Consider the following 72,089-nt stretch of genomic DNA (forward strand, 5'->3'; position numbering starts at 1 on the left):
CCATGACTGGGTAAATCTGGGGCCCACCCACAGCCCTCATTTGGCAGTGAATGGGATTGGGGTGAGACGTTACCTTGGGCCTGGAGGTTTAAACTTCCAGCAGTCTCCCGGCTGATGGTGGGCTGCAGGATGGGGCATCTCATACCTAGATCCCACACACCAGCCACCATGTGTACGTGGTGAGCTGTCCCCATGTCGCCAGTGCACCATTTGGTGCAGGCTCTGCCTGCTGGCAGGCCAGCCCAGGAGCTCTGTGGTTATGGTTCTTTGAATTGCTGATTAGGTAGATCCAGGTTGAACCCACTGTGTTTCTAAGATGTGAGTCAATCCTAAAGATTCCCAATGGCAGTATCTCTTCCTTTGAAGAACCTGTAATAACTTAACATTGCTGAGCAACGAACACCAGTTCATGCAAAAGCTAAGGCTCAGGGCTTGTCCAGCAAAATATCCTATGACCTGACATGATGATGGATCAGCAGACTGGTCACATTAGGCAGGGCCATGATATTAACTAGCACTCGAGAACCATATCCCCGGATATATTCTGATCTGATCTGGGAATGGTTGTAGGCTCTCTTGGCACAAGTGTGGACTAGGACTGGATGCACCAGGCCAGGCCAGACCCCAACACCCTCTGTTGTCCTGAAGGACCAGGGTAGATGTGGGACGAACTAGGCTAGGTCTCAATACCTAATGAGTCATATATGAGCCCTGTGTGGGTATGGACAAGCCATGGCTGGGCTGAAACACCTAACAGCAAGAACCAGATTGGGTTGAAGGCCAGTCAGTAAAAGCCACTGTTTCTGCTAGGACAGGAGGTACACTGAGTAAGGCTGGCTCATGAACCCACTGGTATGCATCAAATCTGGTATTGGGAGAGGATCTGTTGAAGGAGCCTGGTCAACTGCTCTGACAGGACACAGTCCCTGCAGTTAAGCTCAAGATGGATTAAAGGAAACAGCCCAGAATAGGCCATGGAAAGTTTCCCACTGGCATGCATTTGTTATGGGTTGGGGGCAGACCAGGCAGAATCAGCTCACGTCATCCACTGGCAAATCTGAATGCCGGAACAGAGTGTGGGTCGAGCCAGGATTGGACACAACCAAAACCAGTGCACAATATGGAATGCTAAGGGGAGGTTGCCTGTACCAGATGTGACTGCAGCACCCACCCAGTACACGCGTGAGAACCAGGAAGGGAGGGGGCAGAGTGCGCAGGGGGAATAAGGAGTGGAGTGGTCTCCTTGCCAGACAACTACTCCCACTGGAGAGCGTGGGCTGGGATGGGGGCAGACCAGACTAAGCAGGGCTACAACACCTGTGGGCCTCATGTGGACTAGAGCAAGAAAAAGCCAGGCTGGGCTGATTGTTCCTACTGGTGCTAAGAGAAATTAGAGTGGGTAAGGGCTGTTTGGGCTTAGCTACAGCATCAGCTGGCAGAAGCTGGCACTGGGAGCTAATTCTGTCAAGTCAAACCACAGAACCACATGAAGAGTGCATAATCCGGGAGTGGGAGAGGCCTAGGAGGGAAATAGTGGGCTCCCCCCTCTTGGCTTGCCACTCCCACAGGAAGGCATGAAAACTAGGACAGGGGTTTGGGTGGCTAGACAGAGAGGCATTCAACATCATGAGGCCTGGATAATTGAGCTGGTTAGGTGGAACTAAGCTTCAATACCCATTGACATGTACAAGAGCTAGATGAGATGTGGGACAGACTTGACTAGTCTGCTACACATTCTGGCCAACAAGGGTTGGGGTCCTGCCTGGTGGGGGTTATTATGGGTCGCTCTGATGGGTTGCAGCTCCCACAGGTTTATGTGAGGGCTGAGTATGTGCTGGGCAGAACCAGGCTGGATTGCAACACCCATTGGTTCCAGTGGAAGTCGGGGCTGAAAACAGAACCAACCCAGCAATTGCAACCACCAGCTGATTGGGGCCATGGACTGTGCCGGCCCCTGTGCTTGCTAGAACACACAAGAATCTGTTCTGGGAATACCTCAAAGTTTCTTTGGGGATCTCCCCAATTGAAATGCCACACTCAGAACCGTAACCAAGAAAAGACAGAACAAGTCAACCACCTACGTAGTGCAGGAAATACTGGCAAAGGACTCATGATGACATAGATTCTCACGCTCATTTGTTGCGTGCAAGTTGCACCATCATAACTGTGATCTCAAACCACTGGAACAATCTCAGAGCATGCCTATCGGAGTCCTCCATCTGCAGAGAAATCCGACTTCAGAGAGTCTCCGAGCACTTATCTGATCATCCTTGAACCGTTGACCGTTATTCGTTTCGCTCAGCCCTCCCCGCCAAGTCCCCTATCAACTTGTCAATCACTTAAACTCACAAGCACGCCAATCAGGGCAAAGGGCCAATCACAGGGCAGGAAATTGTCAGTGCCCCAAACAATGCCCCACACCCAGGACTTCAGGTGGGTGGGAAACTGGGTGGGGCTTCTCCCTTGATATCCCCCTTTGCCTCAGATACATGAAGGAAACAATGTGGAAATAATAGTCTTACCCCTCCATTATACCCCTTGAACCTTTTCTCCCAAATTAGCTATGTAAAGATTGTCAAAAAAATCTAATTTTAAAAAAGAGAAAGGAAGAAAAAAGATGAAAATATATCTTTAAAAAATCAAATTCTGCTAAAATATTTCAGAAACGCAAGAGGATGAAAGCCTCTTAAAATATATACTGAAAAGTTTGTATTAATATTTATTTAGTCTCACCATTAGTAGCTTGACATATTGGTCCCATTCATATACATGTATTTATGGAGAGTATCCCATGGGCTAACCATCTTTTAGGCACTAAAGCTCATGTAACACACAGAATCAACATGTGATAAGCAGGTATTTTTATTAAGATGTGATTTTTAAACCTGGAGAGATGTTCTACTTATCTTAAGATTTGTTTGACATTGAGTTGGATACCCAGGGTTTGGGAAAAGCACTTTGGAGAATTGTAAAGGAGGAAGGATTTTTCAGGAAGGGGCAGAATGTTGTTGAGAATCTTGAGAAATCTTGGAGTCAGTACTGAGAGAATGTTAGGGATTCTACCCCTCGGTCATTTCCAGTGTTTATAGCTCAGTATCATGCACACAGTACTTTCTGGATTTATTTTAATGTTCAACACAGAATTTTTAAAAGTGGATAAAGCTAATTTTCACACAGATCTTTCATGCAGGTAGAGAATATGCATGAACAGGTGAGCAAATATGTGCCAGAAGTAAATATGGGTGACAAACATGGAGACAGCAAGCAGCCTGAGGATAAGAGGTGTGAGGAAGGCAGGAATGATATTAGGAAAAAGTTCAAAGAAATTCCTTGGGATATCTCAATTGACAACATATAAACAAGCATCTGAAATGAGTTTAGGCATAAACTAGGTTAAAAAAAACAGCAAATTTAGACTTTCAAAGACAGGGATATACTTAGAGCTGTCAAGAAAAAAGTAGAGAAAAAAACAATATAGTAGCAGAAGTGTGAATGGTAAGAAAGTGAAAACATAATTTAGTTTGAACAAAGGCATGCAAAAATTTTTATTACCAAAAACACTATTAAGTTAGGAAAGATATAATCTCCAGAAAGCATGCAAAAGGCCAAAAAATTTTGAATAGTATTCCACATTGCTAGTCATGAATAAAAGCACATCATAACCACGAAGAGATGTCATCTAAGTTACAATTTCTTTTGTCAAGAATGAAAAAGTAAAATTCTTTGTAACGATATATAGAGAAAGAAACCCGGTTTGAATGTAAATATTTCAAAGGTTTATTTATTTATCAGAGAAGCAGAGAGATACACAGACAATAGTAACAGAGAGAGAGAGAGGAATCTTTCATTTGCTGACTAATAGCCAGGCTACAGCCAGGAGTCAGGAAGCCTACCCTATTCTCCAACATGTGTGCAGGGGCCCAAGTAGCTGGGTCATCTAATGATGCCTTTCCAGGCTCAAGGACAGAAAGTGTGGCAACCAGAACGTGAAGCAGCCCTCTGTAAGGTGCAAGTGTTCCCAGGTGAAGCTTAATCCAATGCCTCACACCACGGGCCCTAAAGAATGTCTATTATAATAGCTGTAATGGAACACAGTACAGAGGTTTCACCAAATACTTAAGTCGATTTACATATTTCCCAGCAATCCCACTCTTTCTAATATAAAGATATTTGAACAAGCTCATTGCTCTATGGTATTAGAAGTTAAGTTTCTTTTCATAACAAAAATCAGGAAGGTCTTACAAAGTTTCTCATGATATAGTCCAAGAACTATTTCAATATCTTCCATGTTCTAAGAGGTAGAATCAGTATACATCATAGAAAACTGTACTCTCACGATTGTTTTTGCACTAGTCACAGTAGCTAAGATACAAAATCACCCAGATAACCAACAACAGATTAAAAAAAATGTGGAGTATTATTGAATGCTATTCAACTTTAAAGCAAATATCAATTGCAGAAAATGCAGTTTAACTGGAGAACATTGATGGAAATAAGTCAGACACAGGATAATTAATACCACAACTTCTCCCTCAAACACAGAATATGATAGAAACATCAATCCAAAGAATAACCATTATTACTCACAGGACAGGGGAGATGGGAGGTCAAAAGAGGCACATTAGTAGGTTCCAAAACATGTGCTAGTGTTTACAACATAGCTGGAGAACTACACTTCACAAGAATCTATTAATAGTTTATGAATACATGGGGAGAGGAAAGGAAATATTCTAAATATGATGATAAAGAGATCAACATGTCAACCACACTGATTCATTTCTTTTCATATTGTATGCAGATATTTAAATGTCACATTGAATCCCAGAAAGATGTATAATTGTCATGTGGTAACTGAAAGCTTTTTTAAATGTTAAAGAAAATGGTAGTGTTACCAAACTAATGTGATCATTATATGTTGCTTGTGGTATTGAAGTGTCACAGTATACCCCCACAGCAATGTACAATAAGAAGGAAAAAGAGCAGACCCAAATATTTCAGAGTGGTTTACTGCTGGGAAATGGAAATTTTGTTGCAATTAATATCACCACATTTATAGATAAAATGTAGAGTTTGAGTCATATGATTATGGTAAGAAATCTAAATGTTTTCTGTTTTTATGCTGATATGATTATTGTTTAGATATTCATACATGAGCATGCTTCTTTTTCGAAGTAAGTCCATAATGGCTGACATAATACCACATACACTTGCTGGGTTACTTATATCTGGATAAAATGTTCAATAAAAATGCACACACTTCATTAAATGAACTAAACAGACATTGATCTTATATATTCACATTAATCCATTTCCGCATCCAAGAAAGTACTTTCTGCTTTATCCACGAAGAATAAACCTATCATTTAGTTATTTCATTAAATAAAGCTCTACGATTGAAAAAAATATCATGTTACAGATGAAGAACCCAACTTTGAGGCAGGTGAATATTTAGATTTTCACTCAAGGTGAGTGACAGATCATGGATATGCTTGGTCACGAGCCTGTGAAGATGTTGAAAATGGTACAAGAAGACTGTAGTCATGAAACTAATCCCAGCTCTAAACTTCCCAAATTGCCACACATTTGTCTATCTCAATGTCCAAAGGCCATGAACATTTAGCTTACTCTGTTGAGTAGACAAGCGTATCGGTGTAAATTCTACAAGATCAAAAAGCTGAATTGAGAGGGTGTTTTACCTTCTCCATAACCTTCTTGAATGCGCACTTAACCTCTCGATTTCTCAGACTGTACACTATAGGGTTCAGCATGGGGATGATCATGGTATAGAACACGGATTCCACCTTATCTTGGTCCATGGAATGACTGGAACTGGGCTGTAAGTACATGATGATGACAGTCCCATAAAATATAGACACAGCAGTGAGGTGAGAAGCACAGGTCAACAAAGCCTTCTGGTATCCCTCTCCTGAGTGCTTCTTAAAGATGGTGATGAATATGAACAGATAGGAAATTAGAATAATTAGAAGGGCAAAAAAGATATTAAAACTTGAGAGAAGAAAAAATATCAGTTCGTTGATGTGTTTGTCAGAGCAAGTCAGAGTCATGATTGCTGGGATGTCACAGAAAAAGTGATGGATTACGTTGGACTTACAAAAGGACAGACAAAATGTGTCTGCAACATCAACAACAGCAGTCAGAATGCCAAAGACATAACAACATATGATGAGACGGGTACAGGCATTGGCTGTCATGATGCTGGGGTAGTGGAGGGGTTTACACACTGCTGCATAGCGGTCATAGGCCATTGAGGCCAAGAGGTAGTTTTCCACAGTGATAAATAGTAAAAAAAAGAACATTTGAGCAACACATGCATTGTAGGAGATGACCTTGTAGGAACCGACAAGGAACCCATCTATGACCTTTGGAGTGATTGTTGAGGAGTAACAGAAGTCCACCAGAGACAGATTACTGAGGAAAAAGTACATGGGGTTGTGGAGGCGTGAGTCCAGCAGGATCAGCAGAACCATTCCCAGGTTCCCAATCACAGTGAGGAGGTAGACGAGGGTGAACGTTACCAAGAGTGGAACCTGCATCTCTGGGGCATCCGTTAGTCCCAGCAGGATGAACTCGCTCACCTCCGTGATGTTCTCCATGGACGTGGTGCCTTGTAGCAAAGGAGAAGAAACACGCTGAGGAACAAAGTGCTGAGTCACAGACTGAAATGTACAGGAAATACTGGTTGAAGCAATAATTCAATCTTCAACCTTCTTCATCCCTGAAACAAGGAGTGACAGTGCACCTTAGTTAATAACTGCTAAAAAAGTCATAAACATGTGAGGAGGAAGTATCGTCATGACTGATTTTCCCCAAGTATGTAATGTTGTATGTGTGCAAACCAAGTTTCAGAAAATTTGAAGTATTGTCAATGGTCACATACTTAAATTGAATGCACCTTCCAAATGAGATCTAACAATTTTGCTCCTATATTTCACACATGTGAGACACTATTTATCTATAAGATCATGATGTTAGCTATCATGACCATTTTATGTAGAGAAACCATTGGTTGTAAAAGAGATTAATAGTCATTGTAAGGTGTATAGCAGCCAGTTCTGTGTGTAAACTAAAATTGAAATGTCAATGAAGTAGTCATAGGATCTTGTTAAGAATTAGCGTTTTTTAACATATTGATTACTCAATACCATGGAAATTAATTCCATAATGTTGTAAATTGTTGTTGATGTTTTGTTGGGGCTATCAATTGATCCAGATAATATTCTGCCAGCTCAACCTTCAGACCAGCTATGGTCTCCCCAAGAAACCATTGAATTTATCTGGACAACTTGATGCTGGACTCTATGCTTGGTATATGTATGCAAAGAAAGACTCTTGACTTAATTTGAACTGTCATACTGCAACAAGGTGGAGGAGTCCACCATGGCAGGAGGTATAGAGGGGTTGGGGAAATCCCAGAGCCTGTGAAGCTGTGTCATATAATGCAACGTAATTAATAAAAACTGAGATTTATCAGAGATTAATTAAAAGAGATTAATTTGTGAATTTTTATGGAAGTATTGTTTGCAAAAGTCAATAAATAAGAATTCATCTTAATTTTATTCACTATAACTTTAAACAGTGTTTCAGTTCTACCAAGTCTAAGGCCTAGAGTTGTATGGTTGAATAATTTGCAAATAAATGCATCGTAGATGGCAGAAGGATAAACGCTGCATGGGAGATCGGGACTGCCAGAAATCAGTTAGAAACTAAGGTGTCGCATTGATTGTAAAATCTACAGATTGGGAAGAAGTGAATTTGCATCCATCCTACAATCCCTATTCTTAACTACCTGATATACATTGTCCTAAACTAAGCTCCTTGAATTTTATTATATTCATCCACAAGGTTAAGGTGGTGCTGGAAATTGCTCCAAGGATGATTCTGAGAGTGAAGAGAATTCATGCATAAACACACACAGTGGGTGTTGCCTACAATCCGAATGCCTGCAAGCTGCATTACTTTGAACATGCAGCAAGTTTCTTGCATTGGCTTTGTCTTTTCTCACACCCTATTGCTGCTACTTCTCATTCTGTTCTTCATCTCATATATGAGGGTCTGCATCAGATCTTTTTCTGAGGACTTAAGAAACTTAGAGACCTCTTTTGCTTAGTAACTTAAGATTCACATTTAGGCTCACGCTGGACATATGCCCCTTCGAACTCTGACTCCTTCTTTTTACTCTACTTGGCTGCATCACAGACAGTGAGAGCTGAAAATTCACAGCCTGACAGTGACACAAATGTGCAGATCACTTTCATTAGTGAGCACAGTATTTCAAATCATTGTATTAGTATTGGAGCCTTGGGGAAAAGCATACATTTTTTAATAGCCACTGCTTACTTCCTTCATCCTGGTCTCTAAATAGAGTAAACGCACTCCTCAATTTCACAGGTACCTGCACAGTAATAAACTGATCCCAAGATGAAGGTACAATAAGTCCAAAATGAGCTCAATACATGGAATAGCATCTGTTTATCATCCATTTATGCTAGCTTCCCTCAAATGTGCTCATAGTACTTCAATCAGTCTAAGCTGGATGATGCAAGAGAGTATTACAGCACATATTACTAGCTTGGAATAAGATAAAAATTAAAAAGGTCACAACCAGCAACCCTAGTGAAAGAGAGAGAAAGAAAGGGAGCAAGAGAGAGAGAGAGAAGATAGGTGGCAATTTGAGAGAAAGAGAGAAAGGAAGAAACATTTAAAAAGATATCTTTGAAAAAGAATGGATGAACAATTCTGAAATCTGTCTTCTACTAAAAGAGCATAAATTCAGCACCATCAAAATCACTCTTTTGAGCCAATGAATTCACTCTTTTACATGCCTAAATTACATTATTTGTTTCTTCAATTAAACAACGTACCTGCTTAACATTTTAGTATATAACTTATGTGTGCATCTAAATGTGTCTATTAACATGTAAATACATGAAGATACAAACTTTATTCCTTGTGCCTATGTTGATTAATATTTCCCTTTTCGGCATTTCGAAACTCTGAATCAGTTTCTTTTGTCATGTGAGGCAGCGTATACACAGACTCCAGCAATTACAGCGAAGGTGCTGTGACAGTGGTCATTATTCAGGCCAGGACAGCAGGTATGAAAACATCATAGTGTATGTAGCTCGTTTGCAGCAAAAGAGACTGTTGAAATCGACACACATCAAGATTGCATGCCCATTCTGAAATTAAGAAACTTGAAATGAGGTTTAGATGGAGATATAAAAGTATCTAAGTGAAAATGCCTTCAATATCTCCCGAGAGGAATAGTAGCTTAATCGTACAGTCAGTTTGTTTCACAGCAGATACACACACAATAAGTAGAGGAACAGCCAGGGGGAAATGTACAGTGAATCTCCACGTACATATGTATAAAGTGCACTTTCACTTATAAAGGAAGGATTTGGGAGTCTATGTAACTCTCTAAAAGTCATAATAGATCTAGCACAACAGATTCAAAAATTGAAATTTGTTTCAATACTTCCATTCACCGGGGTTTACATACCGTATATCAGTGTTCTACACACTTGGAGAATGAAAGGGAGAAGCAGGAAGCCTGTTGGTAATTTTATGCTGAATTTTCTGGAGTCTCATCTGCAGTTTTAACCACTTTGGTGAACTTCTCATTAATGACAGACTAACATGCATTGAATAGGGTGAGTTTCCAACCTCAACATTCAGAGCAGGACCTTGGTTCTTGCTGTCAAGGAGGGCAGCATACCATGGCATGAATACTTAATGACTGTTCGTCTTTCTAAATAAAGTGCATTTGTGTTTGAAGTTCATGTGTCAAGAAAACATGCTCAACCTCATCTGAGTTCAAACATTTCTAGAAGATGAAGCTGCCTTACCGCTTCAACATCCATTACATGTTCCAGTGCCGGTGTGTATGGTAGAGTGGAGAGGCTTACCTTGTCCCGTGTAAAGGAGACACAACCCTGAATCATGAGACCAACGTCAGGAAGTTATCCTCTTCACACATCTTCCTTCTTCCTTCTGCTTGTCACATGCTCCAAACACCCTGAGGCATGGGAAAATGGAAAGAAGATGGTAATATAAGTTTAAGCACCCTCTCTCTTACAACATGGACTTTACGAGGTGCTGAAAAGGGTTATTCAGCTGAACTGGGTTTGCTGATTTGTGACAGAAATGACAATAGTAATTCTCCTGAGTGCATTGGTGAATTGTGTACAGCGATTGAAAATGTTACAAGACCTTAGTCAAGGGGTACCTTTTTACTAGAACCCAATATTGTCTTGACTGCAGTGTGTTTCACCTGAACAAGTTTTCAGAGTCACTGCCAACACTCAGTTTGTGGATAGGTTGCTGTGTTAACAGCATGCCAAGAAATGATGGCCAGAGCCCCTGTGGCACCGGGCATCTCTAAAAGAGTGTCATGCTTAATCACTGTGGGATTTCTGAGCCAGATGAAAATTGTGCAGATTTTGAGCTCTCAGGGGAATGGGGTCCTGTGAGGTCCAACACCTCTCATGCCTCATATCCAGGTAAGAAGCAATTAAGCTGCAAGGAGAGGCACAGCGTTGTGTGTTGATTGGCACACACAAGTCTTGGCAGCACTTGTTTCTCTTCTTGTCTCACTTTTTAGTATGGGGCCATCTGCATACACCAAGACAGTATTGCTTCATTGATTCACATTCATTATCATTGCTGATGCTGGAATGTATTCTCAAAAATCTATTTTGCTCTCTACCTAATATATATATATTTTTTTAGCTTTTGCATTCCTTTAGGTGTCATAACTAAGTATTAGTTTACTAGAAATATTGCAAAATTTCTAAAGGCTAGCCCTATGCTCTTTTTATTATTATTCTCATTCTTTTATATATTTTTCTTTATTATTACACTGTATATATACAACTATGTACTTCATAAAAACATTTCAGTAAATGCTGGAGTCCATATGTGACACCTTTGCCATACGTCTAGTGACATCATAGCCAATATCATACCATGAAGATTTTGTGCTGACACTGGTGTTGACAAACCTATGGTACTATGGTTATATGAAAGTGTAGTACATCCAGGACACAGCATTGTGGCCTAGATGCTAAAGAATTTGCCAAAACGCACCAGGGTCATCACATATGGCCCCCGGTTCTAGTTTTAGAAGCCCCGCTTCATACCCAACTCCTCTTGTGGCCTGGGAAAGCAGAAGAAACTGTCCAAAGCCTTGAGACCCTGCACCCATGTGGAAGACCAAGAGGAGGTTCCTGGCTCCTGGCTTTGCATTGGCTTGGCACTACCCGTTTGGTCACTTGGCAGGTGAATCATTGGACTGAACATCTTCCTCTCTGTCTCTCTTCCTCCTGTACATTTGATTTTCCAATAAAAATAAATAAAATAAATAAATCCTCTTGAAAAAGTGTACACATGCGATCATGTACAGTACATCATGCTCAATGATATAAATGACTGTTCCTAGTTTATTAATTAATTTTAATATGGTTTATGATACTTTGAATGTGCTCCTTTGACTGTAAACAGTGTGCCATAGTCGTGCACCCTGTGTTTACCAAATTTCTCAATTCCCTCAAGAGCCACAGTTCGTCTCTGACATATGTTATGTAGGCATGTGCAAGCACACTTCCTTGATGTCATCACAATGATAGCATCACCAAAAACATTGCTCAAAATGTAGGTCTATCACTTCTCAGAACGTGTTCCTATCCTTATATAACACACAACTACACATATGTTTCCGTGCATCTGTCACATCTCATAAAGATATTGTACAGAATGGGAGAAAATATTTGCAGACTACATATGGAAGGACTGAAACAATAATAAAAAGGGCAAGCAATCCAACTGAAAAATAGATGAAAGATCTGACTAGACATGCCTCAAAAGAAAGCACACAAATGATCCATAGCTCGATGCATAAGTGTTCAACATCCCGAATCAGCAGGGGTAGCCAAACAAGAACTACACAGCACTTCACTCTTGCTAGAATATCTAATATTGAACATATTGAAATATTGAAGATTTTAAGCTCCAATGAGGATGTGGAGAAGTGAAACACACAGTGTTGGTGGTTGTCAATTAGGACAGTCCTATAGCTCATATACAATAAGTTTAATATTTATTTCATAACAAGTACTCAACATTTATACTGCTACCATACCTAAATGCCTGCTACAATTATTTCACAATGGTACTTCTGTGAAGTGACGAATACAACAGTGAAAATGGAAAATATAGTAATACTAAAAAGCACAATAAAACTCATTAAAGTCATTGATGATTGAGAGAGTGAAGGGAAAAATTAAAAGGTAAATGTCAAGCTGTGGAAATAATCAAACCATTTAGAAAACTCCCGGGACATTCACTCCAAAAATACGTTAAGGCTTTGCTTCTTCAGTAATGTACCAGGATTGAACACAAAACCTAAGTGATTAGCAGTTAGATAAACACAGTCTTGGGAACACTGCTACAACTCTTTGAATTCTGATTTCATACTCTGCAAAAACCCAGTTCCCAATTGTATTGCAAATGTGTGAATTAACCTCACCAGAAACAGCTCAGGGAGAAAGCTGACCTATTAGTGACAGAAATCTGTACACTGTGTGTTAGCTGAAAGGTTACAAAATAAAGAAAACTGTACAAACCACTAGAGAGATGTCCTGTCTATGGCTGCACTCCCAAATGGCCTAGAGCCAGACCATGCAGGAGCCAGGAGCTGGGAATTCCACCTCTTTCTTTCCAGCAGGTAGCAGAGGCCCAAGGACTCTGCTGTCTTGTAATCCCTTTCCAGGCACACGAAACCAAGATCTGGACTGGAAGTGAGCAGTGAGTGACACAAACAGACACGTCCACATGAGATCCCTAAACCACGAGCAGCAACTGGACTTGATGCATCACAAAACCAACCCCGGGCTTTTCCTTTCTGTGGATGTTGCTGTTGCTGCTGTCGCTGTTGTTTGTTGAATCTTTATTTATTAGAGACTTAAAGCTTTTCGCAATAATGTAAAAAGAAAGTTAACTTAAATAAACTACTAAATTAAAACGTAAATAGTCATTTCTTATCTATCATCAAAAAACTTGATGGTAGACCCTATCCTTCAGAAATAACTACGTAACTGTCAATAAGCTTTTCATTGAAGTCCTGAGGTTCTGAATTAAAAGCATGAAGAATGGACATTTTAGTAGTATATTTTTTAAGATATTTTTTTATTACAAAGTCAGACGTACAGAGAGCAGAAGCGATAGAGAGGAAGATCTTCTGTCCGATGACTCACTCCACAAGTGAGTTTAATGCAACACTCCTGAGCAGATCCGGTGCCAGGAGCCAGGAACTTCTTCAAGGTCTCCAACATGGGTACAGGATCTCAAAGCTTTAGGCTGTCTTGACTGCTTCCCAGAACACAAGCAGGGAACTGGATGGGAAGTGGAGCTGTCAGGATTAGAACCGGCCCCCATATGGAATTCCAGCGTGTTCAAGGCAAGGACGTTAGCCGGTAGGCCACGCCACCGGGCACTTGAGTAGTATATTAAATGTGCCATGTTTAGTACTGAACGAATTCACTGTTTTCAATGCTCATCATTCACAGTTACAATCTTTTTCAGTTAACCATGCAGCATGTGTATGAAGTAATTTTATATGTAAGACAGCTGTAGGATTTGTATTAAAATCACAATCATAATCACAGATGCTGAGGGTTTAGTAAATTATATTTATTTGTTGTGTTACTTACCAGTTAATCAGATATGATTTCTATGTAACATCATGACATCATTTCATTTGTCTACTTAATGGTGAATTTCTATGAAATTATGTCATCCAAAAGTGAGGAGGTTAAGAATGTGGTAGGCCCTGCCATGATAGTCTAGTAGTGAATTCCTCTCTGGGCCGTGCTAGGATCCCATATGTGCTCCGGTTCATGTTCTGGCTGCTCCACCTTCCATACATGTGGCCCAGAAAGCAGTGGAGGATGGCCCGAGGCCCTGAGACCTGTAGCCACGTGGAGGACCTAAAAACTCCTTACTTCTGGTTTCAGATCAGCTCAATTCCAGCCATTGTGACTGCATGGGGAATGAACCAGCTGGTGCAGAGTAATTCTTTCTGTCTCTTTCTCTTTGTATATCTGACTTTGAAAACCAAAAATGTGTGGGCCACGGGACAGGGCATCTCATGCCTAGATCCCACACACCAGCCACCATGTGCACATGGTGAGCTTTCCCCAGGCCTACCTGGGCCCTGGGAGCTGCTTCCTTGGGGATGAGAACACCAAGGCAGTATGTCTCTGTGACATGGTAGGTCCGGGGCCCACCCACAGCCCTCATTGGGCATTGAATGGGATTTGGGATTGGCGTGACATTGGGCCTGGGGTTTTTACTTCCAGCAGTCTCCCGGCTGCTGGTGGGCTGCAGGACAGGGCATCTCATGCCTAGATCCCACACGCCAGCCACCATGTGTACCTGGGGAGCTGTCCCCAGGTGGCCAGTGCACCATTTGGTGCAGGCTCTGCCTGCTGGCAGGCCAGCCCAGGAGCTCTGTGGTTTTGGGTCTTTGAATCGCTGCTTAGGTAGATCCAGGTTGAACCCACTGTGCTTCTAAGGTGTGAGTCAATCCCAAAGATTCCCAATGACAGTAACTCTTCCTTTGAAGAACCTGTAATAACTTAACATTGCGGAGCAAAGAACACCAGTTCATGCAAAAGCTAAGGCTCGGGGCTTGTCCAGCAAAATATCCTATGACCTGACATGATGATGGATCAGCAGACTGGTCACATTAGGCAGGGCCATGATATTAACCAGCACTCGAGAACCATATTCGGGGGTATATTCTGTGGGGGATGCGTGGGCCACCCCCTGTGGAAATTCTAGCCCCACTGGTTAGCTCAACAGTTTGGGTGGTGATGATCTAAGCCAGGTGTGACCAAGGAGCCTGCCATCAATCACAGGTAAAGGAACCCACAACAGTCTGGACTGGTCAAGGCACCATCACCCAAATGTGCATCCTGAATAGGGTGTGGGGTGGACTGGGCTGAAAGATTTACCAGCTCATGCATGGTCAAATGGAAGGCCAGACTGCACCGGACACTGACCTAAATGCCAATGGCATGTATGAGAACTGGGTCTGGGAGTGGATCAAGTGGAGGAACTTGGGAAATGCCCATGGCAAGTCACAGCTCCCACTGGTGAACACGTGGTCCAGACCTGGGGGTCAGACAAGCTGGGCAAAGTAGCTCCAACAGCTGCCTAATGTGCCAGTTGGTAATGGAATGGGGTGGACTGGGCAGGACTGAGCAAACCTTAACTCACAAGCAAAACTAGAAACCAGCATGGAGCACAGGTCATGCCAAGCTAAGCTCTTGCACTTACTGGTCTGCATGACCCAGGAACGCTAAGCTACAGTGTCTAAGGCAGAGGCCGGGATAGGTGAGGCGCTGTGCCAACCTGAGTCAGAGCAACCACTGGCATGCATGTGATCTATTGCTGGGAACAGACCTGGTTGGGGAGCAAGGGACCAGCTTAACTGGGTTGAGGTTCTCACCAATGGGAGCATGGGCTGGAATCGGGGCTGCGTTCTGATCTGGAAACGGTTGTAGTCTCCCTTGGCACAAGTGTGGACTGGATGCACCAGGCCAGGCCAGACCCCAACACCCTCTGATGTCCTGAAGGACCAGGGTAGATGTGGGACGAACTAGGCTAGGTCTCTACCCCTACTGAGCCATGTGTGAGCCCTGTGTGGGTTTGGACGAGCCATGGCTGGGCTGAAACATCCAACAGCAAGAACCATATTGGGTTGAAGGCCAGTCAAGAAAAGCCACTGTTTCTGCTAGGACAGGAGGTACACTGAGTAAGGCTGGCTCATGGACCCACTGGTATGTGCAAATCTGGCATTGGGAAAGGTTCTGATGGAGGAGCCTGGACAACTCCTCTGCAAGACACAGTCCCTGCAGCTAAGCGCAAGGTGCATGATAGGAAACAGCCCAGAATAGGCCATGGAAAGTTTCCCACTGGCATGCATTTGTCATGGGTTGGGGGCAGACCAGGCTGAATAAGTTCACGTCATCCACTGGCAAATCTGAATACCAGAACAGAGTGTGGGTCGAGCCAGGATTGGATACAACAAAAACCAGTACACGATACAGAATGCCAAGGGGAGGTTGCCTGTACCAGATGTGACTGCAGCACCCAACCAGTACACACGTGAGAACCAGGAAGGGAGGAGGAGGGAGTGCACAGGGGGAATAACAGGGTGCGAGTCTCCTTGCCAGACAACTACTCCCACTGGAGAGTGTGGGCTGGGGTGAGGGCAGACCAGACTAAGCAGGGCTACAACACCTGTGGGCCTCATGTGGACTAGAGCAAGGAAAGGCCAGGCTGAGCTGATATTTCTGACTGGTGCTAACAAAAATTAGAGTGGGTAAGGGTTGTTTCGGCTTAGCCATAGCATCAGCTGGCACAAGCTGGCACTGGGAGCTAATTCTGTCAAGTCAAACCACAGAACCACATGAAGAGTGCATAATCTGGGAGTGGGAGAGGCCTGGGAGGGAAATAGTGGGCTCCCCCCTATTGGCTTGCCACTCCCACAGGAAGGCATGAAAACTAGGACAGGGGCTTGGGTGGCTAAACAGAGAGACACTCAACATCCATGAGGGCTGGATAGTTGAGCTGGCTAGATAGAACTAAGCTTCAATACCCATTGACATGTATGAGTGCCAAAAGAGATGTGGGACAGACTGGACTAGTCTGCTACACATTCTGGCCTACCAATGTAGGGGCAGGAGCTGGTGGGGGTTATTGTGTGTCACTCTGATGGGTTGCAGCTCCCACTGGTTTATCAGAGGGCCGAATATGTGCTGGGCAGAACCAGGCTGGACTGCAACACCCATTGGTTCCAGTGGAAGTCGGGGCTGAAAACAGAACCAACCCAGCAATTGCAACCACCAGCTGATTGGGGCCATGGATTGTGCCGGCCCCTGTGCTTGCTAGAACACACAAGAATCTGGTCTGGGAATACCTCAAAGTTTCTTTGGGGATCTCCCCAATTGAAATGCCAGATTCAGAACCATAACCAAGGAAAGACAGAACAAGTCAATCAACCACCTCAGCTCTTTGTCAGCAATGAAATACTGGGCAAATGGAGACTCTATGATGGATCAGTAGATTCTTCAATGACCTCATCGTGCTTGGAGTGGCGAGATTGCAGCCAATCATAACTGGTGAACTATCAAAACCACTTGAACAATTATCTCAGAGCATGCCCCACTCCTGGACTTGGAGTTGGTGGGAAACTGGGTGAGGCTTCTCCCTTGATATGCCCCTTTGCCTCAGATACATGAAGGAAACAATGTGGAAATAATAGTCTTACCCCTCCATTATACCCCTTGAACCTTTTTCCCTAATTAGCTATGTGAAGATTGTCAAAAACATAATAAAAAAAAGAAATGAAAATGCATCTTTTAAAAATCAAATATTGCAAGAATATTTCAGAAAAGCAGGAGGATGACGGCCTCTTAAAATACATACTGAAAAGTTTGTATTAATATTTATTTAGTCTCACCATTAGTACTTTGACATATTGGTCCCATTCATATACATGTATTTATGGAGAGTATCCCATGGGCTAACCATCTTTTAGGCACTAAAACTCATGTAACACACAGAATCAACATCTGATAGGCAGGTATTTTTATTAAGATGTGATTTTTAAACCTGGAGAGATGTTCTACTTATCTTAAGATTTGTTTGACATTGAGTTGGATACCCAGGGTTTGGGAAAAGCACTTTGGAGAACTGTAAGGGAGGAAGGATTTTTCAGGAAGGGGCAGAATGTTGTTGAGAATCCTGAGAAATCTTGGAGTCAGTACTGGGTGAATGTTTGGGATTCTACCCCTCGGTCATTTCCAGTGTTTATAGCTCACTATCGTGCACACAGCACTTTCTGAATTTATTTTAATGTTCAATACAGAGTTGTAAAATGGGGATAAAGCTACTTTTCACACAGATCTTTCGTGCAGGTAGAGAATATGCATGAACAGGTGAGCAAATATGTGCCAGAAGTAAATATGGATGACGGACATGAAGACGGCAAGCAGCCTGAGGATCAGAGGTGTGAGGAAGGCAGGAATGATATTAGGAAAAAGTTCAAAGAAATTCCTTGGGATATCTCAACTGACAACATATAAACAAGCATCTGAAATGAGTTTAGGCATAAACTAGGTTAAAAAAACAGCAAATTTAGAGTTTCAAAGACACAGATATACTTAGAGCTGTTAAGAAAAAGTAGAAAAAAAACAATGTAATAGCAAAAGTGTGAATGGTAAGAAAGTGAAAACATAATATAGTTTGAACAAAGGCATGCAAAAATTTTTATTACCTAAAACACTATTAAGTTAGGAAAGATATAATCTCCATAAAGCATGCAAAAGGCCAAAAAATTATGACTATTTTTCCACATTGTTAGTCATGAATAAAAGCACATCATAACCACGAATACATGTCATCTAAGTTACAATCTTTTTTGTCAAAAATGAAAAAAGTAGGGTCCGGCGCAATGGCGCAAGTAGTTAAGGTCCTCACCTTGCATGCGAGGGATCACATATAAGCGCTGGTTCTATCCCGGCAGCCCCGCTTCCCTTCCAGCTCCTGCCTCTGGCCCGAGAAAGCCTTCCAGGACGGCCCAAAGCTTTGGGACCCTGTACCCACGTTGGAGACCCAGAAGAGGCTCCTGGCTTTGGATCGGCATAGTATCGGGCATTGCGCTCACTTGGGGAGTGAATCATCAGACGGAGGATCTTCCTCTCTGTCTCTCCTCTCTGTATATCTGCCTTTCCAATAAAAAAATAATAAAAATAAATCTTTAAAATAATGAAAAAAGTAAAAATCCTTGTAACAATATATAGAGAAAGAAACCCGGTTTGAATGTAAATATTTCAAAGGTTTATTTATTTATCAGAGAAGCAGAGAGATATACAGACAATAGGAAGAGAGAGAGAGGAATCTTTCATTTGCTGACTAACAGCCAGGCTACAGCCAGGAGTCAGGAAGCCTACCCTATTCTCCAACATGTGTGCAGGGGTCCAAGTAGCTGGGTCATCTAATGATGCCTTTCCAGGCTCAAGGACAGAAAGTGTGGCAACCAGAACGTGAAGCAGCCCTCTGTAAGGTGCAAGTGTTCCCAGGTGAAGCTTAACCCAATGCCTCACAACACGGGCCCTAAAGAATGTCTATTATAATAGCTGTAATGGAACACAGTACAGAGGTTTCACCAAATACTTAAGTCGATTTACATATTTCCCAGCAATCCCACTCTTTCTAATATAAAGATATTTGAACAAGCTCATTGTATATGGCATTAGAAGTTGTTTCTTTTCATAACAAAAATCAGGAAGGTCTTACAATGTTTCTCACGATATAGTCCAAGAACTATTTAAGCATTCTTCCATGTATCTAAGAGTTAGAATCTGTATACGTCATAGATAACTGTACTCTCATGATTGTTTTTGCACTAGTCACAGTAGCTAAGATACAAAATCACCCAAACACCAACAGATTAAAAAAAACGTGGTGTATTATTGAATGCTATTCTTCTTTAAAGCAAATATCAATTGCAGAAAATGCAGTTTAACTGGAGAACACTGATGGAAGTAAGTCAGACACAGGATAATTAATACCACAACTTCTCCCTCAAACACAGAATATGATAAAAGCATCAATCCAAAGAATAACCATTACTATACACAGGACAGGGGAGATGGGAGGTCAAAAGAGGCACATTAGTAGGTTCCAAAACATGTGCTAGTGTTTACAACATAGCTGGGGAACTACACTTCACAAGAATCTATTAATAGTTTATGAATACATGGGGAGAGGAAAGGAAATATTCTAAATATGATGATAAAGAGATCAACATGTCAACCACACTGATTCATTTCTTTTCATATTGTATGCAGATATTTAAATGTCACATTGAATCCCAGAAAGATGTATAATTGTCACATGGTAACTGAAAGCTTTTTTAAATGTTAAAGAAAATGGTGGTGCTCCCAATTCTAATGTGACCATTACACGTTGCTTGTGGTATTGAAGTGTCACAGTATATCCCCACAGCAATGTACCATAAAAAGCAAAAAAGAGCAGACCCAAATATTTCAGAGTGGTTACTGCTGTGAAATGCAAATTGTGTAACAATTACTATCACCACATTTATAGATAAAATGTAAAGAGTTTGAGTCATTATGGTAAGAAATCAAAATATTTTCTGTTTTTATGCTGATATGATTATTGTTTAGATATTCATTCATGAACATGCTTCTTTTTCGAAGTAAGTCCATAATGGCTGACACAATACCACATACACTTGCCGGATTACTTATATCTGGATAAAATGTTCAATAAAAATGCACACACTTCATTAAATGAACTAAACAAATATTGCTTTTACATATTCATATTCATCCATTTCCACATCCAAGAAAGTACTTTCTGCTTTATCCACAAAGAATAAACCTATCACTTTAGTTAGTTCATTAAATAATGCTCTAGGATTGAAAAAAAATATCATGTTACAGATGAAGAACCCAACTTTGAGGCAGGTGAATATTTAGATTTTCACTCATGGTGAGTGACAGATCATGGATATGCTTGGTCACGAGCCTGTGAAGATGTTGAAAATGGTACAAGAAGACTGTAGTCATGAAACTAATCCCAACTCTAAACTCCCCAAATTGCCACACATTTGTCTATCTCAATGTCCAAAGGCCATGAACATTTAGCTTACTCTGTTGAGTAGACAAGCGTATTGGTGTAAATTCCACAAGATCAAAAAGCTGAATTGAGAGGGTGTTTTACCTTCTCCATAACCTTCTTGAATGCGCACTTAACCTCTCGATTTCTCAGACTGTACACTATAGGGTTCAGCATGGGGATGATCATGGTATAGAACACGGATTCCACCTTATCTTGGTCCATGGAATGACTGGAACTGGGCTGTAAGTACATGATGATGACAGTCCCATAAAATATAGACACAGCAGTGAGGTGAGAAGCACAGGTCAACAAAGCCTTCTGGTATCCCTCTCCTGAGTGCTTCTTAAAGATGGTGATGAATATGAACAGATAGGAAATTAGAATAATTAGAAGGGCAAAAAAGATATTAAAACTTGAGAGAAGAAAAAATATCAGTTCGTTGATGTGTTTGTCAGAGCAAGTCAGAGTCATGATTGCTGGGATGTCACAGAAAAAGTGATGGATTACGTTGGACTTACAAAAGGACAGACAAAATGTGTCTGCAACATCAACGACAGCAGTCAGAATGCCAAAGACATAACAACATATGATGAGACGGGTACAGGCATTGGCTGTCATGATGCTGGGGTAGTGGAGGGGTTTACACACTGCTGCATAGCGGTCATAGGCCATTGAGGCCAAGAGGTAGTTTTCCACAGTGGCAAATAGTAAAAAAAAGAACATTTGAGCAACACATGCATTGTAGGAGATGACCTTGTAGGAACCGACAAGGAACCCATCTATGACTTTTGGAGTGATTGTTGAGGAGTAACAGAAGTCCACCAGAGACAGATTACTGAGGAAAAAGTACATGGGGTTGTGGAGGCGTGAGTCCAGCAGGATCAGCAGAACCATTCCCAGGTTCCCAATCACAGTGAGGAGGTAGACGAGGGTGAACGTTACCAAGAGTGGAACCTGCATTTCTGGGGCATCCGTTAGTCCCAGCAGGATGAACTCGCTCACCTCCGTGATGTTCTCCATGGACGTGGTGCCTTGTAGCAAAGGAGAAGAAACACGCTGAGGAACAAAGAGCTGAGTCACAGACTGAAATGTACAGGAAATACTGGTTGAAGCAATAATTCAATCTTCAACCTTCTTCATCCCTGAAACAAGGAGTGACAGTGCACCTTAGTTAATAACTGCCAAAAAAAGTCATAAACATGTGAGGAGGAAGTATCGTCATGACTGATTTTCCCAAGTATGCAATGTTGTATGTGTGCAAACCTACTTTCAGAAACAAACCACTCAAGAAATGGTCACTAGAATTGGGCAAACATTTCACAAAGGAACAAGCCCAAATGGCAAACAAACATATGAAAAAATGCTCCAGTTCCCTGGCAATAAGGGAAATCCAAATTAAGACATCAATGAGATCCCCCTAACACCAGTAAGATTGGCCCACATAAAAAAGAACACCAATGATACTTGTTGGCAAGGATGTGGGGAAAAGGGAACCCTACTCCACTGCTGGTGGGCTGCAGGCTGGTACAGCCTTTATGGAAAGCAGTCTGGAGAACACTCAAACAACTCAAAATCTGCATACCATATGACCCAGCAATAGCACTCCTAGGAATGTATCCATAACACCTTTTTCACGACAAACCAACATGCACCCCTAAGTTCTAGCAGCACAATCAGTAATTGCCAAAACATGGAAGCAACCGAAATGCCCATCTGCAGAAGATTGGAAAAGAAGTCTTTGGTTCATCTACTCCATGGAATACTACTCAGCTATTAAAAAAAACAAAATGCAGTTCTTTGTGGCTAAATGGGCCCAACTGGAAACTGTAATGCTAAGGGTAATGAGCGAATCCCAAAAGGTTAGATACCACATGTTCGCCTTAATTTAACCTGTATTTTTTTTTTGATCCTGTCATTGATACTGTCTCAACACATGTGTTTCAAAAAATTGAACTTGCATTATTTTTAACATATTGTTTACTCAATTCTATGTCAATCAATTCCATAACACTATATACTGTTGCTGATGTTTTGTTGGGGTTTTAACTGACCGGGATTTTACTCTGTTAGCTTTGCCTTCAGACCAGGGAAGGTCTCCGTTAAAGTTATCAGGACAATAAGATGCTGGACTCAATGCTGGGTATGTGCTTGCAATGAAGGAATCTCAACTGAACTTGAACTGTGGTTTTGCACCATGGGGGGAGGGTTGTGGGAGGAGCGGGGAAATCCAAGCACCTATAAAACTGTATCACATAATACAATTTTATTAACAATTAAAAAATAAAGACATTAAAAATAAAAAAAAGAAAATTTGAAAGTATTGTCAATGGTCACACACTTAAATTGAATGCATTTTCCAAATGACATAACAATTTTTGCTCCTAAATTTCACACTTCTGAGACATTGCTTATATATAATATCGTTTAATCCTCTTGTCATTTCTGTTAGACTGATCAGTTATCATGCCCAATTTTATGTATGGAAATCACTGACTGAGCGAGAGATTAACCTATGAAATGTTATGGAAAGAACAAAACACAATTATATATATGCTCTAGACCCAGGTATATTGTTTGCAAATGTCAATAAATAAGAATTCATCTTAATTTTATTCACTATAACTCTAACCAATGCATCAAATCTTCAACGTCTAAGGCCTAGAGTTGTATGGTTGAATAATTTGCAAATAAATGCATCATAGATGGCAGAAGGATAAACGCTGCATGGGAGATCGGGACTGCCAGAAATCAGTTAGAAACTAAGGTGTGGCATTGATTGTAAAATCTACAGATTGGGAAGAAGTGAATTTGCATCCATCCTACAATCCCTATTCTTAACTACCTGATATACATTGTCCTAAACTAAGCTCCTTGAATTTTATTATATTCATCCACAAGGTTAAGGTGGTGCTGGGAAATTGCTCCAAGGATTATTGTGAGAGTGAAGAGAATTCATGCATAAACACGCAGTGGGTGTTGCCTACAATCCAAATGCCTGCAAGCTGCATTACTTTGAACATGCAGCAAGTTTCTTGCATTGGCTTTGTCTTTTCTCACTCCCTATTGCTGCTACTTCTCATTCTGTTCTTCATCTCATATATGAAAGGCTGCATCAGATCTTTTTCTGAGGACTTAAGAAACTTAGAGACCTCTTTTGCTTAGTAACTTAAGATTCACATTTAAGCTCATGCTGGACATATGCTCCTTCGAACTCTGACTCCTTCTTTTTACTGTACTTGGCTGCATCACAGACAGTGAGAGCTGAAAATTCACAGCCTGACAGTAACACAAATGTGCAGATCACTTTCATTAGTGAGTACAGTATTTCAAATCATTGTATTAGTATTGGAGCCTTGGGGAAAAGCATGCATTTTTTAATAGCCACTACTTACTTCCTTCATCCTGGTCCCTAAATAGAGTAAACACACTCCTCAATTTCACAGGTACCTGCACAGTAATAAACTAAGATTAAGGTACAATAAGTCCAAAATGAGTTCAATACGTGGAATAGCATCCGTTTATCATCCATTTATGCTAGCTTCCCTCAAATGTGCTCATAGTACTTCAATTAGTCTAAACTGGATGATGCAAGAGAGTATTACAGCACATATTACTAGCTAGGAATAAGATTAAAATTAAAAAGCTCACAATCTAACAACCCAAGAGAAAGAGAGAGAAAGAAAGGGAGCAAGAGAGAGAGAGAGAAAAGATAGGAGGCAATTTGAGAGAAAGAGAGAAAGGAAGAAACTTTTATAAAGATATCTTTGAAAAAGAATGGATGAACAATTCTGAAATCTATTTTCTACTAAAAGAGCATAAATTCAGCACCACCAAAATCACTCTTTTGAGCCAATGAATTCACTCTTTTACTTGCCTAAATTACATTATTTGTTTCTTCAATTAAAAAATGTATCTGCATAATGCTTTAGTCTATAACATATGTGTGCATGTAAAAGTGTCTATTAACATGTAAATATATAATGATACAAATTATATTCCTTGTGCCTGTGTTGATTAACATTTCCCTTTTCGGCATTTCGAAATTCTGAATCAGTTTCTTTTGTCATGTGAGGCAGCGTATACACAGACTCCAGCAATTACAGCGAAGGTGCTATGACAGTGGTCATTATTCAGGCCAGGACAGCAGGTATGAAAACATCATAGCATATGTAGCTCGTTTGCAGCAAAAGAGACTGTTGAAATCGACACACATCAAGATTGCATGCCCATTCTGAAATTAAGAAACTTGAAATGAGGTTTAGATGGAGACGTAAAAGTATCTAAGTGAAAATGCCTTCAATATCTCCTCAGAGGAATAGTAGCTTAATGTTACAGTCAGTTTGTTTCACAGCAGATACACACACAATAAGTAGAGGAACAGCCAGGGGGAAATGTACAGTGAATCTCCACGTACATATGTATAAAGTGCACTTTCACTTATAAAGGAAGGATTTGGGAGTCTATGTAACTCTCTAAAAGTCATAATAGATCTAGCACAACAGATTCAAAAATTGAAATTTGTTTCAATACTTCCATTCACCGGGGTTTACATACCGTATATCAGTGTTCTACAGGAACAATTCGTGAGTGACACTTGGAGAATGAAAGGGAGAAGCAGGAAGCCTGTTGGTAATTTTATGCTGAATTTTCTGGAGTCTCATCTGCAGTTTTAACCACTGTGGTGAACTTCTCTTTAATGACAGACTAACATGCATTGAATAGGGTGAGTTTCCAACCTCAACATTCAGAGCAGGATCTTGGTTCTTGCTGTCAAGGAGGGCAGCATATCGTGGCATGAATACTCAATGACTGTTCTTCTTTCTAAATAAAGTGCATTTGTGTTTGAAGTTCATGTGTGAAGAAAACATGCTCAACCTGATCTGAGTTCAAACATTTCTAGAAGATGAAGCTGCCTTACCGCTTCAACATCCATTACATGTTTCAGTGCCGGTGTGTATGGTAGAGTGGAGAGGCTTACCTTGTCCCTTGTAAAGGAAACACAACCCTGAATCATGAGACCAACGTCAGAAAGTTATCCTCTTCACACATCTTCCTTCTTCCTTCTGCTGGTCACATGTTCCAAAGACCCTGGGGCATGGGAAAATGGAAAGAAGATGGTAATATAAATTTAGGCACCCTCTCTCTTACACCATGGACTTTACGAGGTGCTGAAAAGGGTTATTCAGCTGAACTGGGTTTGCTGATTTGTGACAGAAATGACAAAAGTAATTCTCCTGAGTGCATTGGTGAATTGTGTACAGCGATTGAGAATGTTACAAGACCTTAGTCAAGGGATACCTTTTTACTAGAACCCAATATTGTCTTGACTGCAGTGTGTTTCACCTGAACAAGTTTTCAGAGTCACTGCCAACACTCAGTTTGTGGATAGGTTGCTGTGTTAACAGCATGCCAAGAAATGATGGCCAGAGCCCCTGTGGCACCGGGCATCTCTAAAAGAGTGTCATGGTTAATTGCTGTGGGATTTCTGAGCCAGATGAAAATTGTGCAGGTTTTGAGCTCTCGGGGGAATGGGGTCCTGTGAGGTCCAACACCTCTCATGCCTCATATCCAGGTAAGAAGCAATTAAGCTGCAAGGAGAGGCACAGCGTTGTGTGTTGATTGGCACACACAAGTCTTGGCAGCACTTGTTTCTCTTCTTGTCTCACTTTTTAGTATGGTGCCATCTGCATACACCAAGACATTATTGCTTCATTGATTCACATTCATTATCATTGCTGATACTGAAATATATTCTGAAAAATGTATTTGCTTTTTCCCTAACATATATTGTTTTTAGTTTTTGCCTTCCTTTAAGTGTCATAACTAAGTATTAGTTTACTAGAAATGTTTGGTAATTTATATAGGCTAGCCCTATTTTCTGCTTATTATTATTCTCATTCTTTATTATTACACTGTATATATACAACTATGCACCTCATAGTAACATTTCAGTAAATGCTGGACTCCATATGTGACAACTGTGCCGTAAGGCAACACTGACCAGAGGAATTCCTCTCTTCTTCTAATGACATCATTGACAATGTCATGCCATGAAAATTTGTAATGACACTGATGTTATAAAATAGATGGCAGGGCCTGGTGGCGTGGCCTAGTTACTAAGCACCTCACTTTGAATGCACCGGTATCCCATATGTTCGCTGGTTCTAATCCCGGCAGCTCCACTTCCTCTCTATCTCTCCTCCTCTTTGTATATCTGACTTTGTAATTAAAATTAAATTAATTAAAAATATAGAAAAAGAAACAGCTGGCAAAGGGTAGCACACCCAATCATGTAGAAATCATTATGCTTAATGATTTAATGACTGTTACTGGTTTATTAATTTGTTTTAATATGATTTATCATTCTTTTGATTGTACCCCTTTGACTCTCATCCTTAAGCACACCTGTGCAACTTGTTTTTACCAAATTTTTCATTTGCCTCGGGAACACACACTAAGTGACTGACATATGTTATCCAGGTATGTGTAAGTACACTTTTTTTGTGAGCACAATGACAGTATCACCAAAAGACATTTCTCAAAGACTATTTCTATAATTATGTAACATATGGCCACACATTTGTATCTGTTCATCTGTTAAGTTTCATAGAGATATTGTACAGAATGGGAGAAAATATTTGCAGACTTCACATGGTAAGACTCAAACAATGGTAAAAAGTGCAAGCAATCCAGTTGAAAAATAGGGGAAAAGACCTGACTAGACACCCCTCAAAAGAAAGCATATAATTGGTCAGTAGCTAGATACATAAGTGCTCACATCCCTAATCAACATGGGTAGACAATCGAGAACTATACAGCACTTCACTCTTGTTAGAATATCTAATGTTGAAAATTTGGCAGATCTTATGTTCCAGTGAGGATCTGAGGAAGTGAAACACATAGTGTTGGTGGTTGTCAATTGTTGCATTACTTGCCAGCTTATCAGATATTTTTTCTATGTAAAAATCATAAGATCGGGGACATATCAAGATGGCTGAATAGGGTAAGGACACGTTTAAACAGAGGTAAAACATTTAATCAGGATGAAGCAGAGAGGACATATTCCAGGAAATAGGAGAGGACAGAACACAGCAGACGGGTACCTGGAGACTGACAGACATAGGAAAGCAGCAGACACAATGGTGTGGTGTTGCAGTGACTGATACTCCAGTGGCATTCAGCAAATGGTGATCTGAACTCCACCAGCAGCCAGAACTCCACCAGCAACCAGGTGGGAAGGGACTTTCACTGAGAGCTTGGGAAGTGAGCCCAGACAAAGAACTGTCCATCCTGCTGGTACATTTGATTTGACCAGGAACAGAGACAGAGCAGCAGATCCCAGACAGACAGTGAGACCAGGGCAAATTTCATAGCCCAGTAAGCCCACTAGAGCTGAATTGGGCACCATTTTGCATAAGGAGGCAAAGGCAAGGGAAAGGACTGAGCATATTCCAACTGGAAGTGAACTAATTTCTGACAGACTGAACTGCAGCAACGTGACATTCTACAGGTACCACCCAAGACAGGTCTGGGGAGCCCTAAGACCTGATGGCCAGCAGATCAAGAACTGTAGTAATGGTATGTCAGGCGCCATTTTGTGCACTGTGGCAATAGCTTTAGGACTGCAGGGGACAACAGTGAGCTGCACATGTGCTGAGCTCACAAGAACTCAGAGTTCAGTGGATTGCACTGCTCCCCCCCCCAAAAAAATAATAATAATACCGACTGTGGCATCGTATCGGTCAAAATAGGTCCATGAACCACCCAGATAGATCTAACGTCCAACAGGTTCCAACAAGATCAGCACCACCAATAACCTAACTACATAAGACACCTGGTGTCTCTCTAATCCTGGGATCTGCTCCAACCAGAAGTGGGAGAAAGCTTGCAGAGACAATTGTGCAGCCTCAGCATGGTATCACAAGATCATGGTGAGCCAGGAGCTGGAGCTGTGGAGACCATGGTGGAAATCTAACATAAGAACCCAGACCTGGAACTCCCTGGAGGGAGTAGCACAATTGGCTGCAAGCAAAGAGCATTGTACCAACTGCAATAAGTAAAATCGCATTGTAGACCTGTGGGTGACACAGCTTAGAAACCTGCCCCAAGAAGAAGACTCTGCTAAGCACAAGTACAATGACCAAGAGCAAAAAAAGAGACAAAGGCAAAATGAATATTATGGAAAACTCCCCTACAAAGGAGCAAAACCTTATAACAACCTCAGAGTTCACTGAGGAAGACATTGAGGAAATGGGGGACACAGAATCCATAAGACTCATTATAAAGCTTCTGATCAACAATGAGAAGCACATATAAGAGTTCAAAGAATTTAAGGAAGCAGTAAAGCAAATCAATGCCAATATATTAGAAATTAAGAACACAGTAGAGCAAATTAAAAGTACAATGGAGAGTTTCCAAAATAGAATGAAGCCAGCAGAACAAAGAATCTCAGAATTGGAAAATATTTTCTGTCATCAGCGGGAAGCAAACAAACAGCTGGAAGTAGAGCTGGATCAGGCCAAAAAATGTATTCAAGAATTGAAAGACACTATTAAGAGGCCAAATATAAGAGTTATGGGAGTCCCGGAAGGTGCAGAAAGAGAAGCTGAGTTTGCAAATGTATTTAATGAAATAATCAAGGAAAATTTCCCTAATCTGGAGAAAGAATTGGGAAACAAGATCCAGGAGGGGCACAGAACTCCCAACAGGCTTGATCAAAAACAATCTTCACCAAGACATATGATCATCAAGCTCTCTTCAATTGAACATAAAGAAAAGATCCTTCAATGTGCATGTGAAAAAATTAAATTGACATATTAAGGAGTACCAATTAAACTCACAGGAGATCTCTCACAGGAAACTCTACAGGCAAGAAGAGAATGGAGTGACATATTCCAGATTCTAAAAGAAAAATTGTCGGCCTAGGATAACATATCCAGCAAAGCTTTCTTTTGTCTTTGAAAATGAAATGAAATTCTTTCACAGTAAAGAAAGGTTAAAAGAAATTTGCCTCTTCCAAACCTGCCCTACAAATGATACTTCAAAATGTTCTCTTCACAGAGACGAGGAATAGCACCTACCAAAACTAAAGGCAAATGGGAAGAACATCCCAGTAAAAGACAACAGAAGACTAAAGCAATGAACGACCCATTCCAAAAATGACAGGACCAAAATACGTTCCATACATATTAACCCTGAATGTAAATGGCTTAAGCTAAATCAAACATCATAGATTAGTAGACTGGATTAAAAAACAAAACAACATCTATTTATTGTCTAGAAGAGACACACTTTACCAACAAAAATCAGCGGAAACTATATCACATCACATGGATTTTATTGTTTTCTGTTAGTTTCATCTCTTCAAAACATTTTCTTCTGATTAAATCATTCAATGACTCATAGATCATGCAGTAGCATCATTTTCTTCAAGAAGGTTCTTGATCTTCATTTCTTCAGCTACACGTTAGTCATTTAGTAGCATGCTATTTAACTTCATGGTGTTGCTAATTTCTTTTTTCTCCCTGATGTTGATTTTGTTTTGTGTCTTTTCATTTAAGGGGATGTATAGCAGCTGTGTAATGGAGACTGTCATATCTCGTAACATGTCATTTAACTTCATGGGATTGTAAATTTCAATTTTTTTTATTGTTGATTTTGTATTATGGCTTTTCATTTGAGGGGGATGTAGAGTAGCTGTGAAATGGAGATTAACATCCAGATGTGAGGATACAATGTAGTATGCATTTCTACTTCCAGACAAAGGTGGACTTACAATACAACTGTTCACTATATTTTGACAATAGGATGCTGGACTCTCTGCCATTGTCCATGCCTGCAATGATGGACATATGGCTGTGTATGAAGAACTGTATTTTAGTAATGATATAGAGGAACTAGGTTGGGGAGAGGGAATTGGGGAGGGGATAAGGGAAATGTCAGGGACCTATGGAATTGTATCATAAAATGATAATAATAATAATAAAATGTTAAAAAAAATCATAAGATCATTTCATCTGACTACTTAGTGGTGAATTCACATGAAATTATTTCATGTAAAAGTGAGAAGTTAAAAATGTGGTAGGGGGGCCCGGCGCGGTGGCGCAAGTGGTTAAAGGTCCTCACCTTGCACGCCCGGGATCCCATATGGGCGCCGGTTCTAATCCCGGCAGCCCCGCTTCCCTTCCAGCTCCCTGCCTGTGGCCTGGGAAAGCAGTTGAGGACGGCCCAAAGCTTTGGGACCCTGCACCCGCGTGGGAGACCCGGAAGAGGCTCCTGGCTTCAGATCGACATAGTATCGGCCATTGCGCTCACTTGGGGAGTGAATCATCGGACGGAAGATCTTCCTCTCTGTCTCTCCTCTCTGTATATCCGCCTTGCCAATAAAAAAATAATAAAAATAAATCTTTAAAAAAAAATGTGGTAGGGCCTGGCATGATAGTCTAGTGGCTAATTCTTCATTTGTGTGCGCTGGCAGAATCCTATATGGGCACCGGTTTGTGTTCTGGCTGCTCCACTTCCCATCCAGCTCTCTACTTGTTTTCTGGGAAAGTAGTGGAGGATGGTGTACAAATCCTTGGCACCCCGTAGCCATGTGGGAGCCCCAGAAGAAGCTACTGGTTCCAGGCATCAAACTGACTCAATTGTAGTTTTGCATCCACTTTGGGAGGGAATGAATGAACTAGCTGAAGGAGAGTCTTTCTTCTCTCTTTCCTTCTGTATTTCTGCCTTTTCAATAAAAATTCTTTAAAAATGAAATAAATCTTTAAAAAACCGAATGTGGTAAAAATATTGCAAAAAGCAGAAAGTTGACAACCTCTTTAAATGCATACTGAGATTTTTGTATTATGATGTATTCACACTCACCATTAGGTGTTTGACATATTGGTCCCATTCATATAACAAGTATTTATTGAGAATATCCTGTGGAGTAAACATCTTTTAGGCAATAATGTTCATGTAACACAAAATCACTGCTGTCTTGGGGTTTACCTCCTTGTTGAGGAAATGAAAGCAAGTAAGCAAATGAATTGACAGGGAGCATGAATACGAACCTAGAGCATTGGGGGAGTCTAAAGGATGTGTGGCAGTGATATTTTAGACAGATCAGGAAAGGATGCTCTGATGGGGTAACACTGAAGCAAAGATCTTGGAAAGGTGAGAGACCATTCCATACAAGAGAGATCAGAGACCAAGTTCCTGAAGCAAAAGCATGGTGAAGAAACAGCAGAAGGTCTGAGGTTGGAACTGAGAGGTTAAGTTGGTGCTTATCGCATCAAAACCTCATAACAGAGTACCAGCTACCCCACATCTGATCCAGCACGTCTGCTGATGAGCCTGGGGAAGCACAAAGCATGGTACAAGCACTTGGTTACCTGACACCTGCACAGGAGGCCAGGAACATTGCAGGCTTCTGGCTTTGGACTGGCCCAAGTCTGGCCTTTGCGGCCATTCGGCTTATAAAACAGCAAGGGAAACTCTCTTCCGCCCCCCCACCCCCTGCCTTTTCTTTCCTTATTGTTCTGCCTTTCAAGTAAGTAAAAAAAAAAAAAAATAAATGAATGACATCATAAGGGAGGCAATTAGGATTAAGTGGAGAAAAAAATCTAAGAAGGAAAAACATGATGATGTAACTAAGTCAAAGTGAAAACAAATATGCTATAGTAACAATTTCAAAGGATTTTCAAACAGAAAATACACAATATTGTTTCCCAATACATTTTTGAATAGTGTGAATTTTTATAGCTTTATATATATGCATCATAATATTTTGTTTTCCTCCATCTTCCTGATATTCATCTGTTTTATCCATTTTTTAAAATGTTTTATTTTATTTTAAAAATCAGATGTACAGAGAGGAGGAGAGATGTGGAGGAAGATTATCTGTGCACTGATTCACTCCCCACATGGCTGCAGTAGGCAGAGCTGCTCAGATCCTAAACCAGAAGCCTGGAGCCTCTTTGGGGTCTCTCACACATGCACAGGTCCTGGGTTGTCACTGAGTGCCCTCCCAGGTATAAGCAGGGAGCTGAATGTGAAGCAGGGCCGCTGGGATTTGAACTGATGTCCATATGGGATCCTGGTACGTGGAATGTGAGGACTCCTGCCACCAGGCTTCCATGCCTGGCCCTGTTTCATCCTTTCTAAAATTAGTACAAGAAACTGTTGGTTGTGTAAAATGAGTCAGACAAAACGAAAACAGCGACATAGTTAGTATGTTCTTTCATGAAAATGTTCTGAAAGGCACAATATTTTATTTTTATAGACAATAGACTTTTCTAGCTATAAAAGTGTCACCTCAGGATTTTAACTTTAGTGTGGAGCTTCAAGTGTCATAGTACATGGGGAAGATGTGGGAGAAATGAATACAGGTATTGCGCTTGCTACATTAAAAATCACAATTCTACAGGCAATTTTATCTCCAAACTATCTTCATAAATGCATTCTTGACCTCTTTGTTCCTCAGACTGTAGACCACAGGGTTCAGCATGGGGATGATCATGGTGTAAAACACAGATGCTGTTTTGTCTGTGTCCAAGGAGTGGCTGGAGCTGGGCTGTAGATACATGAAGATGACTGTTCCGTAGAAGATGGAGACTGCAGCAAGGTGGGAAGCACAGGTGGAAAAGGCCTTCTGATATCCTGCAACTGAATGCAACTTTAGGATGGCGATAAATATGAATATGTATGAAATCAAAATAACCAGGAGAGCAAAAAAGATATTGAAGCTCGCGACATAAATTAGAATGGCCTCAATCACATGTCTATTGGAACATGAAAGGGCCATGACTGCTGGGACATCACAGAAAAAGTGGTGGACCACATTGGATTTACAGAACGAGAGGCTGAATGTATTCCTCACATGTATGGAAGCATTCAGGAAACTGTAGATATAGGAACCTGTGATGAGACGAGAGCACACACTTGTTGTCATGGTGATGGTGTAATGTAGGGGTTGGCATACTGCTACATAGCGGTCATAAGCCATTGATGCCAAAAGGAAATTTTCCACAGTGGCAAAGGCTACAAAAAAGAGCATCTGAGAAACACAGGCATTGTAGGAGATGACGTTGTCCCCTAGGAGTTCAGACATGACGGTGGGAGTGACTGCTGAAGAGTAACAGAAGTCCACGAGAGATAGGTTACCAAGGAAAAAGTACATGGGAGTGTGGAGATGTAAGTCCCAAACAATCAATGTAATCAATCCTAAATTTCCTAACAGAGTGATGATGTAGATGACTAGAAACACAAGAAACAGGGGAAGCTGCAGCGCTGGATCATCGGTTAGTCCTAGAAGGATGAACTGTGCCACTTGTGTCTCGTTCTCCATCAGTGTCATCAAAGAATCACTGGATGATCCATAGCAATGAGAAATGGGGAAGAGAGTACAGAAGTTGAATTGGAATTGAAATATACAAATACAACCTGCATTCTTTAATTACAACAAGGGCTTGAGACAAAGTTTAGTGCATCAAATGCCTACTCAATTTCATATGTTGCTGAGTCTGAAGAAGCTCAATGTCTCATCTACCCAGTGTTTACATGTTTACGGATTTATATGCCGAAATGCAGGATATGTAATGACTTGATCAAGGTGATTTTCCTGGATTAATCTTTCAGCCACCCCCCTTTTTGAACACTTGAAGCTGTCACTTATGTTCCTCATCTGCCAAACACAGCTTTGGAAGTTTATAGAGATGTATGCTAATTGCTTTAACAGTATGATTTTGATAGCTATATTAATTCCAATTGTTAAGCTCAAGAGATTGAATAGCTTATTCACTAGCAAACAAGTCAATTGGCAAGCTATACTTCGGACAAGTGCCAACTTTTGAACCCAAATGTTGAGTGATTTCTATGTCTCTTAAGACATATCAATCTAAATAAAATTGAATTTAATTCTTTTTTAATTGTTCATTTTATCCTTTGATGCAAAAGTGTTTAAGGCCTCATAATGAATTAAGTGGATGTTTAGATAAAACTAGTCTTTACTTCTGAGTTGAGGTAAGAAATAAAACAAAACAAAGTGACCCATATAATAGTTCAGTAACAGGTCCCTAAACTATAAAAGGTTACTAAGTTGACTAATTACCTTGAACTGCATGTTACCCATAATATCATTCTTATTATGAGTAGCACAGCACACAGATTGACAACAACATGGTTAAAAGTTAGACTTTCGATTTTGTTAAGGATGGGTTTCACTCTCGAACAATAGCAGCACACACTGATGTGTCACATATGTGGTGGGATAACTGGAATGGCAGGTGCAAGTCCACAAAGCAATGGCAGTTCTGAGAGCAGATACAGAACATGGATTCTTAAAACAGACACATATTACTGCTACCAAACATCATCTCGGAGTAATTGGTCTTAACCCAAATCGGCTAGGCATGGTATTTTCATGCACAAAATGAACAGAGTAATAAGACCTGTGAGATATTCTATGGAAATTGAATAAGGGGATGCATAAAGAATAACAAAATTCTGGGTGTCAAGAGACAGTTTGCTGAGAACTAGCTGTAATGTTACTCTTGGGATGGGATGGCGGGCTTAACACTGGCTTAATGAAGTAAACGGTGACTTGTAGAATGTGAGGCATGGTGAGCTTTACAGTCTTGAAAAGGCAGTTTCAAGACTATCTTTTCTTCTGCACCAAAGTTTCTTGTGTTCTCCAGTGATTCTCAAACTACCTTTGCGCCAAACATGTGATTGTCTATCCTGACAACTTTACACTAGCCATTGTTTTTTTCTCAAATTCTTCCTTGAAACTCATGCTTTACTGTATGTTTAAAATTTAAAATCTGTCTTTCTAATTCTGATTTGGCACCTGTTACCCAGGTTTCATCCGTATCCCAAACATTCCCACCACTTAACAATGACTATTTTTCATGTAGCTTGCATTTTTAGCCCTGCTTAAGAGGGAAAGTGCATGATTTTATGTCATCCTGTACCTGGCTTGTTTCACTTGACGCAATTATTTACAGTTTCATCAATTTTCCTGCAAAAGATAGGATTTCATTCTTTTATATAGCAAAATAACATTTCATTATGCACATATGTAAGTATACACCACATTATTTTTTATCTAGTCATTTGCTGAATTCCTAGTGTTATGCAGCATGGTGGAGTGGCTGTGGTTTACAATGGCTGTTACATGTTTTCTAAACAAACAGAAGAGCTGAAAAGCTCTAGTCACACAGTAATCACAAAGATGGGGACATGGTAATTATCTGGTTTGTTCTAAAATACTACAGTTGTACTCTACAAATATCCACAACTGTTATTAATTTTCTTTTAACATTTTAAAGTAAGTGGGTAAAGTAAGTGGGAAAATTGATTTTCCTAATTTATTTTTTCATTATTATCATCCTATAGGCAAATTGCAGAGTGCAAAGTTTAAAAGTTTCTGATTTATGGGCTGTTGTTAGCTCATAGATACTATTCTCTATGAGGTAAAATATTTCATTTGAATCTGTCTTTCGGTAGGAACAAAATTTCAGGATGATATTTGAATTAAAACCTTTTAAGTATAGCTATCCAGTTAACTACTGTTCCCTACCATCTTTCTCCAAAATTTTTGAAAACTTCACTTTATGAGTTTGTCCCAAGAACATTCTATATTTGCCAACCTTTGTGTATGTAACCTCTTGTTGTATATATTGAGTTCTATGATTAATGGGGAAGGCTATTTGTATAAATGTTTCCACTATGTATGGAAGTTGGATAGTACGTTATGTATCTGGAAACTGAGGATTTGAGCAATTGCGTGATTTTATTTAAATTATACAGCTAATATTTTTTAAAAGACTCAAGATTCAAGAGCTGAACTCATCTACAATTTATTCAAAAGTCTATCCGCTATTAAATTTTTATAAAGTACAGATTTGCTATTAATGCAGGTTTTATTCCAGGGATAATATTCAAGACAAATTTTAGTGCTCACAACGGGAAGAAAATGCAAGTTATCCACTTCTACAAAAGCAAAAAGAGGAAGTCTGTACTGCTCACAGAACATAAATAACATTCTATCTTTACATTTCTAAATAAAGTTGTAATTGCTTCTCTGAAAATCATTTCTTAGGTTTTCCTGTAAGACTATGTGAACTGCATTGAGAAACTTTGACCACACACATACACAAGCAGAGAGAGAGAAACGCATCTTTCTCTAATAATGTACTTACTTGGGGGCTCAGAAACAGAAACAGAAAATACCCAGGACCTGTAACATAAAACCATATATTGTCACATGAATTCAGCTTGAATGACTAATTATTACTGTGATAGTTATCACAATTACTTTTCCAAAAAAGTACAGATTTTAATGTGCATTTCACTAGATATAAATTCTTAAAAAATTTTTTGAAGTTATAAAAATCTATACATTTGGCAATGTAAGTACCACGTATAAAAGAACGATGACAACATGCATGAGATGAAATCCACTTCACTCTTATTGTATTCAGTGTTTTTGGTAATTACAAGAAGGATCATTTCACTCTTGGTATTTTTTTTCCTTTTTAAATCCCCAACAAGATGCACATACACTTAACGTATTTAGAGCCTTGTATCTATTTTTCTGCTTGTATTTCAGGGAGACAAAGTGTGATATTCCATCAGAATTGCTAATGCCTGTAAGATGGAAGCCTTTACATTCACACCCAGAAAATGGTTCAAAATAATCTGTTTTCATTTTTCAAATGATGTGTCATGTACTATTGCTTCTGCATAGCTTCTTCTTGCTTAAAGTATTTATGAAGTATAAAAGCATGCCAGTTCCCTGTAAGAAAAGGAACAATTAATCCAGATTAGTTGTCTCAAAATCAGAAAATCAGCCACAAGTTGCAGCAGAGGAGTTCTCTCTCAGGTAGAGTCTGAAGTTTCCAAGCTCATGTAGGAAAGTTAAAGGAGAGGGAAAGATAGTAACACGGACCTTGTCTGAAACAATTGTTAATTCTTTCTATGTTCTTGGAAGACTTACTTACCTCATCCTTATTTGTCAAAGGAATGTAATATTGAAAGCCTGTGTGCACTAACAATGATTATGTACCAGGTCAGAAAACAGGTGAAGAACAACAGGCCCGCTTCTGTAGTGCCATCTCTCTAAAACAGCATCGTGTTGAATCACACTGAGAATGCAGAGTCCAATATGTGGACATATGTAAAGTGTAACAGAGGCATGGAGATCTTTGAAGATTTCCAGAGGAGATGACCAATGGGCCCCATCATGCTCTCACCAGAGAAGAAACAATCAAATGGCCTGCAAGGATCACGCTTTTTCTTTTTTTAATATGAGATGGTTTTGTATTATTTGCTAGTGTCAACTTTTCTACTTAACGCAATTTACATGTAGAAATAGCCATAATTTTAGTGGATAGCTCTGGAAATTTTGTCATTTGTATGGTCATGTAAAAACTACAACAACGTTCCAAACAAATTCATCTGAACTTTTTGATAACTTCTTACCTTCCATCTCTGATAGCAAATAAAATGATTTTGTCCACATATTTCCCCGTTCTTTTTTCTTTCTTTGCAGAATATTCCCAAATTCTTAAAGAGTCTAAAATCTCTCAGGCTGACATCTTTCCCTTAGCAGAAGTTTCCTATGTTTTATTTTGGTTTTGTTTTTGTTTTTTTGGGTTTTTTTTGGTTTTTTTTTTTGCCAACACTCACCTACTCCACCATCAGAATTGTGGCCTGAAAAGGGGTTCCAATAATTTGCTTGTTTGATTCAAACAAGAATGCAAAGATGATATGCAGTGCAAGGAACTGGAAATTCCTGACATTTGTTGGTTTAATATAGAAGAATAAATTCAAGAGATTAGGGAGACAGTATTAATAAAATACATTTCCTTAAATCTGCTCATTCACCCTAGGAGGATTCAGAAAACACACCCCTTCCCACAACCAGGAGAAGGAATAATTTTGTGAGGGGAGCCCAAGCATCCCTGAGGAATTCTGGTCTCCCCTCCCTGTGGGCCAAATCATACAGTGAGAACCCTTGAGGTCACTGAATTGGGAAACTTTAAAGAAATGGGAGTGATTGGGTCCCAAGCTGTCAGGGCTCTGACTGTCAAAAGGCAAGGCGAGTATGGTTACTGTCATGAAGAACAAGGAGAGAAGGACAATTGTAACAGTCTGACTCTTCATATAGTATTGGCTAAGTGATCATGGTGTCCCTGGAAGTGAAAGAGAAATGAAGTTAATGAAATTTTAATCTAGTGACTTCTAAGTCAACTGAACAAAGTCCACTGAAATCATAAAATTGAGAGTCACACACACTTTCAAATCAATCCCCACATGGATGAGAGTTTACTGGAACATGATAGGGCACCATTGCTTGGGGTGCTAAGTCAGTAATCCAATGGCAAGTAAATTACATTGGACCACCAATAAGAAGGGCCAGCATTTTATTCTTACTGGAATAACGCTCTGAGTAAGGAATACTTTCCATGCAGTCAACACTTCCATTTTAACTGCTAACCATGGCTTTTAAGAATGCTTTATCTACTGTCATAATATTCTACACAACTTGATTCTTTATCTTTGCTTTCATGACTTGTACAGCAGTGAACATGGGAACTCAGTAATCTCATTCACCGTTGATCTCAGCTCCTTGGGATGTATACCCTAAGGTCGAATACTTGAGTCATACCACAAATTTATGGTAAGCTTTTTGAGGAACTGGCATATTGTTTCCATAGTAACTGTACTAATTTGTATTTTCATCAATAGCGTACAAAGGTGCTCTTTTCCCTGCTTTCTCATCAGCATTTATCATTCTTTGGAGTGAGAAGATAGTTCATTGTGATTTTAACCTGTATCTTCACAATGAGTAGTATTCTATGGAGATAACTTTTAAATGATTTATTTATTTTTAATGGAAAGACAGATACACAGAGAGGAGGAGAGACAGAGAGGAAGATCTTCCATCCACTGTTTCACTCCCAAAGCAGCAGCAATGGCCAGAACTGTGCCAATCTGAAGCCAGGAGCCAGGAGCCAGAAGCTTCTTCTGGGTGTCCCATGTGGGTACAAAGTTCCAAAACTTTAGGCCATCCTCTACTGCTTTCCCAGGCCACAAGCAGGGAGCTGATTGGGATGCCGGGACACTAGGTTAAGAATCGGCACACATATGGGATCCTGGCATGTGCAAGGCAAGGACTTTAGCCTCTAGGCTACACTGCCAGGTCCATATTTTTTTGTATATGTTCCTAATTTGTAGTTCTTCCTTTGATAAATGTGCTCCCAAATCCTAACCCATTTCTTAATGGCATTTGTATTTTTGTTTTTATGTTCCTTAGTTTTCTGAGTTCTTTAAATACTTTGGTATTGATCCTTTGTCAAATGGCATTACAAATACTTTCTCCCATTCTATTTATTCTTGTTCACACACTGTGGATAGCTTCTTTTCCTGTACAGAGAGTCTTAGTTTGATTTAATCATTTGTGTATTTTTGCTTTTGTTTTCAATTTTTTATGTCTTTTCCAAAAAGCCAGGAATGCTGCCAATGTCTTGAAGTGTTCCCACTATGTTTTCTTTTTATTAATTTCATAATTTCTGATCTTACATTTAGACCCTTAATTCACCTTGATTTGATATTTTTTAGGAGAAAGTAGAATCAAAATTTAGTCTTCTCTGTAAGGATATGTCCACTTTTCATAGTGCCATTGTTAAGAAGGATGTCCTTTAACCAATGCCTGGTTTGGCATTTCTATCAAATAGTAGCTGTGTAAATATTATAGGTGTAAATTCATGTCTGGATTTTTTGTTCTGTTCCACTGGTCTAACATAAGACACCTTCACATTATTTGGTTATAATACTTCTGTAGTAAATTTTGAAATGAAGTATTGTCATAGATCCGGTTTTTATGCAATATCGTTTTGATTATTCATGATTGATTTTTGTTTTTTACTTGTTTGGCCTTCGCTTGACTTTTTAGGATTTTTTTTCCTAGTTCTATGAGATAGCATTATAAATGTAATGGGACTTGCATTGAATCTGTACATTGCTTTATGTAATATGCCCACTTAAGTAGTATTAACTCCTCCAATACATGAATAAAATATATATTTCCATTTGTGGTGCCTATTATTAGATTTTGTGTTTTCATTGCTAATGCCTACATTTTGCTCAATTAATTTCAAATGCTGTTTTTTGTGTGATTATTGGAAACGAGGTAATTTTAGATTTTTTTTACAGGTTTGCTATTGGTGTATAGAAATGGTTCTGATGTTCATGTTTTGTTTTGTATCCTGAAACTTCACTGAATTAATTTTTCACCTATGATACCTTGATGAGGTCTAGATTTCTCTGTAAATAGAATCATGTTTTCTACAAGCACATTTAATCTGACATCCTCCTGTGTCATTTGTATGTGTTTAATTTCTTTGTTGCCTAATTTCTCTGATATAAGTGACATGAGGTCCATTGAAATGGCTCAGTGACTAAATCCTCGCCTTGGACACACCAGGATCACCTGTGGGCAGTTACTCACAGCTGCTCCACTTCCCACCCAGCTCTCTGTTTGTGGCCCAGGAAGGCAATCAAGGATGGTCAGAAGCCAAGGGACCATGTACCTGTGTGGGAGAACCAGGAGATGCTCCTGGCTTTGGATCAGCTCATCTACGGCCATCGTGGCCACTTGGGGAATGAACCAGTAGATGGAAGACCTTTCTCTTGCCTCTCCTTAAATCGGATCTGCCTTTGTAATACAAATAAATGAATCTTTCAAAAAACAAGAGAGAAATGACATGGATATCCTTGTGTGATCCTAGATCTTAAAAAAAAAACACTTTTAGAATTTTTTTACTTTCTTTGTGATTCTGCATTTGGGTTATCAAATATAATGTTTATTTTGTTGACACCTGTTCTTAGTCTTCGAAGGTTTCTCAAAAACAAGATTATGTTGTGGATTTTATTAGTGATTTTTTCCCACTTGATCAGGTATAGACTCTTTTTGATGTCTTGGTGATATTTCCAAGAGATTTGTTAAGAATGTTTGCATCTATGTTCCTTACAGAAAATGTACATCAATTTTTAAAGTAAATGTTTTGTTTTAGAATAAAACAAAAATAATGAAGTAATATAAAGAGTTCTCACATTCTCTGCACCCAACTTTTCATATCACTGACATCACTTTTTGGAAAAAAAAAATTATTTGAAAGGCAAAGTTACAGAGACAGAAGGAGAGACAAAGATCTTCCATCTCTCTGTTCACTCCCCCAAAATGGCCAGAGTTAAGCCGGGCCACAACCAAGAGCTTGAAATTTCATCCAGCTCTAATTAAGCTTGGCCATCTAGCTCTGTCTTCCCAGAGTACTGGATTGGAGTTGGAGCAACAGGAATTCCAACTAACACATAGAGTATGCCAAAATGCAGACAATGGCTCAACCCACTGAGCATGGTGGCTGTCCCTTACTGATACAATTTTATATTAGATAAGATAATGATATGATATATTTGTCACCTATGATAGGTTTTTTTATGTGCCTTTGTCTGGTATTGGAATTAAAGTAATGCTAGACCTGTAGAGTCAGTTTGGAAAGGTTCCTTCTGTCACTTGTGTAGAATAGTTTGAGATTAGTATCATTTCTTCTATTAAAGTTTGATAGAACTCTACTCTGTGGCGTTGGACCGCTTTTTTGCTGGAAGATTTTTTATTTCTGATTCATATATTCAGAAATGCGCCCATTTTTACTGGTTATCCGGTTTACTAACATGTATTTTTTTTTTCATATTTCAAATGATTCTTTGAAGGCCCAGCATGGTGGCATGGCACATTAATTCTCGACCCTGTGACACCAGCATCCCACACTGGTGCCAGTTCATATTCTGTCTGCACCACTTCCAATCCAACTCCCTGCTTATAGCCTGGAAAAGCATTTATTTGTTTTTATTTGAAAGGCAGAGTTACAGAGACAGAGAGCAGGATCTTCCGTCTGCTGATTTACTCCTCATATGGCCGCAAGAGCTAGAGCAGAGCCAGTCCAAAGCCAGGAATTAGGAGCTTGCTCCAGGTATCCCACATAGATGTAGGGTAACAGGGCGCAAAATGGCCTGCAGGTAAAAAAGGTGAACATTGTTCACCTGCCGGATGAAATGCTATGTAAATGTCTATAAAGGTCCATTCAGACTATGATATAGCTTAACTCTGGTGCTAGATTGTTTAGCTGGATGGTTTTTCACTGACTAAAGTACAATGTTGAAGCCTCCTACTATTATTTTATTATGCTTATCTTTCCTTTTACCTCTTTGCTTCATGAAATTGGGTTCAGCAACATGACGTGTATCCACCTTTAAAGATTTGTAGGACAATAAGACTACTTCATATAAAGCAACGATGATTCCAACATATCACATTTTGATCAAACTCATACAATTTACAACACCAAGGATTAATCGCAATATAAGCTGTTGGGTTAAAGTTGTAATGACAGTAGCTTCACCTATTGCAAGTGTACCACTCTGGTAAGGGATATTAATAGAGTGGGAAACCAGACTTATACGAGGTCAGGGAGCATATGGGATATTTCTGTGTTTTTCAATTTTGTTGTGAACTTTAAAGTACTTTATAAATGAAGTTTACTTCACAGTTGTTTTATTTCCTTTGGGCATATGCAAAGCACTGGAATTAGTGGATCGTAGGGTAGTGATACTACAATTTTTTGAGAGATCTCTATGTTGTTTTTTATAATGGCTGTGCTGACTTATGTTCCCATCAGCAATGTATGGGGCTTTCCCTTTCTCTCAGCCTCATCAGCATTGTTACTGAGTTCCTTGTACATCTCGAATGTCAATCCCATGTCACAAAAATACTTTGCAACTGCTTTCTCAAATTATCTCTTTATTATTTGCTTTGCTGGGAGGAAACTTCTTAATTCGATGTAATCCCAATGATATTATTTTAGGTTTGGTTCCTGTGTATCTAGAAGTATTTCACTTTTTATTTTATTTTCTTCCTAGGGTCATAGTTTCAAGCCTTACATTTAAGGCCTTGATCCATTTTGAGTTCCTTTCTGAATATGGTGAAAGATAAAGAAGTACTAGTTTCTTTTTTTTTTTTCTGTATATGAACACGTGTTTTTGGCATGTGTGGGTTTTTTTTTAAAGATTTATTTTATTTTAATTACAAAGTCGGATATACAGAGAGGAGGAGAGATAGAGAGGAAATGGGCTGCCAGGATTAGAACCGGCAACCATATGGGATCCCGGTACATTCAAGGCAAGGCCCTTAGCCACTAGGCCACGCCATCAGGCCCAAGCATGTTTGTTAAAAGTTATTTGGCTGAGAGTATGCAGGTTAATTTTTAGACTTTCCATTCCATTAGTTTATGTGTCAGTTTTTGTGCCAATATAATTTTTTTTTTGGTCACTACAGCTTTATAAGGTTTTTGAAGACTTCATTATTTATTTACAATGCAGATTTAGAAAGGCAGAAATATTCCATCCACTGGTTCACTCCTTCAAATGGCTTCAATAAGTACTTAAGGCTGGGCCAGGCCAAAACCCGGAGCAGGAGTCTCATCAACTGCCTAGACCATCTTCTAATCCATCCTTGGGATATCTCAAAATTGGGAAATTGTCTCATCTTTTGTGTTTTTAATGTTTTACAGTTTTAATTATCAATAATTTTCACTTTCTTGATTGATTTTATCCCTAATCCTTTTTTTCATGTGTAGCCATTGTGGGTGAGTTTGCTTTTTCCACTTCTCTATACAGCAAGCTTGTTTGGGGTATATTGAAATGCAAGAGTTTTTGATTTTGTATTTTGAGTCTATGTCCTATGTCTATACTGAGTTTTGTTTTTATCTTGATTTTTGCAGGGAGTAAGGGTGGAGTGTTGAAGTTTTCATATGAACAAAATAAAACAAAGAGGATTTGACTTCTTCCTTTCCTGTCTGGAAGCCCTTAAATTGTTTTTCTTTTCTAATTGTTCTGGACAGAACTCCTGGTAGTGTATCGTGAATAAGGGTGGAGGAAGTAGCCATCTTTGTTTTGTCTTCACTTTGGAGGCATTGCTTTCAGCTCTTCTGCACTTGGTATGATGTTGATTGTTATTCTTGTTCTATTATAACATTGACTGTGATTTAGGGTTATCTCCTGATATGATTCTTTAATACCCAAGTTACTGAGAGTTTTTATCCATTAAGTGGTTTAAATTTTATTAAAACCTTTCTCTACATTTGTGTTTTCTTAGTTTTTTACATGCATACTTTATTTTTCATTTAAAATTTTTTTCAAGATAACATATGAAGTTTATATTACAAAGGTTTAACCCTCTAAACAAAGAATTTATCAAATACGAAGTGGAAAGAGCATAGTTTAGCAGAAATACAGGCAAAGACATGAATGAATAATCAAAAAAAAGAGATCGCATTTCATTGATATGTGCTAAAATTTTTAAATAATCGCACCAAACATCACAGGGTTTTTTTTAAATCTTTTTATTGATGCAATATATTTCATTTAGAACTTTAATAATGTTGATTCATCTTCATAATACATGAAATCCTAGATGCGAAACTCCATCAAAATTTGTTTGTTAGTATTTGGGAGAGAATTTTTGCACTTGCGATTGTCATGGGATGTTGGTTTATAATTTTCTTTCTTCATATATTCATTTGATTTTGGTAACAGGGTCATGCACACACCACAGAATGAATTTGGCAGAGTACCTTGAAAATTTTTGTAGAGTAATTGGAAAAAAATTTATTCACACTCAAGAATACATGGCTGTACTAACGACAGGCAAGAGAGGGAATCAACATACGTTTCCAACATAACAGATGACTGGGTAAGCAAATGCAATGGAAATACATGACAGACATTCTGTAGCATACTACAGTAACTATAATTTACAGCAAGCAATTCATTATGGATTTCAAAATAATCACAGCTGTAAAGTTTCTGAATACTTGTATATACTATTTAAGGACATGGAAATGCAATTGTCATGATTTGATTATTACACATTGATCACATACATCAATTATCATATTATATATCCTAAATAAGTAGAAACATTTTCTGTAATTTAAAATAAATGAGCTAGGGCCCGGTGCGATGGCGCAGTGGTTAATGTCCTCGCCTTGCACGCCCGGGATCCCATACAGGCGCTGGTTCTATTCCCAGCAGCCCCGCTTCCCATCCAGCTCCCTGCCTGTGGCCTGGGAAAGCAGTCGAGGACGGCCCAAAGCTTTGGGACCCTGCACCCGCGTGGGAGACCCGGAAGAGGCTCCTGGCTTCCTCCTCTCTGTACATCTGACGTTGCAATAATAAATAAATGAATCTTTAAAAAAAAATGAAAGCATATGTGGGACCCAAGTGGTTAGATATTTGAAATCGCAAATTTGTCAGGGGTTAATGGAGTATTGGGTTAGTTTTTAATAAAATAATCTAAAATAAGAATAATTAGTATTTTCAAGTAAAACAATTAAATCATGTAAGATTTTATTTTTATTTTTAGTATACATTTTCCTCTTTTTAAGCTCATTTATTTTTCTTTCTTTTTTCTTTTTTATTTTATTTTATGTGATACAGTTTTATAGGCACTGGGGGTTCCCCCCAACCCTCCCACACCCCTTCCCCCATAGTGGATTCTTCCACCTTGCTGCATAACCACAGTTCAAGTTCAGTTGAGATTCCTTCATTGCAAGCATATACCTAGCATAAAGTCCAGCATCTTATTGTCCAGATAAGTTCAGTGGCCTCTTGGGGAGACCTTCCTAAAAATTTTTTTAAAGATTTATTTTTTAATTTTTATTGGAAAGGCAGATATACAGAGAGGAGAGACAGAGAGGAAGATCTTCCGTCTGATGATTCACTCCCCAAGTGGCTGCAACGACTGGAGTTGTGCCAATCCGAAGTCAGGAGCCTGGAGCCTCTTCTGGGTCTCCCATTCAGGTGCAGGGTTCCAAGGCTTTGGGCCTTCCTTGGCTGCTCTCCCAGGCCACAAGCAGGGAGCTGGATGGGAAGCAACGTCACCAGGATTAGAACTGGAGCCCTTATGGGATCCTGGCGCGTGCAAAACCAGGATTTTAGACGCTTGGCTACTGCGCTGGGCCCCCCACATATGCTTTAATTATGGGCTTATTTAAGCTCCGGCTTAACATGTATGCTTGCATTGAAATGTGGTAGAGAAAATACAAGTGAATCAGTGATTAAATAAAATATCATCACTAACGTTTGACCAACAAGTTCCAGAAAATCTAACCTTTCCTATTGGATTTCCTGATTCAGGTATTGCATTTCTGGATGTACTTCCTTTACTAAACATGAAAACTTGAAGCTATTCCTTCAGGAATTTAAATTTATTTGAGGGTTTAAAATGTACCACATAGCATAAAGAAGGTGAAACAGAAATTAAAGAAAATTGGTGCATACCCAACATTGTTAAAGTTCCAATCTTGTGGAAAGTTTTGCCTTCTTAAATACTTTTTTGAATGCTTTCTTCACCTCCTTATTCCTCAGACTGTAGACCACAGGGTTCAGCATGGGGATGACCATGGTGTAAAACACAGATGCCATTTTATCTGTGTCCATGGAATGACTGGAGCTGGGCTGTAGATACATGAAGATGACTGTTCCGTAGAAGATGGAGACTGCAGCAAGGTGAGATGTGCAGGTGGATAATGCTTTTTGGAATCCCTTAGTTGAGGGCATCTTTAAGATTGTAATGAAGATGGACAGATAGGACACCAAGATGACCAGAAGAGCACAAAAGATATTAAAGCTTGACATCAAAACTAGGACCACTTCACTGACGTGTTTATCAGAGCAGGAGAGAGCCATGACTGCTGGCACATCACAGAAAAAGTGATGAACCATATTAGAAGTACCAAAAGAGAGACTGAATATGTCCCCAATGTGGAAAACAGAATTCATGAAACCACAAATATAGGAGCCTATGGCCAGTTGAGCACTTACACTTTTTGTCATGGTGGTGGTGTAATGTAGGGGTTTACACACTGCTGCATAGCGGTCATAGGCCATTAAAGCCAAGAGGTAATTTTCCACTGTGGCAAAGGCCACAAAAAAGAACATCTGAGTGGCACACGCACTGTAGGAAATGACCTTGTCTCCTGTGAGGAGCCCAGCCATGGCTTTGGGAGGGACAGCTGAGGAGTATCCCAAGTCCACCAGAGACAGGTGACTAAGGAAGAAGTACATGGGAGTGTGAAGATGAGAGTCCCAGAAAATCAACACAATCATGCCCAGGTTGCCGAGCACATTGACGACGTAGATGAGGGTGAAAATGACAAAGAGTGATGCGTTTACTTCCGGGGCATTGCTTAGTCCCAGCAACACGAACTGCCTCACTCCTGAGCAGTTCTCCATCAATTACACAGAAATTACAAGATGACCTATAGAAATAAGAAATAAAGGAATAGAGTGATTTAAAGATTTACTGAAATTGAAACGTATAAAAAAATCATGTGCTTTATCATAGCAATGCATATTTTAAAACTTTATAGATCTAAAACAAAGCAATATTTCATTCATTAATTATGAATAGAATTATAATACATTCAATCTAAAATATCTTTAGGAATCATCTCCCAATTTTTTAATGTAACTTACAGTTTAAAATCTTTTCAAATATCTAAACTGATGTGTAGAATGTTTCCCAACTTGCCGAAGATAATTTATTTCCAATGACGTTGCTTGACAACCAGGATTTCCCTAGTCTAGTAAAAGCTTAAACTTCTTTGATACTCTCATACAAGAATAACTTTTGGGCCCGGCGGCGTGGCCTAGCGGCTAAAGTCTTCTCCTTGAATGCGCCAGGATCCCATATGGGCACCGGTTCTAATCCCGGCAGCTCCACTTCCCATCCAGCTCCCTGCTTGTGGCCTGGGAAAACAGTCGAGGACAGCCCCATGCTTTGGGATCCTGCAGCCATGTGGGATTCCCGGAAGAGGTTCCTGGATCCTGACTTCGGATCGGCATAGCATCGACCATTGCGCTCACTTGGGGAGTGAATCATTGGAAGGAAGATTTTCCTCTCTATCTCTCCTTCTCCTCTCTGTATATCAGACTTTCCAATATAGTAAATAAATCTTTTTTTTTCATTAATTTCTTTTAATAATCTTAGTTGATTAGGGTACAAAGAGTCAAGGGCTACAGGGTGAAAGTGGGTAATATCATTGTTTCCACACTAATACAATCATTTTTCCCTGTATCTGGGGTTAGAGGAGTAGCAAAGGGAAAAGCCCCACCCAACTTCCCACCCATCCCTGATCCCCAACATGAGGCACGCTCCAAGGGTCCTGCTCAAACAGTTTTGATAGTTCATCAGTGCTGGATTGCTGCCAATCTCACCGTCCCAACCGCAATGAAACCTATTCAGAGTCTGCTGGCTGACAGTCTCTTGATGGTTGGGGTTCCAAGATCAGCAGTTCAGTTGAAGAGATATCCAAAGAAACTTCATCTGAGTTGATCCCAGATCTGATTCTTGAGTGAGTTTGCTAGTACAGACTCCAACACTGTTCGTCACACCAATCAGCTTATGCACATGCTGGTCATTGAGATTGCTGGGTCCGTTCGGTTTCCAGCCCCGTCTTCCTCGTGAACCAATGGGTGTTGTAGTCCAGCTCGATCCTACCCACTTCATATTCGATCTTTATGCAAACCAGTTGGAGCTGCAGCCTAGCTGGGGCGACTCCCCAAAACCCCTACCAGTTCTGCCCCCTACCCTGGTTCCCATGCTTGCCAGTATGTACCGCAGGCTTGTCCAGTCTGTCCCACATCCCATTTAGCTCTCACACACGTCAATGGACATTGAAACCTAGTTCAACCCAGCCAACCTATTATCCAGCCCATACACCTACTGGCAGGTGCCTTTCTGTCTAGCCACCCCTGTCCCTATCCTGGTTTTTGTGCTGTCCAGTGAGGGTGGTAACCCTGAGGGAGTTGCCCACTATTTCCCTAGTAGGCCACACCCACTCCCAGATTATGCAGTCTCCAGGCGGTTCTGGCATTTGACTTGACAGAATTAGCTCCCAGTACCAAAATAAATAAATCTTAAAAAAAAAAATCACTTTTAATTGTATTTATGGAGTTCTTTGAGCAATATTATAAGGTATATTAATTACTGTTTATTTAAATTCTAGCGCACAAGGTAAAGTATTATACTGACATTTGGATGGGTATTAGATGTTATGCTAAGCTTTGAATCTTGGAGAGTGGCTCCCAAAATCATCAACTTATTCAGAACGACATTAACCTGTATTTAAACAATTTACAAGTATGCATCATCTTCACTGGCTCAAGTTCAGAGTTTGTCCTTTCACAGTGAAGTAACCAAGATAACCACACGGTAGATACCTTTTACTAACTGAGGCAGTAGATCAAGCACAGTCAACTGAACGACTAAGAAGGGAAGGCAAGATATCTGACATGGAGTTGGGATCAAACAGTAACTGAATGTTGGCCATATTATTTGATAACTACATAGTTGTCCCGATATAACGCCCCCAAACCTCACTTATTCCACTTGAAAAAGGAGAATATTACGGTGACATAATTAAAGGTACTATGTTGACAATTAAATAATATCTTTTTAAACCATAAATGAAAGGTTAGATGTTGAGCACAGTCTTGCTGAGAGCTAGTGATAATATTATGTTTAGGATGGGTTGATTTCCCCGTGGTTATTTGACAAAGGTAGATGGTGACATCCAGAGCTCCATGGGTAAGTAAATCCGGGGTTTGGTAAATGATCTCTTCAAATTAATTCTCTGAGATCTTCTGTGATCTCCAATAATTCTCACTCTTTTCCCACACATATAATTGGTTACTCTGCCATTTCATATGAACTACTGCTTTGTTTCTTTTCCTTAAAATGTGGATTTTTAGCTTGCTTTGAGAGAGACTTTGCGTTAAACTCACCCTTTCATTATTACCATCACTTATTTGAATACAGATACTGAGAGTTAAAAGTGCATAATTTGTGAGTTACCTCTCTCCAGAAGATTTTATGCTGCTGAGAAGTTTCATGTTGTAAAATCATTATTTGAGTCAGTTCTTGCCTAAGAATTGGGTTATAAAATAGGAAGGATATTCATCTTTTGCTAACTACAATAAGCTTAGCCTGTAAAAACATTGTATCTTGCAACTTTAACAACACACCCACTTTTAGAATATGCTGTGTTCTACAGCAAATGTTAAAAGCTTTTTCATTTTATATATATATATGTATATGTATATGTTTGTGTTTATGTTTTTTGTGTGTGACAAATGTTTTATTTCCATTTTACTACTACTGGAATAATAAATTTGGTCTTGTGACATTCCACAGTTACACAATGAGGATGAATATTGGTGATGCAAGATTGAAACCCTGTTTCAACCTTAAATTTTCTTCTTGCTCCTGAATGCCTAGCTGTGCCAGTAATAATAAAGATGAAGTTGCAACAAGAAGTTCAACATGGGGCTCAGCTCTTGCTAATTCACTTTGTCCCCTTTGCAAGTTTAAGGTGGGCTCAACTTAAGCTCTTGGTATTTTGTTTCTTTGACTTTTAATGGAAGGCTAACTGAGTGAGAAAGTTGAAATAATCAGCACACAGTCAAGGTAACAGCTTTGTTTCTTATAGCTCACATTGTCTAGCAAAGCGACATGACATTTCACATTTATCACCAAAGTCCATACTAATAGAAGCTTTGACAATTATACCCCTGCCTCAACATACTGTTAAGAAACAAATAGATACTGCTATAATAAAATTGTTCAGGTATAGACACCCCACTGCTGCTGCAGGAGTGGCACGTTTTCTCTAAACGTGTATATGGAATGTGGAAGCTTACCTTGTTGCTGAAAAGGAAGTCAATATTGAGTAAATAGTCAGACTTCTTAGATTCAAAGTGGAAGCATGCATAAAGGTGGTTAGAACGCTTTTCTCACAGTTGGTGGTGAACAGGTTGCAAGGTATCTGAGCGAAGAAAAGACAGACGAAAAAACACTGATGTGATGTATTCAGATAGCTGAGCTCAGGTCCTGAATCCACCACGAGTCTTTGGGGACCATTGTAGCGGTCACCTGTCTTCTCTTTCATTGTAAAATAACCACAATAAGATTACCTTCCTCGCATCATTTTAAGAATTGTGTCAGTACAGAGCAAATAATAAGAGATGTGTAAAACAAGTCTCCCAAAGGATTATGCTTTTTAAATCACTCAATATAATTGTTATCTTGAGGTCATGGCAGCAGACTCATAGCAAATCCTCAGCCCTATGGAAGGCCTATAGGTACTGACAAGTAGCATTTACATAAATAGAGCAGAACAGCATTTACTGTCTTCCCACAAAATGATGTCACGTGGTCTGCTTGGAATTTCAGAGACTGAAGCAAGGGGAACGGGAGGGAATTAGACAGCACGGAGCTCTCAGGGGATAGCCCACAGGAGGGCATCTTCTGCTTTGCATTCCACTTTTCTATGGAAAAGGCAATTAACTGTCCATGGAGACCAACCTAGAACCATGATTTCATATCGCTTGTTGTTACCTTTATTATCTAATTGATGCATAACTTACAAACAGTAATGCATTTTTAGGGGATGCTTTCAACAATTTTCTCTGATGTTTATAATCACCACCACAATCAATATATGTTATTTTGATCATCTAAACAAAACCCCTTTTAGTCAATTCCTCTACACATTCACTTCCCCTAGAAATCATTAAAATACTTCTGTCCCTGTATTATTTTGTTGTTGCTAGATTTTTCTGACTGCAATCCTATCATATATGCTCTTCTAGTCATAATTTCTTAATATAAGACTGGAAATCTATTGTTTATTTATATTTGAAAGGTAGATTTTTACAGAGACCGAAGGGGGGATAAATAAAGGTCTTCCATCTGCTGGTTCTCTTCAAGTGGCTTCAACGGACTTGGGCCATTCTCCACTGCTTTCGCAGGCCATAAGCCACACACCTGAATCAAACATGTTTATTTAATGTTTAAATAAATACTGTTTAGTAGGATATTATTTCAGGCATTTGCTTTTTTTAAAGATTTATTTATTTTTACTGGAAAGGCAGATATATAGAGAGGAGAGACAGAGAAGATCTTCCGTACGATGGTTCACTCCCCAAGTGGCAGCAATGACTGGAGCTGAGCCATCCGAAGCCAGGAGCCAAGAGCTTCTTCTGGGTCTCCCACAAGGGTGCAGGGTCCCAAAGCTTTGGGCCATCTTAGACTGTTTTCCCAGGCCACAAACAGGGAGCTGGATGGGAAGCAGGGCCACTGGGACTAGAACTGACGCCCATTTGGGATCTCGGCGCATTCAAGGCAAGAACTTTAACTGCTACAGTATCGCACTGTGTTCAGGAATTCAATTTTTAAAATGTTTTGAAGGGGAGCGGACATTTGACACAGTAGTTAAGGTACTGCCTGGAATACTAGCATCTCATATGGAGTGCCTGCGTTTGAGTTGGACTCCCCTTTGGAGCCCAGCTTCTGCCAATGGCCCTGCTGCGAGATGCAGGAGATGGCTCAAAAATCTGGGTCCTTGCCACCTCCACGGGAGACCTGAAATGAGCTGTACGGCTCTCACTTGGGCCTAGACCAGCTGTGGATACTGTGGGCCTTCAGAGCGTGAGTGAAGCTTCTCTACTCTCATTCTCTCCCTTCTCCTGCTCCTCCTCCCTCACCCTCTCTCTATTTTCCAAATAAATAAAATGAAAAATATACATTTTAGAAAGTAAGATACTGAGAATCTGAAAAGGATAATTTAAGGGTCAAAGAAAACTCGTTATTTAGCAACCACGCACAACATTGAATAATCAGACTGCTTTGCAGAGTAAATATTTAGTGAGGTGTTTACTGCTATCCTTGAACCAAGAACAACCCCAAAACATCAGTCAGTTTCACATGGCTGTCGCCTTGTCAAGCTGTTAGTTTGTTATCACGTGACCTACAGGCAGCTCCAACACACAGAATTCCTCTCAGAACGCTTCTCTCACTTGGATTCTAGGATGTCATTGGACTTTGCCAATAGTTAATCTATTAGAACTGAGAAAATTTCTCAGATTTTAGGTCTTGAATCACATCTCTTACTTCTGTTTTCCTTACTGATGTCATTCTCATGGATTTAAATAACATTTAAATTCTGATAACTTCAAAAACCACTTCTTATTCCACAGCTCAACTTGAACTACCCAAGAGACAACTCAAGCTCTGTATAACCAAGGTGAAATCCGTAGTCTCTTGCTAATGCAAACCTTCTACTACCACAATCTTCTGCACCTTATGTGGCAGTCTTGTTATCCTTATACTCTCCTAGACAACTACATTACTATTTTTTTATGCATTCCATGCATCAGCGTACCATAATCTCCTCCTTCCAAACACTTTGGAAATAAACACATTTGGAGGCAATTTATTTCTGTGATATTAAACCTATTAATCATGGCTTGGAAGAAATGAAAAATAAATAATTTTTAAAATACATGATTTCAGATATTTATTTAAATTCAAAGAAAAAGAGAGAGATGGATTACTTAGAATAGCTGCTTAAATGGGGGAATTAGACAAGAGTTCCAATAAAATCACTGCAAGATCTAGTTTAAGAGAGTCCACAAAAGTAAAAAAAAAAAAAAAAAAAAAAAAAAAAAAAAAAAACCTGGAGATGAATAGGCCAGTTGAAATTGGGGTAAAAACTGTGTATTGATTACTGATTCTCTCTCTCCTCTCTCTCTCAAATCTCATTTTTGTGTGTGTGGTGATTAAGATTTCAGCTAAGCATATTGTCACTCAAGTGGAGAATTTTAAAGTGTGCTTTGTATTTGTGGCCAGCAATGACTGAATTCCTGGCAGTGGAACGTGATATCATGAGTATGGCTATCAGTTCATCTGATAAAATGGACATTGTTTTCTTCACTCTCTGTTCGTTTTCTCTAAGAAAAACAGTAATGCTGAAGAAGGACTTTCAAGACACCAAGAAATAGGAGAAAAAGGCAGGGTGAAAGGAAGAAACAGAGATACCTCAGGAGTCCAGACTATTCCTTTTCTCATTGATATATTATTCCCTGATACTGGTGAAAAAAAAAAGTTGTCTTATTTGTGTCATTATATTTCTATGTCTTAGTTACAGTAGTTTAGCCTAATTTCCAAGTGTGCTAATATAACTCTAACCACAGATTCCTTTTTTCAAGAGGTGGACTCTCATCATATTTGCATCTGGGTCAGCCTCCTAGCTTTCACTGACCGTCATAACATGGTGGAAGAAGTGTGTGAATTTCAAGATGCCTTTAGTTCCACTATTACAGTTGGAGAATATTGGCCTTCAAATGTCATACAATAAAACTGGCCCAGCTCCAAGAGAATACACAATTATAGAAGAATCAGGATAATCATGGCAGTAGCAGATACTAAAATCCAGAAATGTGGCTAGGACCATCTGGCTCCTTGTATCCCAACTGACATTCTAAACTGCAACCTCATGAACAACCCAGGTGGAGACATTGCAGAAACTGTTCTGTGTATAAATCTATGAACAATAGTAAACAATCATTTTAAGCCAATAGATTTGGGGCTAATTTTTTCCATAACAGTAAATAACTGATTGAGATTATATACTCTTTCTAATCAAAATTGCAAGCAGAGCAAAATCTCCATCTTCTCAATGGTTTTCCTGAAACCATTATAAACTTCTCTATTTCTTAGACTGTAGACAATTGGATTCAACATGGGAATCACTATTGTATAGAACACAGATGCCATTTGGTCATTGTCCATAGAATGACTAGAACTGGGCTGTAAGTACATGAATATTACAGTTCCATAGAATATGGCTACAGCAGTAAGGTGAGAAGCACAGGTGGAGAAGGCTTTTTTCCTCCCTTCTGCAGAATGCATCCTCAGGATGGCAATGAAAACGAATGCGTAGGAGGTCAGGATAACCATAATAGCAAAAAAGACATTGAAAGCTGCTAAGATAAAGAGCACAATCTCATTCACATAGATATCAGAGCAGGAAAGGGCCAAGATTGCGGGGATGTCACAGAAAAAGTGATGGACCACGTTAGAATGGCAGAAGGAGTTGCTGAAGGTGAACCCAGTATGGATGACAGATTCAATCAAGCCCCAAATATAGCAGCTTGCCACCATCTGAGCACACACACTGGGAGTCATGGTGGTGCTGTAATGTAAAGGTTTACATACCGCCGCATGACGATCATAAGCCATGACAGCAAGTAGAAAACAATCAACACTTGCAAAAGCCACAAAGAAGAACATCTGAATAACACACCCTGCATAGGAGATAACTTGATCCCCTGTGAGAAGTCCAGCCATCACCTTAGGAGTCACAGCAGAAGAGTAGACACAGTCTACCAGAGACAGGTTACTAAGGAAAAAATACATGGGAGTGTGGAGCCGAGAGTCCAGCAGGATCAACAGGATCATGCCCAGGTTCCCAATAAGAGTGATGAGATAAATGATGGTGACTGTTAGAAAGAGGGGGACTTGCAGCTCCGGGATGTCAGTCAACCCCAGCAGTGTAAAGTCATGCACCCCAGTGCTATTCACCATGGATTTCATTTTCAAATTGTGCTTCACCTGTCAAAACAAAGGAAGTAAAGTGGATAAATCACCTACATTTAGGAAAGCACTCCTGTGCCACCCAAACAGCTCAGTAGTTTGCATAATGTGAACAATGGATACATTTGAAGCATTCAAAATACTGCTTAATTAGTTATTATGCCATAATTGGAGTTATTAATATTAAGTATATATAATTATTAATAGCAACAGTATGTATAATTCTTGTGAGAAGGGACTAAAGAAACTCATTAGATTATTGGAAACACATCCCTAAAGGAGGTTACATAAACTTCCTCATAACTAGCTCAAATTTATTTATGCAATGCACCAGCTTTAAAAGTATAAACAGAAGATTTGGACTGAGCTTTAGGAATAATAACAGAATCAAATTTTGAAATGTGCCTTTTATCATATGGCTTCTGTATAAGGATCTACTGATGGATATACCAGCTATGTAACCCAACTAATTAAGCATAGTATGAAATAGCCTCCTCAAATTTCAAACCTTTAAAATATGCCCCAAATCCATTTACAGCCCGTCACTACTAATATAACTACTCCAGGCCACAATGTAATTCAGGTCATGCTTGGTAATAAATGAGTCTAAAATGAATCACTGGGAGTTGAGATGGTGGGGGTTAAGCAGTAACGCTAGGGCAATATTGAAGTTCTGTCTTTTCAGATATACAGTAAATGCCCGCCAAAGACTTTGTTTGTCCTTATGACTCTGACATTAATATCAATAATGTAGTGGATAGCCATGCCTTCTTGCCAGGTGCTGTTGCTCAAGGTCATATGAAGTCAAACTTCAGTCAGTCTGGATCTGAGTGTGAACGCCTAAGCAATAATCTGTGCCTCCTCAAATTTGCTTCTTTCAATGTGCATGGCTGAGCACATAATAGAGAATAGTGAGACAGAATGATTACGTGATTCTATAATCGCAAGTCAATTTGATACAGAAAAAAAAAATGCACCTGAAGTTTAGCACCAGAAAATCTGCACTTGGATTCCAGCTTCTTCACTTTGTAGTTTGAACATGGTTTCTAAATTCTCTGAAGGTCATTTTCTTCTTTGCAAAACTGAGGTTGTAGCTACATCACAGTTATTGGGGAAATTTTGTTATACTTAGTTGCTTGGATATTTATTACCTGGTTTGAAACTTGAGAAAGCCTTAATTGGTTTGATCTATTTCTCCACTTATTTCCCACTGCAGAGAATAGTACATATCACACAGTCAATAAATTTTTGTTGGAGGAATGGACTAATGAATAGTTGTCACTAATACACAAAAGCAGCTCTGTAAAGAGTTATACTCACTGAGAAATGAAGTAGCACCTTAGAAAATAACTGCCATGAGAATGCAAATGAAGAATATATCAAAAGGGAAGAAAATTCATGTGCATTTCATTAGTAGTTATATAAGAATGTATTCCTCCTAATGTAACTTTCTTCAGTATATTTCACATTATGTTCAATACAATTCAACAGCATTCTTAAAATCCCCCTGCCAATATACTCAATGGAAATTATTTAAGTCATGAAAGAAATATCTATTTGAAAATAACTAAGGGGTCACCATTATGGTGCAGGAAGTTAAACCACCACTGACAGCAATGACATCAAAATATGGAAATCTTACTCTGAGTCCCCGCTGCTCTGCTTCTGATCAACCTACTGTTTACTGCACGTGGGGACACAGCATAAGATGGCTCCAGTGGATGGGCTTCTGACACTTATGCAGATCAGAACGGAGGTCCAGGCCCAACAATCACCTGCCAGTGATGGTGGAGACCATTTGGAGAGTGAATCAGCAGATAAGATCCCTAACGCTGTCTCTTTTTCTCTATCACTCCGCCTTTCGAAGAAGGGAAAAAATCTTTACAGAGAAGAAAATGATCAAGAATTATACTCGAAAAAAACATTTTTTAGTATACCAAATTATATTTTTGTAGCACATATCATTAGCTATATTAAAATTAATATACATTGTTCATCAAATCTCCAGCAAATAAGCATTTCTTGAAATTGATTTAGGTGAGTTTTCGAAGGGATACTTAACACAAATGATTTTAACATAGCATTATACAAATAACAGGCCAGGATAGGTGAAAGAAGAAATCAAATGGTCGGTCAGGACCAATGTTATTTTTAAGAATAAGTCAAAAAAAACATATGCGGTATGTTCTATGTGCAGGTACTTTCCTTGGTGTTTTCTATAAATTAACTTATGTGTGACTGCAAAGAATAAAATCTAAAAATACATTAAATATGAAAGGATTGAAGGGCTCCATGAAAGTTTTTATGGGTGTATGTGTTTGCTGCTTCACAGTACAAATCACATTTTGAGGTCAAATAGCTGTAAAACCTTTGATCCAGAGTCTGCACAGCCCCGCAAAGCTGGACGTAAGACCACATACATCAGCATCACGGAATACTGTGCTTGATCAGTCAATAAAGAGAACACTATTGATTCACCATCACTTAGTTATTCATCCATTCATCTGTCTCCTTTCAAAATGAGCTTAAATTAGCGTAAAGAGAACAGACTTCATGTGGCCCACAGAGACAATTCCCATTGTCTCTCCCCTCTTTTTTCTTTCTTTCAAAATGTTTGCAAAAAGCATATTTTCAATGGACAGGTTGAGAGCTCCACTAAGTAAGGAGTTCAACAAATATAAAGAATATTGTTCAGCAAGAATACAGACAAGGCTTTTAAACACTAACCAAATCCCAAGATGTCCAGTTCATTCACCTAGATTACTTTTTTTCTTTGCTCTCTATTGTAGCCATCGCATGCCTCAATTGTTTATTGAGTACACATTGTTTTGAGTGGGATTCAAAATAATGAATGGGATTTTAAATAATGAAAAAATATCATGATCTATTATTTAAATCAAATCACAATTTTCCTACCTAGTGTAGGATGTTGTGACACCCAGATTAAAGGTCAGCAGGATGAAAATCTAAAAGTACTAAAATTTGAGATAATGAGCTCTGAACATGTCTGCCTTTGGTCCCTGAATACCACTTATTCTATTCCCACAGTCTGAATAGACCATACAACTGAGTTAGAAACTTACCCTGCTCTCCTCAGAAGATGAAACACCTTTTGGCGTCATAAAATTGCAAGTCACACTCAAAGAAGAAAGGGAAGAGTTGAGTTGTCTGGAAGCTCGGGCTGTAAGGAAATGTAGTTGTTGGGTGTGAATTTTAACAGCCATCTCCCACCTGTGACACAGCATCACCACGCGCACTGGCAGGAAGAGGTCCTTAAATGCGTGTTGTGAAATGTTGACTCTTCCTCAGGATGGATCCTCACACTCAGTGCAAACATCAGTCTTGGTTCGGGGGTTTATCCTGTGCCATTATCACTGTCTCAGAAGGAAAACCTAGTGTGAATTGACTCCACTTAGTAAAAACAAAAATATGTTAACCTTTTTATTATAAACTCAGCAAATGAATATCAAAAAAATCTTTGATACCCAGGTTTTTCCAGCTGAAATGATGTCAGATACAGTCTTATATGTATGTTAAGATCAATGACTACAGAACAAAGGGATTTGTATGTATTACACAAAGTTTCCAGGCAGCTAGGTACCCAGGAGACTAACCAGTCTTCCACTCCAGTCACTCAGGGAAGCAACAATTAACTGCCTCTGGAGACCTAGTTGTTTGTTGAGAAAGAACACATCTATTACTTGAAGTTGTATTGCTTTTTGATACTGCAGAGCATCATCAGGGGATTCCAGGCAAGTCTTCAGACACTTGAAACGAAGCTGCAGCTCCTTGTAATTGATAGTGAGGGGGAGAGAACACAGAGACCAGCATGATTTCCCAAGATTCATGTGAACCAATTAAAGGTGAGGCACCCCTTTACACTTAAATTGCCTTATTTATAAAATGGAGATGACACACACTATTTCTATGATTGTTGTGAAGAGCATGTAAGCTAATATCTAGTGCTTAGAACAGAACCTAATACATTGTACGCTTTCGGGAAACAATAGTTATTAAGCTTTGAAAAATTATGTTTCAGGCCTGCCACGATAGCGCAGTGGTTAAACTCCTCACCTTGCATATGCCAGGATCCCATATTGGCGCTGGTTCTAATCCCAGTGACCCAGCTTCCCATCCAGCTCCCTGCTTGTGGCCTGAGAAAGCAGTCGAGGACGGCCCAAAGCTTTGGAACCCTGCACCCATATGGGGTACCCGGAAGAAGTTCCTGGATCCTGGCTTCGGATCGGCATAGTATCAGCCGTTGCACTCACTTGGATGTGAATCATCACACGGAAGATCTTCCTCTCTGTCTCTCCTCCTTTCTGTATATCTGACTTTCCAATAAATAAATAAATCTTTAAAAATAAATAAATCTTTAAAAAAAGAAAAATCATTTTTCCCTCATTATTATTATTATCATTTGATGAAACAGTGCCATAGGCCCTGGGATTTCCCTTTTCCCCATCTGAGTTCCTCTATATTATTACTATACTACAGTTCTTACAGTCATATATCCATCATTGTGGCCATGGACAATGGCAGATTCCACTCTCCTATTGTCTAGATATAGTTTCATTGGGAGTCCTTCTTTGGTCTGGAAGTAGAGATGCCCACTGTATTGTATCCTCACATCTGGATAGGATAGTCTCCAACATGGTTATTACACATTCCCTTAAATGAAAAGCCATAATACAAATATAACAACAGGAAGAAAAAGAGAAATTAAGAACATCATGAAGTTAAATAACATGCTACTGAATGACTAATGTGTGGCTTGCTGAATAAATGAAAAAGTAAATCATAACCTTCTTGAAGAAAATGATGCTACTGTATGATCAATGAATCAGTGAAGAATTTAATGAGAAAATGTTTAGAAGAGATGAAATTTTTAAAAAAATCAAAATCCATGAGATATACTTCCCGCTGATCTTTGTTGGTGAGATAAGTCTTCTGTAGGCAACAAATAGATGGGTTTTGTTTTTTAAATCCAGCCTACTAATCTATGACATTTGATTAATGACATTAAGCCATTTACAGTCAGGGTTAATATGAATGGGCAATAATTTGGTCCTGTCATTTTAGCAATGGGTTGTTCATTGATTTAGTCTTTTTTCTATTGTTATTTTACTGGGATATTCTTCATATTTGCCCTTGGTTTTGGTGGGTGCTATATTTAAGAGAGCATCTTTAAGTATCATTTGTAGGGCAGATTTAGAAAAAGGCGTATTCTTTTCATTTTTCTTTACTGAGAAACCTGCCCCAAGGAGAAGATTCTGCTAACCAGAAGTACAGTGGTCAGGGCAAAAGAAGAGACAAAGGCACAATGAATATTACTGAAGACTCCCCTACATACAAGCAAAAGCCTTTGCCAACCTCAGATTTAACTGAGGAATACATCAAAAAAATGGGAGATAGAATTTTAAAAAAACAGGTTATAAAGCTTCTTGTCAACAAGGAGAAGCATGTAATACAGGAGTTGAAGGAATTTAAGAAATATGTTACAAACAAAATGAATCAAATGAAAGCTGATATATCAGAAATGAAGAATACAGTGGAGCAAATGAAAAGCACAGTGGAGAGTCTCCAAAATAGAATGAAGGAGGTAGAAGAAAGACTGTCCAAATTGGAAGATATTTCCTGTTATGAGGGGGAAATAACAAAAAGCTGGAAGCAGAGCTGGGTCAAGCTAAAAAAAAAAAGCATTCAAGAACTGGAAGACACTACTAAAAGGCCCAATACAAGAGTTACTGGAATTCTGGAAGATGTAGAAAGCAAAGCTGAGTTTAAAAAATGTATTTAATGAAATAATAAGGGAAAATTTCCCTAATCATGAGAAAGAATTGGGAAACAACATCCAGGAGGGACACAGAACTCCCAGTAGCGTTGACCAAAAGCGATCTTCACCAAGACATATGATAATCAAGCTCTCCTCAATCGAACATAAGGAAAAGGTCATTAAATGTGTATGAGAAAACAATCAATTGACATATAGAGGAATGGCATCTCACAGGAAATTCTACAGGATGGAAGATAATGGAGTGACACATTCCAGAGTCTAAAAGCAAAAATGATCAGCCCAGAATAACGTACCCAGCAAAGCTTTCCTTTGTCTTTGTAAATGAAATGAAAAATCTTTTTTAATGTTAGCACTTACATTCATTTGTGTGAGATTGTCCCTTAATCACAATAAATCATGTATGGTTTAAGCATCTTGCAAACCACCATGAATTAACTCTAAAGACTACCCATAGACATAAGGCGAGGGTATGTGCTAAACAGAACAAACTAAGAAATATGAGGCACAAGTGAATGCTAAGCATTTAAACTGAAAAATGCTACATTTTCTGTAGAACAACTGTAGGTCTGACCAAAAATATTCCAACATATTTTAATATATAAACTATAATATGGTTAAAATGACCAGGTATGATATTTTTTCTTACGTTTTTTGCCCAAACTCTTACTGACTTTTTACAGCTCTTTTTTAAAAAGATTTATTTATTTTTATTGCAAAGTCAGATATACGGAGAGGAGAAACAGTGAAGTCCAGTGATTCACTTCCCAAGTGACCACAACAGCCGATGCTGCCCCCGATCCAAAGCCGGAAGCCAGGAACTTCCTCCAGGTCTCCCTCACGGGTGCAGGAATCCAAGGCTTTGGGCCGTCCTCAACTGCTCTTCCAGGTCACAAGCAGGGAGCTGGCTGGGAAGCGGGGCTGCCGGGATTGGAACCGGAGCCCATATGGGACCACAGCTCGTTCAAGGAGAGGACTTTAGGCGCTAGGCCACAGTGTCAGGCCCAGTTCTTTTCTATGTGGAACTTGGCCAAAGGTGACATAATTATGTGCAAGAACTTCTCTAGAGTAAAAGTTAGAGGTAGGCATTAGTTCAAATCCTGGCTCTGTCCCAATTGCTCTGAACAATGAGCAAGAAAAAGTTAAATAGTAATAATTTCTATCAATTTAGTTGTCAGGATTGAATGAGTTAAGATTTGCAAAGCATGAAGAATAGTGTCAACATACTATTAGCATATAACATATATATTATATATAACATATAACAATGTTCACAACTCAGCTGCCTGCAAAAGAGTTTGTTATAAACAACGATATCTTATTAGTTGCTACTAGCACAATAGTGTGGTAAGCTGATTCTCCACTTGCAGTGTCAATATCACATATGAGCACTGGTTCACGTCCTGGTTACTGCACTTCTAGTCCTAGGTCTTCTTGAATGCTTTTTAATGCTCTAATGAGTCCTGGTTCCACTTCCAGTTTCCTACCAATGCTTACTCCTGGAGGCAGCAGGTAATGAAGCAAGTGTTTGGATGACTTCACCTACATGAGAGACTCACTTGAATTCTGGGTTCCTGGCTTTAGCCTAACCAAACTTTGGTTGTGGCAGTGACCTGGGGAGCAAACCATCACAAATCCAGAGATTTCTCCATGTACATTCTGTACTCACAGCCACCATACTTCAGATTCTAAAAACATTATAAATTTAGAAGAAAGGTTTGGGCATGCCACAATGACTCAGTGGTTAATTCCTCACCTTGAATGTGCTGGGATCCCATATGGGCATTGGTTTGTGTCCTGGCTGCTCCACTTCCCATCCAACTCCCTGCTTGGGACCTGGGAAAGCAATCAAAGATGGCTCAAATGCTTGGGACCCTGTGCTCACATTGGGGACCCAGAAGTTGCTCCTGGCTCCAAAGCAGATCAGCTCAAGTCCACTCCAGTCATTGTGGCAGTTTGGAGAGTTAACCAGCAGATGGAAGGTATTTCTGTATCTTCTTTTATCTGTAAAACTGCATTTCTAAAAGAATAAGTAAATGACTTTTAAAAAGGAGAAAGGCTTAAATTCAATAACAGTGGTAAGAACATCGGGTATTCCTTTCCAGTGTTAGACAAAAGACATTAGTCACGTAGGAGTAATGAATGAGAGATAAATAGGATGAATATCTTGCTATAGAAGCATGCCACTCAGTCACACAACTCAATAAAACTGAAGTTAACTATTTATATACCTCTGGTTGTACTCACTACCCTGAATTTTTGTAACCTGTTGACTGGAAGTATTTTTTCATGGAATTCTTCATGTTATGTTCTTTATGTTAAGTTACCCTTAAGAAATTGTTATGGGAGTTGCTGGCATTGAGGTGCAGTGGGTTAAACCACAACTTGCAATTCTGGCATCCTATACCAGAGCCTGCACAGACAATGTACTCATTGAGGAGTGAACCATCAGTCTGTCCTTTGTCCTCTCACTCTCTTTTCCCCTTTCGGTTGTTCTGCCATTGAAATAACTATGGTAGTGATAAAACAAATTATTAAGGAGGCAGGCATTCAGCTTAACAGCTGCTAGTCTGGTAAAGATACTTGGTCCCATACTGGAATAAGCAGGTTCAATACAATCTTCCTGAGAAATGGTTCAAGTAGCTGGGTTCTTGCCAGCCGTATGGAAAACATGAAATGGGTTTCCAGTTCCTTGCTCTGGCTGTGGCTCAGCATTGGCCACAGCAGGCATTTGAGGAGTGAGGCAGTGGATAAAAACACACTTTCTGTCTCACTCCGCTGCCTAACTCCTAACTCAATCAGCCAACTGATCTTTTTTAAAAAGAAATAATCATAGCTCTTTTCATGATGACAGCTTTGATGTTAGTGAGTACAGATGATTCCCAGCATGAAGTCAATCGTGAATTCAAGTGGTCATTGTTTCTCATCCTTTTCTTTTATTAAAGATTTATTTATTGCTACTGGAAAGTCAAATTGTATAAAGAGAAGGAAAGAGTAAGATCTTCCATCCACTGGTTCACTCCCCAAGTAATCTCAACATGACCACAATGGCTGAATACGAGCCGACCCAAAGCCAGGTTCCAGGAGCTTCCTCTAGGTCTCCCATGCAGGTGTAGGGTTGCAAGATGTCGTGCCATGCTCGACTGCTTTTCCAGGCCACAAACAGGGAACTGGGTGGAAAGTGGGGCAGCCAGGACACAAACCAGCACCCAAGTTGGATCCTGGAACATGAAAGATGAGGATTTTACCCACTAGGCTACTGCATCAGGCTCTGCTTCTCATCCTTTTCAAAAATACATATATATATATACATATATGCTTATTTTTTTTTAGAAAGGAATATTTACAGAGCAAAGGAGAGACAGAGAGAAAGATTCATCTACTGGTTTACTTCCCAAGTGGCCACAATGGCCAGCGATTAACTGATCCGACGCCAGGAGCTTCTGGATCTCCCACGCGGGTGCAGGGTCCCAAGACTTTGGGCCATCCTCTACTGCTTTCCCAGGCCACAAGCAGCGAGCTGGATGGGAAGTAGAGCAGCCAGGACACAAGCCAGCACCCACAAAGGATTCCATGCAAAGTGAGGATTATGCTTTGATACAGACCAGGATTACCAAGTATAGTCTCATATTGGTCAGGAAAGTTCTTGCTTTGATTCGTTTTGTTTGCTTGGGAAGAGGATGGCATGTTATCTGTGCTACCATTTCTTTTAATTTCTGAAACTCCCTCAAAATATGGTGACCTCACCACCTACTTTTCATGTACGTGAACCAAATTTTTTCAGACTCTTCATCATTGGTAGGCCTTGTCAAAATGTCAGCTTGCTTAAGAAAATATTTTGACCATTCCATAGGAGTAGAACCTTTGCTCCATTATTTTACTACGTATAATTATATACTTATTTCATACATAGTGTCTATATTTTGCATGTTACTATGTGATTTCTTAGTGTTTAATTTTGTGCCATGTATCTTCTCCATTTGACATAAGTACCATTAGAGAAAGCAAAAAAAGGAAAATTTTTTTGTGTGTGTAAGTTTGTACTCCCACACAGCATTATTATTCTCAATGATTGAAATGTTTGCAATGATTTGAGGAAGCTGCAATGCCTAGGGCATACTTGTCATGTTTAATAACAGACCCTGTTTTGCATTCCCCACCACCTCATGTTTGTCAAAGTGGAACCCTGGAGTTTAGAGGACAGCTTGATTCATGCATTACCAAGAGAATTACTAAATGTAAGGTAAATAAACCAATGATCTCCCTCGGCAATCAAAGCTCAATCCCCATAGAACCTTTAATAAGCTTTTCTCTGGTTATGTGAGACAATGTGTTGTGGTTATCCTCATGGAACATTTGTCCCCTGAGCACTCCATGACTTTGTGACTCCCTCTCAGTTCCTGTATTTTCACATTGTAAGTCTCCACGTGATTACACTTGGCCTCATCTTAGAGGGAGAAGCCCAAAACTAAGAATTACTCATTAAATGATCATTAATATTTGCTAGTGCTGACAATATGCTTTCCTAAATGACATACTGTTTTCCCTCCTGCAACAAAGGGGAGAGACATAAATGTATAATGGTGTTGGTTTTTGTTGCAATGTCCACCACTCCCAAGCGTAAGGGGTTGGAGTCATGCTCTTAGTTTCTCATCATGGCAGCAGTCCTTCCGGGAAAACGCCTCTGTGCTGCCTCTCTGGCATTTCTCTTTTTTATATATATGAAAATATTGAAGTGCCAAGGAATTAAACCAAGAAGAGAAAGCAACACATCCATCAGAAGAACTTGTTTTAGTAGATTTCGAAGGCCAATAACATTTTTTCATTTGATTTCTTCCTGCCAAGTAGACTTACTAAACTTTTACCCAACCAGCAGATAAGATTCTCCACATATGTGTTCTCCTTTCATGGACTGAATTTCTGGTTTTTAGACATGATCATGCATGAAGGTGCTGGACTTGCATGTGGTATTGCTAAAGAAGCAAGGTAAGACCCCCAATCAAATGCATTGTCTACATTGATTCAGGAAACTAACTAGAAAACATTCCATTAGACTCTCCATGTCTCCCTTGTGTTATTAAGGACTCAGGTTTGAATGTTTTGAAGATTTTGTTTCGTTTTTTATTATTTTTTATTGGAAAGGCAAATATACAGAGATGAGGGACACAGAGGAAGGTCTTGTGTCTGCTGGTTCACTCTCCAGGTGGCCACAATGGCCGATGTAAGGTGATCCAAAGCCAGGAGTCAGGAGCCTGGAGCCTCTTCCAGGTCTCCCTCGTGGGTGCAGGGTCCCAAGGCTTTGGGCCGTCCTCTACAGCTCTCCCAGGCCACAAGCAGGGAGCTGGATGGAAAGTGGAGCAGCTGGGACATGGAACCTGTGCTCATAAGGGATCTCGGTAGATGCAAGATGAGGACTTCAGCCACTAGGCTATCACGCCAGGACCTGAACATTTTCTCACATTTGTTTCATACAATCAGAGGTTTTACCACAATAGTGTCTGTTAGAGTAAATGTGCCATGTGACAAGGAGGAAAACTAAAGAGGATTCTTGGGCCTAGTTTTGTTAAATGTAAATTTGTATAATTTTAAAATGATCATTTAAGATGTTTAGATATCTTCAGTTTCAAAAAGAATGGTATATGATTTATCTTAACTAAGACAGGCTTGCAAAGAGGATCAAATGGGATATCAACATAAGATAGTATTTTAATAATAAAAGCTTATGCTAATATTTTTTAACTAGAGTAGAAATGGACACTAAAATAGGTAAATGAGGTTCTATCTGCTGGTTCACTGACACGGAGGAATATATAAATTATGTAAAACACACTATTTCTAAAATCCACCCTGACTCTTCCACCACAGATGTAACCTGTTTGGGAAGCCCAGTTTATGAAGCATTACACAGTGACTACAAAACTGCAGTATAAATAAAGTGAATTGCCATACAATAGAGAATAGCAGAATATTTATTGAATAGCAGAATAGCAGAGAATAGAGAATAGCAGAGTATCTATTGATTGATTAATCAGTTGTTCTGGTTTATGAAACATCTCTAGGTCAATAAGTAAATCTTTTAAGAAATTTGTTTTAGGGACCAGCACTAAGTTCATAGGTTATTTCTTCACGTGCAACACCAGCATCCCATATGGGTGCTGGTTCTAGTCCCTGCAGCGCCACTTCTGATCTAGCTCCCTGCTTACTGTCAGCAGAGGATGACTCAAGTCCTTGAGCCCTGGCACCGATGTGGGAGACCCAGAAGAAGCTCCTGGATCCTTGATTTGGATCAGATGGGCTCTGACCATTGTGGCCATTTAGGGAGTGAACCAGTGAAGGGAAGATTTCTCTGTCTCTACTTCTATCTGCTTTTCAAATGAATAAAATGAATCCTTATAAAATTTTATTTTATGTATTCAAAAATTGAGGCTAGAGAGAAAAACCTTTCCATCTATGGTTTCGCTGCATGAATGGCCACAACAGACCATTGCACAAGGCTGAGCCACAAGCAAGAAACTCCATCCAGGACTCCACATGGGTGTGAGGGTCCAAGAATGTGGGCCATCTTCTGCTTCTTTCCCAGGCTTGTTAGCTGGGAGCTAGATGGAAAGATTCAGAATTACTTGATTTTAGATGTTACCTCTGTTAATTTCCTCAGCCTTCAGCATATAACTAAATACCAGTAACTTCAGTTTCTACATCTGTAGGTAACAAATCATATTTTGCATGACATATGAAGATTAGCTAAGGAAAAGTAGCACATTCTCTATAACATAAGCGTATAAAATGTTTAACACATTTTATCTATTGTAGGTGAACTTATATTAAAAAAAGATAGCACTTTTCCATAAGATTGGATTTTTAAAAGATTTCTGCATTTTTATGTGAAAGGCCAATCTTACAGAGAGAGAGAGAGAGAGAAATTGATTGGTCTTCCATCTGCTGATTCACTCTCCAAATAGCCACAAAGGTCAGAGCTGACACAATCTGAAAATGGGATCCAGGAGCTTTTCTCTGGATATCCTGCATGCTGTGCCAGGCCCAGGCACTTGGCTGACTCCCCAGGCCATAAGCAGGAAGCTGGATAGGAAATGGAGCAGCTAAGACTCAATCTGGAACTCACAAGGGATGCTAGCACTGTATGCAGAGTACTAGCCTGATATACCACTGTGCCAGCCCCAAGACTGGATTCTGTATAGTCCTGGAAACAAACTATGTGGTAATGCAATCCACAAGAAGTGTCTCATATTTGGAACAAAGAATACTAACATTTCTCAAAGTTTATTTGTAGCTTTTCATTTCTTTTCAATGACTGAAATGTTTTTTCTTTTTCAAACAAGAGGATGTTGGATTAAAATGTGGAAGTTGGTGAGTCATTTTTGCTTTTATTTCTAGAATTTGAGGCAATACATAATTGTGGTATTGATTCAGTTAGTAGTTTTTCAGGCAATAACCCTGATACCATTAACAGTGGCAGTGAGATCTGCCAAAATTTCTTGATTCTTCAGTTATGACTGTCATCTGCCTAATTGCATTCCCACTCCTTAATCATACACTGACACTCAGAGAACTCACCTCAGTGTCAGTCCAATGACCTGTATGTCATTCACCATGGGGCTGAACACTCGTATCTGCCCTCTACCCTATGCAGAAACAAAGCCCATACACAACTTTTCAAAAAGCTCGTGGAACATACATATTACGGGGGAAAAAAGTGCTGATTTAAACATGTTGCGCCATAATCAGCTGTTATTTTATTACCATGAACTTTTTTTTAAATTACTCTCTTTTTTTCATTTTATTTATTTATTTATTTATTTTTATAATCTTACTTAGTTACTTAGGGTACAAAGAGTCAAGGGCTACAGGAAAGTGGGTAACACCATTGTTTCCACACTAATACCATCATTTTTTCCCCTGTATCTGGGGTCAAGGGAGAAACAAAGGGAGAAGCCCCACCCAGCCTCCTACCCATCACAGGACCCTGATGTGAGGCACGCTCCAAGGGTCCTGCTCAAGCAGTTTTGATAGTTCAACAGTTCTGAATTGCTGCCAACCTTGCCGTTCCAATCTCAATGAAATCTATTCAGAATCCACTGGCTGACATAGTCTCTTCATGGTTGGGGTTCTGAGATCAGCAGTTCAATTGGAGGAATCTCCAAAGAAGCTTTGTCTGAGGTGATCCCTGACCTGATTCTTGTGTGTGCTTATCAGTACAGGGTCTAGCACAGTCCATCATCCCAATCAGTTTATGCACATGCTGATTGTTGCAATTGCTGGGTCAGTTCTGTTTCCAGCCCTTTCTTCCTCTTGAACCAACGGGTCTTGCAGTCCAGCCCAATCCTGTCCACTTCGTACTCGGTCCTGACACAAACCAGTGAGAGCTGCAGCCTAGTTGGGTCGACTCCCCATAACCCCCGATCAGGTCTTTCCCCTACGCTGGTTCCCGTGCTTGCCAGTATGTACCTCAGACTTGTTCAGTCTGTCCCACATCGCATTTAGCTCTCGTACATGTCAAATCCTATTATACTTTCTAGCATAATGCACAATAAAAACTGTAGAACTTAGGGGCTGTTGTTGAAGTGTATTGGGCTGGGCTTGGGTCAGTGGTGCTAAAATTGCATATGGGCTGCAGTTCATGTTCTGGCTGCTCCTCTTCTGATCCAGCTTCCTGCCTGTGGCCTGGGAGGGCAGTGCAGAATAGACCAGTTCCTTCGGCCCCAGCACACACACGGGATATCTGGAGGAAGCTTCTGGCTCCTGAATTCAGATTGACTCAGCTCTGGTCATTGCAACTTGAGGAGTGAACCAGCCAGTGGGGGGCTTTCCCTCTCTCTCTATCCTCTCTGTGACCCTGCCTTTTGAATGAAAATAAATCTAAAACAAAAAACTATAAAATGTAAATCATAAGAAATCATTACAATCTCACCATGCATACTTTCCTAACTTAAAATTTCCCACTGCTGCAGCCATATTTATTTTATTTCTGCCCTGGGATAATCTCGCATATACACACCTTGTCACCATGTATGTGAGATACCCTCTGAATATTTTTCTCCAAATTACTCCCCTGATTCACCTAGGCATCTGATTTTAAAAATCTTATCTTATCTTAAACAAAAATTCTCCCAGACTACCATACTTAAAATTATAACCACTTCTTTCTAATCTTACCTTAGCCCTCACTTGGATTTTCAAACCATTGCTATATTTTCATTACTCTTTTCATTCTGTATCTACTCCCCTTTAAGAAATATGGGTCCCACTGAAATTGTTATTTTTCATTTTCTAAATAACATGTAGCAACATGTCACACATGGTAGCCATTCAAAATTATTCCATTCAGAACATATGACATTTTTTAATTTTTTAGAGTAGTCCTGCTTTTTTGATTTAGCACTTAATATGACATATATAAGTCTTTACTTTTCCAAACTTTAGTCCAGTCATCTTTATGCAGATTGGAGCTGCGTTGTCTTCACACATCTTTTTGTCAGAGACGCTGTATTTGATCTATCAATAACTCAAAGACTGATTTTGCTCTCATAGCATGTTTTAGCTCAGGAATCTTTGAAAACAAGGATTGTAATATTGAAATAAGATACAGAGTGGCCGCACTGATCCTGCTTTCTCATTGTTGCAGGATCCTGTAATTCCCCATGGAGAACAGTACAGAGGTGACTGAATTCCTGCTTGTGGGGTTAACCGATGACCCACATCTGCGGATACTACTCTTCACAGTCTTCTTACTCATCTATCTAGTCACAGTGGTGGGGAACTTAGGGATGATAGGGTTAATTCTGCTGGACTCTCGTCTCCACACTCCTATGTACTTCTTCCTCAGTAATCTTTCCCTGGTGGACTTTGGTTACTCTTCAGCGGTCACTCCCAAAGTGATGGCAGGACTCCTCCTCCAAGACAAAGTCATATCCTACGATGCCTGTGCCACCCAGTTCTTCTTCTTTGCTGGCTTCATCACTGTGGAAAGTTTCCTCTTGGCCTCAATGGCCTATGACCGTT

The 72,089-nt window shown here is 39.6% G+C and overlaps 6 protein-coding genes across 6 annotated transcripts in view; 1 reads left to right on the plus strand and 5 right to left on the minus strand.

Moving 5' to 3' along the window:
- Nucleotides 1-5,666: 5,666 nt before the first annotated feature.
- LOC121172177 (olfactory receptor 5B17-like) lies at nucleotides 5,667-6,614 on the minus strand. Its single transcript, XM_041004019.1, has one exon. The coding sequence runs from the start codon at nucleotides 6,612-6,614 to the stop codon at nucleotides 5,667-5,669; it is 948 nt and encodes a 315-aa protein (XP_040859953.1).
- Nucleotides 6,615-20,808: 14,194 nt separating this feature from the next.
- LOC121172176 (olfactory receptor 5B17-like) lies at nucleotides 20,809-21,756 on the minus strand. Its single transcript, XM_041004018.1, has one exon. It carries the CDS (start codon nucleotides 21,754-21,756, stop codon nucleotides 20,809-20,811), a length of 948 nt encoding a protein of 315 aa, XP_040859952.1.
- Nucleotides 21,757-33,151: 11,395 nt separating this feature from the next.
- On the minus strand, nucleotides 33,152-34,075 carry LOC121172173 (olfactory receptor 5B3-like). Its single transcript, XM_041004015.1, has one exon. It carries the CDS (start codon nucleotides 34,073-34,075, stop codon nucleotides 33,152-33,154), a length of 924 nt encoding a protein of 307 aa, XP_040859949.1.
- Nucleotides 34,076-47,130: 13,055 nt separating this feature from the next.
- LOC121172288 (olfactory receptor 5B2-like) lies at nucleotides 47,131-48,078 on the minus strand. The gene has a single exon (XM_041004138.1). The coding sequence runs from the start codon at nucleotides 48,073-48,075 to the stop codon at nucleotides 47,131-47,133; it is 945 nt and encodes a 314-aa protein (XP_040860072.1). The 5' UTR covers nucleotides 48,076-48,078.
- A 7,246-nt stretch (nucleotides 48,079-55,324) lies between these two features.
- LOC121172290 (olfactory receptor 5B2-like) lies at nucleotides 55,325-56,278 on the minus strand. Its single transcript, XM_041004139.1, has one exon. It carries the CDS (start codon nucleotides 56,276-56,278, stop codon nucleotides 55,325-55,327), a length of 954 nt encoding a protein of 317 aa, XP_040860073.1.
- Nucleotides 56,279-71,728: 15,450 nt separating this feature from the next.
- LOC121172175 (olfactory receptor 5B12-like) overlaps nucleotides 71,729-72,089 on the plus strand; it is a 933-nt gene continuing 572 nt past the window's right edge. The window contains exon 1 of the mRNA XM_041004017.1: nucleotides 71,729-72,089. This exon is cut by the window's right edge and continues 572 nt beyond it. Within this exon, the coding sequence (XP_040859951.1) occupies nucleotides 71,729-72,089 (361 nt within the window).

The sequence above is a fragment of the Ochotona curzoniae genome, unplaced genomic scaffold (assembly GCF_017591425.1).
Source record: "Ochotona curzoniae isolate NIBS_2020 unplaced genomic scaffold, NIBS_Ocur_1.0 scaffold_3171, whole genome shotgun sequence".
NCBI lineage: Eukaryota > Metazoa > Chordata > Mammalia > Lagomorpha > Ochotonidae > Ochotona > Ochotona curzoniae.

Excerpts from the sequence above, each read along its gene's own strand:
- LOC121172177 (XM_041004019.1), bottom strand. The coding sequence starts at position 6,614 with ATGGAGAACATCACGGAGGTGAGCGAGTTCATCCTGCTGGGACTAACG.
- LOC121172176 (XM_041004018.1), bottom strand. The coding sequence starts at position 21,756 with ATGGAGAACATCACGGAGGTGAGCGAGTTCATCCTGCTGGGACTAACG.
- LOC121172173 (XM_041004015.1), bottom strand. The coding sequence starts at position 34,075 with ATGACACTGATGGAGAACGAGACACAAGTGGCACAGTTCATCCTTCTA.
- LOC121172288 (XM_041004138.1), bottom strand. The coding sequence starts at position 48,075 with ATGGAGAACTGCTCAGGAGTGAGGCAGTTCGTGTTGCTGGGACTAAGC.
- LOC121172290 (XM_041004139.1), bottom strand. The coding sequence starts at position 56,278 with ATGAAATCCATGGTGAATAGCACTGGGGTGCATGACTTTACACTGCTG.